The sequence below is a fragment of the Papio anubis genome, chromosome 13 (genome assembly GCF_008728515.1).
Source record: "Papio anubis isolate 15944 chromosome 13, Panubis1.0, whole genome shotgun sequence".
Taxonomy (NCBI): domain Eukaryota; kingdom Metazoa; phylum Chordata; class Mammalia; order Primates; family Cercopithecidae; genus Papio; species Papio anubis.
The window spans coordinates 41,751,846-41,823,934 of NC_044988.1; the positions used below are offsets into that span (position 1 = coordinate 41,751,846).

The 72,089-nt window shown below is 36.3% G+C and overlaps 1 long non-coding RNA gene across 1 annotated transcript; it reads right to left on the bottom strand.

Moving 5' to 3' along the window:
• Positions 1-14,358: 14,358 nt before the first annotated feature.
• On the bottom strand, positions 14,359-54,200 carry LOC103878328. The gene is made up of 4 exons (XR_638486.3): positions 54,140-54,200; positions 43,889-43,994; positions 29,330-29,398; positions 14,359-16,309 (listed from the first exon to the last, which is right to left on the bottom strand). It is a non-coding gene; the product is annotated as an uncharacterized LOC103878328 (long non-coding RNA).
• Between the last annotated feature and the right edge of the window lie 17,889 nt (positions 54,201-72,089).

Genomic DNA, 72,089 nt, shown 5'->3' on the forward strand with positions numbered 1-72,089 from the left:
TGCATATATCTTTTAGAAATGTGCTCAGCAAAGAAAAATGTCACCAAGGCCTTAAATAAAGAAAGAATGGATTTGTCTTACTCAGAAAAATGTTCAAGAGTAGGCCATCCAAGGTGTGTATGAGAGGTTAGTAATGTTATTAAGGGTCTTGGTTTCTACCCGGATCTACCTATGATTTTGGTTCTACCATATGTAATGTGTAGTACCCTATCTACCAATACTGCTTTCATCATGAGTTGGATGCTGCACCTCTGGGTGTTATATCCATGTTCCAAGAAATAAGATGATAAAGGGGAAAAAGATCACAGGATGCCTACAGTGGAATCTGTTGCTTTAAAAAGGTTTTATAGAAGCATCACCAAATGACTTTCTTATGAATCTTAATGATCCTCATATATACATGTGTGTACATATATACATAGTATTGGTTCACATGATTGTGAGATGGCTCACGTGATTACAGAAGCTGAGACATTCCACGATCTTCCATCTGCATGTTGGAGACCCAGGAAAACCAGTGGTGTAGTCCATAGTCCAAAAGTGAGGCCTAGAGAGCCAGCGGTATAGATGACAAGTTGAGTCTGAAGACCTGAGAACTAGGAGCACCAATGGCAGAAAATCTATGTCCCAGCACAAACAGTCAAGCAACGGGAGGGTGAATCTAACCTTATTCCACCTTTTTGTTCTATTCAGGCCTTGAAGGAATTGGATGATGCCCACTCACATCAGGGAAGGTCACCTGCTTTACTCAGCCCAATAATCTAAATGCTAATGTTTTTCAGAAACACTCTTACAGACATACCCCAAAATAATGTTTAATTAGATATCTGAACATCCCATGGCTCAGTCAAGTTGACACACCAGATTAATCATCACACCCTATCTGAGTCACACTGGAGAGATAAGTTATTTATCGACCCAGATTCTGTCATAAAAGAAGGCATGATAAAAGGGATAGCTTTTTAGTAGATTTTTTAGCAGATTGAAATGACAACCATTTATTATTACTCATGGATTGAGTCAGTAAGCAGCTGTTTTGCTGATCGGGGCCAGGTTCAGCTTGTCTCAGCTAGACTTGCTCACATGTTTAGGGCCTCAGCTCTGCTCCACATGGTCTCTCATTCTCCAGTAAGCTAGCTTGGACTTGTTTTCATGGCTGCTGCAGAGCAGGTTAAAAGACAGAGACAGACAGAAGAAACACAAGATAACCTCTTAAGACCTGGGCTTGGACCTGGTACATCCCTTCTTCTGCCATACACTATAGGCTATCGCAAGTTCCAAGGCCACCTAAAATTCAAGAAGTGGAAAAATACAGTAACATTTGCATCTTGAAAGAAGGAATTGCAAAGTTACATTGAAGAGTGTGGATCACTTTTTGCAATCAGTCACAATATGGGCTGAGTGTCCCAACTGGGGGATCTAGTCCCAACTGTGTCACAAACTCATCAAATAACCTCAACCAGTTCATCAAAGGTCTCTGCCCAGTTTCACTGCTAGTCCAGTGAAAATGATAACCTCTATTTTACCTTTCTCATAAGCTCGATTTGAATAAATCATATGTAGGAGAGTAACTTTAAAAGCAAAAACAAAAAAACAAAAAAACAAAAAAAACCAGTACTGAACTGTTAGAAGAGTTAACTTGCATTAAATTTTGCTAGAGCAGGAGGCATGTTGCATATGTTCCTGATTATCTAGAGAAATGTTTTAAAAAATGAAAAAAATACTTACGCCATTGTATCTCTTCCCCACATTTAAGTAGTATATACTTCTGTGAAAGTGTTTCTATTAAAATAAACAGAAATAAGTAAGTCCAATGGCTTTTAAAATTTTGTATGGTATAGAATCACCTGGAAGTCTCATTAAAACACAGTTTGTTGGGCCTCACAGTTTCTGATTCAGAAGGTCCAAATTAGTCATGGTTTGGGGATTGAAAATACGCCTTTCTAAAAAGTTCCCAGATATTGCTAATGCTGCTATTCTGGGCCAAAATTTGAGAACCAATAACAGGCCTATTTCCTTCAGACTACATATACATTTCTCTTTAGGATGATTCTCATTCTCACGCAAAGACCCAGGTTAACAAAGACTCCACTACTAGTATCTGGTAGAAAGAAGGAAAGATGGGGAATTGCACACCAGTTTTTACATGCTTAGGACTGAGAGTAGAATATGACATTTCTGCTCATGTATCATTAGCGAAAGCAAATTTTGAAGCCATATTTAATCATGAAGAACTAGAGAAATAGAATCCTACATTTCTTAAGAAGAGAACCTTAAATATTTAGTGAAAAGCATTAATATCTACTGAAAAATTCAAGAGTACTATGTATAGTACTCTTTTAGCTAAATGGGATGGAGGTACAGGAAAAATATTATCTCAAGATGTAGAATTTGTCTTACTTGGAGAATGACTGAGTCACCGCTAAAAATAAAGCAGGCAGAAGTTGCTTTTAGTAGGAAGATGATAAATTCAATTTAAGATATTCCCAGTTTGAAGCAACATCTGTATAGAGAACTAAGTGGAAACGTTCAACATTTTATGGGAGTTATAGCCCTGGAGAGGTTAGGAATAGAGATGTGGACTTCAGTGCCATTGGGATTGAAGATATAGTTCAAGCAATAATAATGGATAAAGTCTCTGAATATGAGAATATTAAAAGATAAGTACAGAGAGAGCTGAGGACTAAATTTTGGTGGTTTCTCACAACTAGGAAAATTAGAAGGGGAATAAGAACCAACAAGAAAGTCCAAAAATAAAAAGCTAGAGAGGTTCTATAGAAGCCAAGTATGAAAAGGGTTTCAGGAAATAAGAGGAAAAGTATCACTTACTAGATACAAAAATGTCCAAGGAGACTAATAACTGGGAAAGAGTCCTTAAATTTGTCAATTAGTTAATAACTAGTGACCACTGATAGAAGTTTCAGGAGATGATTAGAATTAAAAGATCAGCATACCACAAGTTAAGAGATTGGGAAAAAGGTATATTCTTCAAAGATAAATGAATTTTTTTTATACCTAGGAAAGTTCACAGACACAGTAAGCATTGCCCTGCGTAAAGATGAATTGTAAAAATTAACAAATGTGTGAAAAGTTTCAAGGTGTAATTGACTTTATTATTCCCAAGTTTCTAAATGCCAATATCCACAAAAGCACCAAAATTTTGTAATTGTAAAGTAGCACATAACATCATTATTAAGTGGTTATGTTCATCACTTTCAGACAGTAAAATAGAAAATATACTAATAATTCATATAATTAGTTTACTTTGTAACACACACACACACACACACACACACACACCCCTACACACACAAAGTGGTAGCAAAATAAGAAATGGAGTCATGACTCTAATACTTTAGTAGATTAGCTTACCTTACCTTAACTTGCATTATACTGTGTTCATCAGTAACTTTTTGTTGTGTAACAAACAACCGCAAAAATTTCAGTGTGTTATAACAAATATTGATTTCTCACTCTCACACCTGTGGATTGGTTGACAATTGACTCACTTAGGCTGGGCTTAGTTGAGCTTGATTCCAAGTGATTGGTCCTGTATAGGTTTGCTTCACCTGCTTTCTGTTCTCCTTAGGCAGGTGCCATGTTTTTGGTAGTGACAGAAGAAGCAAAAAACAACAAACACAAATGCACAAGCACATTTCAAGCACCTACTTGTGTTATGTTCACCATCATTCTATTCACCAAGGCAAGCACAAGATCAAGCCCACCCTCTATGTGTTAGGGAAGTAAGATCTGCTGCTAGTGGGAGGTTTTAAAGAGATATTTCAGAGAAGAGGGATGGTGGTGTGCTGGAGCCAGCTTGCTCCAATTCATAAAAGCTAATCTCTTCTCAACTCTGCATTCAGGGATATCATATAAATAATCTGAAATGGGCCATGTTATTATTATTTACACCATGCAAATCAACAAGTGCTAAAAATTAAGGGGTTGTTTATGTGTTTGTTTTTTAGAGCCAGTTGGCAAACATTTGCCAGCACACTTCTAGGAGTAAGTACAGTGAAGAGTAAAAAATTGGGAACATTAATACTATTTATTGATATTATAGTACTATACATACTCTATATCTTTATTTATTAATTTTTTCTACTTTATTGAGTGGTTACTATGTTACCAGGTAGTAAATACTGTGTTAGCAGGGTGTGAGGATACAGTGATGAGTAAGACTTTAGCTCTATTCTTGTGTTTTTTCACTGAGAATAGTGGAAGAACTACATACACATACACATACACACACATTCACACACACATTGCCAAGTTATTTTAAGTGCAATGATAAGCAAAATGTACAACATACTATGTGATTCTAGAGGAAAGAAAATTATATTTTTCTACTAAATCCTCAAAATGCTAAGAACAGAGTAAGATTTGAAGCCAAACATAGGTCTAGAACATTGAAAGCTCAGAATTACTGGAAGAGATACCTTGGCATTCCTATATGCAGGTCTCCATGTAACTGTGACCCTTTGCAGCAATTTTAATCATCAGTGACTCTATCCAGTATCTCAATAGCACTAACAGCATGGCTAACAAGAAAATAGCAAGGAATGCTATTTTAATTACCCTTTATTAAAATAAGCGATTAAATGAATCCAACTGGATTGGTTTTATTGTATTATTGTTGTGCTGTATTATCATAAAATATTTCTGTGATTTTTGTTAGATTCAATCAGCTTTAAAAGGATTCTACCTTATACATGGTTTTCCCATGTTATGGGAACAGCTGTGTAACAGCTGTGTAAATTATTTTCAAAGCTGTACAAGAAAATCAGCAAGGGCAGAAATGCATTTTGCTTCTTGCTTTAAGACATCCAGTTATGAGCCAGTTATTTAGGAACTTCAATTTGTCAGGTTTGACAACATTGTAATTGATTGCAATAATAAAGCCCTTACCAAAAGCTCAATTACTTTCGGGAAACTTGCCTTGTTTTCTTAAGTGTTTTGCAAGTATGATAAGTAGGTTGTGGTGCTTTTCTTGACATAAGTGCATAAGAGATATATGATCTCCCTCAGTGCACATAGTGACAAAAGATCAAGCTGTTGGGCTGCAGGCTACAACAAATTGAACCCATTGAATTTCAGCTGTGATCTAATGCAGTCTTAGGTTTGTTTCAGTCCACTCAAGTGACACCTTTCTATGCAATTGCCATAACTGTATCCACAAAACTGATCAACGGAGGAGTGACGTTTCATTATTTAAGAAGGTATTTATTGTTTAAATGGGATAAGGCTTTATTTATTTGCATTACAAATTACTAAGTGGGATTTAAATGATAAATCTCCAGCTTGAACCACTTTATAAGAGATCTAGAACAAAACTTTATAATGCAGTTTCCTATGCTAAACAAAATGGTGTCAATTTCAATAATTCTAGATAGCCTGTTCAAGTCAGACAAATAAATCAGTGAGCAAATTACTGTGACATTTATTTGTATTTAGATTTTTCTAAAAATAAGAGATATTGGTGTATAATTGTCCTTGAATTTTAGTGGTGTATTTGAAATGATAAAATACTACCAGTTGACCTTGAGCGATAGCCTTATAATCTGATGCAAAGTAGCAATTTTCTTGCTTGCAAACAGTTTCATGTGTGAATAGAGGAAATAATTTATTGTATTAACTGCTAAGCCTGGATTAAAAATGATAGAAGTTTCATGTGAAACTTCAATAAATATCTTAAGAGTCTCTCTTAAGGGGGTCTAAGCAGATTGTAAAGGTACAAGATACAAAATCTTAGGGAGTATTTTCCATAACTATTTGCTATCTTTAAATACTGCAATGCTTTACATCAATAACAGCTCTAACGTGCCAGTAGCACTCTTACACAAAGTCACTAAACCTAAAGAATCTCCCTTCTAAGGAAACATTTTATTTTTCTAATTTCAGCGCCTAATTCTTGATATAAAGAATCATACCTTTCTCTTATACACATATTTTAAGTCCTAAATGCATCTAATATTTGTGTGATAGTAAGGAGGAAACTTCATAATCCTGAATCTACCATTCGAATTCACTAAAATAAGCTGTTTCAGAAAAAGTTTAAGTCTCATTTCTGAAGAATTACAGGAAGGAACAGTGAAATCACTTTTCTAGTGTTTGAAATAGTATTTTTAATTCTGCTACAACAAGGAGCCAGATAACGTGTTAGTTTCTTTCAAAGTCTGATATGATTTTATGATTCTATAAAGTATACAAAATTATCAACAATTAGGACACCTGAAAAAGTTTGAATCTAATCATCTAGATATGCACTAAAATGCTAAAATAATATGCATAATATCAGAGAATCTTGATAATTAATTCTTCCATTACATAAGTTTAATCTTTCAAGAAGTCTCCTGTGCTATCTATTTGACTATTGCAAAGAATAGCACAGTTGGGTAACAATCAATGAAGCAGTGCCCACCTAGTGGGAAATTTCTAGTCATATTTCATAGGGCTTTCTGTTTTAACTTATTAGCTATGACTATTTCCACCCCTTTAATCAATGACTTTGCAGTATATATAAAAACGTAAGTGAATGGCTTTCAACTGGATGCTACAAATAACATGTAAATAATAAAACTCAAGATTCAAAACTAAATAGGCCAAAATATTGGAGAATAATAGGTAAATTAAAACTTTATTAGGAAAAGTTAAAATTCATGTGGAAAGAAGCATGAGGAAACTTCCTATGGTAAAGATAATGGATTTAAATCTTGATAGGAGTTAGAATAATATCTTGAACTCAAGTTCCTGGTACACATGCTGAGTTATTTATGAGTGTTTGTGAGAGGTTTGTGCTGCCATTTTATTTAAAATGCATAAAAAAATAAGACAGTTTGGTGAATGAATAGATGGATGTATAGAAAGATATGTAATAAAGTAAATACAAGCAAATGTTAATTGTAGAATCTAGGTTGTGTACATGTGGTTATTCACTATATAATCTTTTCAATTTTTCATTACGTTTCAAAAGTTTCCTAATATAAGTTTGTGAAAAATTTATATGTTTTAATTATATTGAGCAATACTGAAGAATTCCTGGAACTTAATAGTATTCTAAGAAGTTAGTATGGAATAAATGAATAAACAATTACATGAATAAATGAATGGTTTAAAAAGTGAATATTAAAAATGGAAAAAGTCTTAATGGCAGCTTGTGTGTAAAATATTCTGGGGTTTTTGGTAACCTGTTACTTATTTTCCAAGTAATGTGCCAAGACACCAAGGAATCAAACACAATTCCAGATGATAATACAATAAACACAGTGTTCAAATTAAGGGGATAATAGAGCCATTGTGTTCTGATCAGAGCATATCTAAATTGTCACATTCTGTTCCAGACACTCACCTTTATAAAATTATAACAGAGAAATTACTACCAAGAGGAGAATCACTGGGAGACAGTGAGCTCCAAAATTCGTGCCAGATAGGAAAACGTTAAAAGATGTGGAGATTTTCAAACTGGAGAAGAAAATCTCAATGAAGAACCTTAGAGTGGACACATTCCCACCATTCCCACTCTAACTCTTCTCACGGTTCTAATTTCAGCTCATTTTGAACTATTTCAGAATGCTTTATATTACAGTCTTAATTTAATTATTTTTTAAACAAATATGTAATTTATTACTTTATTTTGTACGTAGTACCAGGAACCTTACACCAATTGTTGTTCTTGCTCTCACTCCTGCATGTGCACATACACACATAGATGCCCATGCACACACACACACAGAGTCTCAATTTTCAGCAAAAATCTAAGCCTCTTGAGGGAATGAACTGTGTTATATACCTCTTTGTATTCCTCATATCAGCACAATTGTGCTCATTTATTTTATAAACATAGTGAAAAATGTTTTTGTGCTAATCACTGCACAGAGATTGGAGCTTAAAAATTTATTTTAACACCCCCTCCCCCGGCTTATAAGCAGCTCATAGTGTAAAATTGGAAATGAACATAAAACCCAATAATACAAATCACTGTAGTAAGTACAATGTCAGCAACATATATAAAAGATTATAGAAACCAATATGAAAGTTGCATCTAACATCCTGGAGACGAGTAATGGGAGAAGCAGGAGACCTAAGCAAATCTTAAAGGATGCACAGAAATTACTATTAGTATGAGTGTGATGAGAAGAGAAAGAGCAGAAAATCTGTTTTAGAAGACTTCACATTACAGATAGAGTCATTGCATGAAATAAAGCATGATGGAAGAGTGGTCGCAAGGCACAGTATGCCAACTCCTTTAGCATACACTTTTGCAAAGAGTATTTGGCTTAGTAATAAAATGTGTTAAACCAATCTTAATCCTTTCATGCAATCAACTGCTCTAAATTAGAATGTCTCATCGACTAGATGGATTTCAGGATCCACTTAAAACTCTCTCCTGTGAAAAATAACCAATTCTAGATATTGCAGCTGGTTACTGGGGGGGGGGGGGGGGAGGCATTTTTTGAAGCAGAATCTTTGTTATGATAAATAAATCGATCAATTGTAGTTGCTGCAACACAAAAGTTATAGCAGTCTCTAATACTGTTTACCCAAAGGCAACTTGTCTATCTATTTAGTAATCTGCAAATAGTACGGAAGTTCTTAACATGGGGGTCATGTACTCTAGATTTAAGAGGTCTGAGAACTTTAATTTAAAAATTACATATTACTAAGCTCTATGTGAAATTAGCATTTCTTTTCATTTTAAAGGGAGGCAACAAACCATAGTAGTATTAGCAACACATATGAGTGGTTGTCAATACAAATCCTTTATATTTTTGTGTAATATTGCAGTTAGTGCTGATGCATCAAATACTATTTACTTCATTCATGCCTTTGAAATTACAGTTAATATTAGAATAACTGCTAGAAACTTGTTAGTTCATTGAGGATAAATAATTATGTTATTGCTATGTCATAAATTTTTAAGACTGCTTTAATAGCTGTAAGGCATATAACTGGTAAGCTTTAAAATGACATGTAAGTCATATTATATGGCTAACATATAATAAAGGAGTCTAAAAAGGGAGCCAAAGGCGTAATCAATACTCCGTGTACAAACATAAGAAAGTAAAATAACATTTTAATGTTAATTTTAAAAAATAATAAGAAGGCCGGGCGCGGTGGCTCAAGCCTGTAATCCCAGCACTTTGGGAGGCCGAGGCGGGTGGATCACGAGGTCAGGAGATCGAGACCATCCTGGCTAACATGGTGAAACCCCGTCTCTACTAAAAATACAAAAAACTAGCCGTGCGTGGTGGCGGGCGCCTGTAGTCCCAGCTACTCGGAGGCTGAGGCAGGAGAATGGCGTGAACCTGGGAGGCGGAACTTGCAGTGAGCCGAGATCGCGCCACTGCACTCCAGCCTGGGTGACACAGCGCGAGCCTCCGTCTCAAAAAAAAAAAAATAATAATAATAATAATATAATAATAATAATAATAAGAAGAAGAAGAGATTGCAGAGGATTCCTGATTCCTAGTGGGGTCATCTTTTTTTGTTTCATTTTGTTGTTTTTTTCTCTACTTCTGGAACTCTTATTAACCTTTTCATAGGTTATTATATTATGCCACTATGCATTAAATCATGTTTGTTAATACTGTTTATAAAGTTCTTTATCAATGCTAAAACTATTTGCAAGGGAATAGCCCATTGCTGCCTAAAATTGGATTTTTTAAAATTGGGGGATGGAAACAAGTCAAATGTGGTCCAGTTCACCTCTCTCTGTCAAGCTCACCTTTGGCCGTCTCCACTGAGAAGCCAAGACTCTCAGGTCATCCATAACCATTTTTGATACAATTGCTTATACACCTTTTTCCAGAGTGAGTTGTTATTTTCTTCACTTTTATCAGAGAGATAAACTGCAGAGTATTTGATTATTACTTTCCTGATGTTTCTTCTTGGCTGGCTTTGGGGTTCACCCGGTGCAAGTTCATGGAGGTGTTAAGTCATCAAATGCCTGAGTCACTGCAATGCCAGTGCCATTTTTATAGTGATGACAGCTCCTCTTGGCTTTTTACAGCCCTCTCTTGACTCCATTTCATTCAGCCTCAGAGCAAGACTGCCTTAGGATTGGCAAAAAGATGATCCCATCTCATTGCTGACCTTAAAGGTCTTCGATTCTCAATGGATAAAGAAGTGCAGATAATATTAGCCGTGCCTTTGGTGCCTCTATAGGCACATCCATCCACATTTAAATACACGTTTTTATGTTTAGCCATTTATCCCTCTCTGTGAAATATTACAACGGCTTAAACATTAGCATACTAATCCAGGCCTGAGGTCTGGGAAAGATTTATGGTAAACATTTTTGGTGCCATTATTCACACTATGTGTGAAGCTGAGTAAGACTTTCTTCTGAATCAGAATAATACCAGATTCATATCCCACTGGCTGCTCTGCTAAAAATCTAACTATTTTAACTTAAGTTATATTTCAATGCAAAAGAATAGTTCATGCCAATGATTCAGCATGGCACTTGGAAATATAAATAGCTATAGAGTCAAAGAGGATGATGTTAAAATCCTGGTTCTGTCATTTTCTAGCTGTGTGACCTTGAGTAAGGACTTAACCTCATTTAGCCTCAGCTTCCTTTACTACAAAATAACTAATATTGTGAGGATTAGATAAAGAAATAAGAGAACAAAAATTAAATGAAAAACTGAATATAAAGCCTGCTATGCAGTCCGTCTCAATGAAAGAAAACTATTATGATAATGATCGCCATTAACGACTAGTGATGCACAATAAGATTTAACCTTTCTCAGCCCAGATTGAACAGGAGAAATGTGGAGACATTGTCAGTGATGGACAAAATGTCCAAGCTCATCAATTCTACCTACTTCATCTTACAAAGTAAGAAAGTAAGACATCAAGAGGTTATGGAGCTTATTCGAGGACACTTAGTTATTTATCCAATGGAAAAGCTAGGGCAAGATCTATTTCTTCTGGCCTAAATTCTATTCTTCAAGTGTAAAGATTTGAACTTTATGGCAGAATGCCAAGGAGACAGAAGTAGAGCACTTAATAATAAAATAACAAATCTCCATCTCCTGTGTACAGAGGGAAAGTTCAAGAAATTACAAGAGCAATGAGGCCATAAAAGAAAACAGCTGCCCTTCTGAATCAAAGAGTTCCTCCTTTATGTATTTTACTCCCATGGAGCAGGGACCCACAGCTAAAGTGAACTTGGTTTCAGATGTACCTCATCTTCACATAATATAAGGAGCACAGACTGGATGAAGATCATACACAATTCTCATCCTGGACATTCCATTTCAATCTTTCTCTAGCTCTAAGGCTTTTCCCACTCCCTTTAGTATCCACATCTGCTTTTTCTATCATCCATCACCACGTCTTCTTTCCAGCCTTTCTCTACTCTCCCTATTCTGTATTCCCATATTTCCCATCAGACGCTCAGAAAAAGCTAAAATGTCTTACTAGTTTTTTTTTTTTTTTCTTAACATGTTCTGCTTCCCCGACACCCTGGTCAGATTGTGAGGTCTGTACATGTAAATATATTCTCCTTTTATTTTTCCATCTTCATTGTCAAGAAAAGTCCCTAACAATAATACACACTCAATAAAATTATACCTGCTTTCAGATCTGCTGCCACAGAGCAAATGAGTAAACCAAATTGACACTCCATTACTTGAAACGTATCAGCTGTTTCACATTGCCTTTAGCACAAGTAGCAACATTCTAACGACTACTACACATTTGGCAGTACTCTGAACTCTTCCTACCTCTCCAGTCCCAACTCCCAATACTCACTCTCTACAGCCACTATTTTGCTGCCTTGAATGAGCCAGTATTTTTCTCACATCGGAAACTTGGTGATGCTGGTACCTTTACTAGGACACTTTTCACTCATTACACTATCTCAGAGTCATCCTTTGGGTTTCAGCTTAAATAATATCTCTGTTTGACTCTTTCCTATACACTGAAGTGTCATTTATTTTTTCAATCTCGACACTTGTTTTTCACTAGACTTTCAAAATAGCAGCACGGTGTCATGTCTCTTTTCTTCCCACAGTTTTTTTTTATTCAAATGTCTCAATCCTTATTTATCTGGCCCTAGTGGCTTCCCTGGTTGTCCAATCACTCCTCAAACTCTTCCCTTCCTTGATTTCTGGTCTGACCCATGGCCCACATTAGTAGTTGTGTATACTCACTTGAATTCTTCCTGAACTTGTACTCTTCTTTTCTTTTTAAATCTAGTTTGAGAGGCAGTTCTCAAATTTGCTCATATCCATGATAATATGCTCCTAGTAAGGACAATGCAATGCTCCATACAGCTCAGTTTATTCAATTTAAGGAATCATTTTGTCACTAGTGCACACTTCCAGTCATTCTACAAGTGTCTGTTCACCACCTATGTGATTGTTGCTAGGATAAGCACTATGGAAATAAAGATGAGCAAAGGGAAAGGACTTCTGCCTCTCCTTCAGGTGAGCTCAGGCTATAGAAGAAGACAGGTACTACTCATCACACCCTATATTTACACACACGCGCATGTGCATGCACGCACGCGCGCCCACACACACACACACACATACATTTTGTTTAAGAACTATGAAAAAGATTGCAGCATAATTATTAAACTGACAAAGTCTGGATCGAGACTGAGTGGGTTTGAATCCTTGCTCTTGCCACTTGTTAGCTGTGTTACCTTAACTGAGCTTTGTAACTTCACTATGATTCAATTTCTTCATTTATAAAATGGAGCAGATACCACCACTTACTTTCGTGGATTGTTGTAAAGACTGAGTCAATTAATGTATATAAAACACACCAAGTAAGTGTTATAAACTGGGCTATTATCATCCCTTTGCAATTCTGTCCTTCCAAATTTCTTAGAGTTATATTTCCTTTTATTTTCTGAAATTATGTAAATAAAATACAGCAACTTTTTTGTTTTTATTGTCTAATTCTTTTTAAAAATTTAATTCAATTTTATTTTAAGTTCTGGGATACATGTGCAGGATGTGCAGGTTTGTTACATATGTAAACGTGTGCCATGGTGGTTTGCTGCACCTTTCAACCCATCACCCAGGTATTAAGCCCCACAAGCATTAGCTATTTATCCTGATGCTCTCCCTCCAGCAGTGGTTTTTGAAATGGGCTTGTTTGGCAAAAGATAAATTGAGGAAACATGTATTCGGAGGAGGGATGATTTTACTACCTTAGACTTGGAAACGTTCGGTATCCAAAATGCTTAACCTTGTACCCCAAGCCCTCTGTCATATTGCCCTTGCATAATTCTTCCTCATATTCCACTGTTCTGGTTTTTAATTGTTGTGCAACAAAGCACTCCAACACTTAATCACTTGGAGTAGCATCCATTGCATTACAGCTCATGATCATGTAGGGTCAGGGATTCTGCTAGGAGTCAGCAGAGTGATTTTGGTATTGACTGGGGTCACTTGGTGGTATTCACCCAGTGGCCGGTCTGGTCTGGAGGGCCCGGGATGGTTTTAGTCACATTTCTGTGACCTTACTGGAAATAACTAAATAACTAGATGTCAGATTCAGCTGGACTCCACAGCCTCTCCATGTAGTCTCAGGGCCTCTCCACATAGTTTTTAAATAAGGCATTTTATATGGCAGCTAGCTTCGTCTACCATGAATGTTCCAAGATTTGGAAAGAGGAGCTGCCAATCTTTTAAGGCCTGGTCCAGAAACTGTTACTGGGGCACTTCCACCATATTCTATCCAACTATTCACAGACACAGAATCCTTGCTGTTGCCACCTGTTAGCTGTGTTGCCTTACAGCCAGATTAAAATGGAAGGAGACATAGAATCCATGTCTAAATAGGAGGAGAGACAAAGATTTTGTGGCCATCGTTAACCTATCACACCTGCCTGGTGTGGTGCATAAGTAATATTAAACTTGGCTCAATGTCTCACATTCTCCTTATTGCTGGATGCCTCGATGCTTCAGGAGGTGCTGACCTTCTCTGTGATGCCCCTTTTGCCTTTGTTCTTCTGGCTAACTTTAACTCACACTTCAAATTCTAGCTCAGACATCATCAACTCCTGCCCCAAGCCCCTAAATAGACTCCGATTTAATATCATCCTGATTGCATGCCTGTCTTACCTCCTGCCATATTTTATTGGGACAATCTGTTTCCTTCAGCAGCATGTCAGCTCTGGGGTGGGAAAAAGTATCATGTTTTATTCATTTTTGTATTTCTAGAGTCTAGCATAATACTTGGTGTACCAATGTACCCAGGATGATCTGAATGACTGTCACCACTTTAAATTTTATTGAAAATGTACAAAGATTATTATATGAAATAAATTGATTTTAATTCAAATGACCATGGCATTTCACCAGAAATATTAAGTTTTCAAATATTTTTACCAGATTAAATTGTAAAATATTAATTTTTATAAAGATATGAATAATATTTTAAAATATTCAATGATGAGACTTTTATATATCTTCATTTAATTACAATATTCATTTTATTTTCCTTTTGAGGGCTGAGTTGGCATAGCTAGATGGAGAAATAATTTTTACAAGTTAGACATCACCTAGAAGTCAATAAAAATGATGAAGAGGCTGTCTTGATGCTGACGGAGAAACAGAATTATATATGATCTTTCAAGTACAGAAAATTAATCTACATCGGGCTATAGATGTATTTGATCACAACCCAAAAATTAAAGTACAGGTAAGCTCCAAGGAATTTTCTGTTATTTCTAGGTATAACAAAACAGCTTCCGGAACTGCTCTACATTCAAAATTCTTCAGCCAGTCTCCTCTTACACCTTTGATCTTTCTTCTTCTTTTCTCAGTTCTCTCTCATTGATGACAGAAAATATCTTCATGAATATGTATGGCAAAAATGTGTTAACATTTATTGAGCATTAATATATGCTAAGCACTACACTAAATGCTTTACATGGAATATCTCATTTATTAAGATGGCTCTGAAAATTACCTGTTATTTATAGTGAGGAAATGCAACTTCAGAGAGTGACTTCTCCAAGGTCACACTGTTTGTAAGTAATAGAAACAAAATCTCTCTAACTCAAAAAATCCTGCTTCGAATCTCTATAAATTACTTCCTAAAGAAATTAAATCACAACATTTAATCAAATCTACACAGTTGCCCTCAAGACATAAATTTTCGTCTCACACTGCTGAGTAGTCAGTGAGTTGAATAGAATATTCTTCATTTTGTTGAAATGAGGAAGACTATGGCAATAACAATTTAGGAACAGAGAGCCAAGATCAGTGTTTGGCATTGGACGTGTTGTGTTTTTAAATAAATGTGGTCTCTACAGAAATTTTAACACAGACTCTAGAACATCATTGATGGTTAACTGGATTCAACACCAGAATAGGAAACTATTTACTATGCTTGCAAGTGGCATCATTATGAGGGACAGGAATCTTTTGCATATGGGTAAATTAACTCTGTGTCTTTCTTGCCAGGTTTTACATGAGAAGGAGGAGGATGTCCTGCCCTCTTGGATCTGTTTCTTTGTTTGGCATGTCCACACCTGCCACCTTTTCCAGCAGGTTGTTATTGGGAGGCTGGCCCTGCTTTCCTACTCAAGGGTCTGGGAACTACACTGAACGCCACCCCACCACCATGGTGGCCTGTACCCAGTCACTGACTGGTGTGGAGTCACCTCTGCATCAAGGTGGAATATTTACGCCCAAAACCTTTCTTTAGAATCAAATTCCTTCCCTTTCATTTCCTACTACATTTCATCATGGATTTCTCCTTAGAGCCCTCTCAAAAAATCGCTTGCTCACATACTGCCTTCTCAGGCTCCACTTCTAGGAAACCCAACCCAAAACAACATGGATGAGGGCCATATTGCTTCCAAACTGGGACGAAGTGAAGCTAATGCTCTATTTTGATAGTGTTGCTGCCCTTATTCATGAATCTATTTCATTCAACAAATGCCTTTAATGAGATAATTTGTGCAAGGTCCTAGGTTTCAGGGAAGATAAGCTTTGGGGTGATTATAATTATTTTAGGCTGATAAGCATCATTTAAATTTCAACAGCAATACCTGAATTAAATAAAAATTTCAGGAGTAACAATTAACTGACAACAAATGGTACGAGCAATATGTAGCATGATGCTGAACTATAATCCACACTCCTGGAATCTTATAAGGGCTGTTTCAATAAAGTCAAAAGCAGTGTCATACAAGCATAACAAATATTTAGCTCAAAGTAAAGGTGATGGAGGCAGAAAGGTTAGAGACAAAGACCTGAATCTAAATCCCATCCAAACACAAGTCCTGTGACTTGGGATCATTTTCTTATTCCTTTCTGAGTGTAAATTTCTTAATCTGGAAAAAAAAAGAAAGAGAAAACAACAATTATTTTACCAGAAAGTATTGAACATTAAATATAAAGCATTCTGAACAATGCCTGTCTCAATGAATGTCTTCATAATGTCATTAGCTAAAAGGGAATTTAGGTCTGGCACATCTCCAAAGTGAATCAATGAGAACAATGAAGGAAAATTTCAATAAACCCTTGGTCAGAAGATATATACAAGATCATAAAAAGATGCTAATTATACTCCCAATCACCCACCTCAAAACCTTGCAGTAAATTTAGAAACCTGGCAACTCAACTCTTTGAAGCTTCTCAAAATTCTTGCCTCTGTTCCTTCTAGGCTTAGCTACCACCATCGCTTAGCTCAGATGCAGAACACCTCACACCTGGAATATTGGAAGAACCAAATCGCTTTTTCTAAAATGTCACTTTATTCATATAATTCCTTTGATCTAAATGGTCTATATGAATATTCAATGCTCCTGGAATAAATTCTAGACTTCTTAGTCTGGTATTCAAGATTCTTGATGGTCTCATGACAATCTACTTTTCCAGCGTCATTTCCTACTGGCCCTTGAGATTAACCCCAGATTTCAGGCCATCTTGTCTTCTCTCTGTCCCTGCACTTGCTCTGATCTTCTTTCTCTGCTCATAAGGAACAGAATATTCTCTCTCAATTGTCATCTCTCTAACTCTTATCAATGCAGCAGTGCCCAATATAAATGGCGTCTCTTCCACAAGCTTTTCTGTATCATCCAAAAAGAAGTGACACTTATTTTTGTCTATGCAATTCACTGATTCACTACGCAATAGCAGTAATTTGACTCCATTGTCACAGTTATTTCTGAATATAACTCTATTGCATGTTTTTGAATTCATTATTCTTAAGAGATAAACATATATTTCTTACATATTTGTATTCATTACAGTACCTATCACACTGTAAGATGCATAAAGGGTGGTTGGTTAACATTTATCAAATAATTACATATATATAAAACCTTAGATTTTATTCTTCAGTAGATTTAATCTGTTAATTTCCACATTTGCACAGAAATTTGAAATTTCAGAAAATTGAGTTTTTCTATTCTGTTTATGAATTCTGGATATTGATTTATTAATTTAGTTACTGGCGCAGTAAGATATGTAAAGTGGATAATGGGTATTCAACTAATGTTTGTGAAATGAACAAATAAGTAATTGACTGTAAATTGAGGAATGTCTGCCTTCATAAATTCCTGGGAGAAAAATATAATGCCATTTCATTCCAAAATAGTAGCTAATATGATTTAGGTTAATTCTATTTTTCCATGTGAAAATAATGCTTTGCGGTGGAAAATAAAATGATTAAAAAAGGAGAACGTTGCAATCTTAAAATCCATTGACTAACAAAAAGAAACTAACTCTTTAAATGCATACTTATAGGATATTAGACTTTCAAGTCATCATGGAAGAAAAGGTAGTTGTATAATAAGTTTCAGATGAGTTCAAAGTCTGCTCTTTCTTTGAAACATTTTGTTCTCAATAATAGACCCTCAGAGCCAGTTTTATCCTTCAGTATCAAATTTTAAAGGTGACTAAGAACAGACTACAACGTGACGTTGTCTGCAGACCCCACCGTGTTCTAAGCTGGCCACTCTCATTAGTGTGAGTGCACATGTTGATAAGCCCCAGGGGGCATTTATGTGACACCAAAGAACGTTTCATGACATGCCTTCAGTCAAGATTTTGCTCAGGCATTTTGAGTCCCTCTCTAGTGCTATTTCCTCTTTTTCTGTAGCTTTTATTCGCACTTGACCCTATGTTTTAGAAAGTGCACACAAGTCAGTATTCCAGACATCCCAGGGACTTGAAGAGCTGATCTAATGTCTGTGTTGCAAGATAAAAAACAGAGGAATTTTGTTGAACCCATAAAAAGGATGACATTTTGCCTGGCCCTGAGCTGTTCTGTTCAAAATTGAAGCTTTTGCAGCTTGCGGCTACTTGATTTGTGAGCTGGAGAGCATCATATCTTGGCCATTACTGAATCATAAAAGTTCTCTGCCTCTTCCCAGCTCATTTTATTTAAAAGGAAAAAGAGAAATCCTTTATCTTACAAAATGCATTTTCTTTTTATTCTCCTTCATTTCTGGAATGTATTCTGTAAAGGTTCAGTGAAAACATATGTAAATGGTAATTTGAAAAGACCATTGAGCTGATGCAAGAAAGGTTATTTGGGTGGTTAGATTGGAATACGAGTCATGGGAATAGGGCACTTTGTAGTACTTTTTTGTGCCATATCACCTGTGAACGGCTAGAATGCTGTACACATTAATTATTTTCATCATCTATAAAATGGTAATATAGAGCCACATAATACATCCAGGTCAGGTTCTGGTTTAACCAGAAAATATTGATTGGTTCTAGGTGGAATGAACTGAGCATGAAGGAGAAGGCTTCATTAAGAATTCCTCTGCATTTAACATAACTTGGATGAGAGAGAGACTCATGGAATGTTTCTAAACAGCATCTGAAGTAGTGATTTCCCAGCTTACCCGTATCACTTTATAACTAAACCCATCTCTACAGCATAATTATTCCTTTATGTAACAACATGTGTTCAGTGCATTTGATAAGTCAGTCACTATCTTGGCTGCTGGAAAACAATAGCATAGTCATCCTTCTTCAAAGAGCTTTCAGTCTATTTATAAACATTTTCTTATGTCAAAGAGATAAGTATTAGTTAAATGCTTATAATAGGCATAGTCTCATTGTTATATAGATAAAAGATAATACATCATTTTATGTGAAAAGAATATCAGAAATTTGCACAAAAATAAGTGTGCCACACAGTTAATTTCCAAAAGCACTAATTTTTTGTGAATTTTGTGATGTTTATTGTATTTGTGAGCTTTTCAAAATCCCTAATATATCATGGTTTATTTTCTCATTCTAAATAAATATTCATTTCTGTACATAATTTTGTATTATTGTTCTTAAAGGATTCCTCCAAACTGTAGAAACTTGTGACCCCACACAGCCTCAAGCCAGCTCTGATACAACACTGTTATCTGAGATGATCTGCACAAAGTCACAACATAGTACCTTGCATGAAATAGGAGCTTAAAGTATGGCAGGGATGATTATTACTGTAGTTCTTGACTAGTTCTCTCTTTGTCATTCTCTTTAGCTTTAGAAAAGCATTTCTCTACAGAATCAGGGAAAAATCACGACATCCATGATTGTCCTTATTAGTTCTGAGAATTGTTTCAGTGCATGACAAAACCATTTTTTTTTTCAGGAGTGCTATATGAAAATTAGATTTCTGTTTAATTTTGTACGGAATTTATTAGTTTGTGTAAGAAAGTATGAATCCTGGCCGGGCGCGGTGGCTCATGCCTGTAATCCCAGCACTTGGGGAGGCCGAGGCGGGCGGATCATGAGGTCAGGAGATCAAGACCATCCTGGCTAACACGGTGAAACCCCCTCTCTAAAAACACAAAAAATTAGCTGGGCGTAGTGGCAGGAGCCGGTAGTCCCAGCTACTGGGGAGGCCGAGGTAGCGGAAGGCGTGAACCCGGGAGGCGGAGCTTGCAGTGAGCCGAGATAGCGCCACTGCACTCCAGCCTGGGCGACAGCAAGACTCCGCCTCTCACACACACACACACACACACACACACACACAGAGAGAGAGAGAGAGAGAGAGAGAGAGAGAATGAATCCTTTAAGAAAATAAGTCTGGAAACTCTGAAGCCACTTATAAATCGAAAGCACAGTCATAGGCAGATAGAGATGGAAACAAATACTCTATATAAATGTTTACTCTTCCTTCCTCCATTTTGAAATGTCTGTTGGAATAGTGGAGAAAAAGATGAATGTGAATTGAACAGTTCTTTAGTGAAGAAGATTCATAGGTGTTTAACGTTCTCTGTAGCGAGATGTCCTCAATAATAATTTCTCTTTTTCTCTTCTGAAAAAGATGGAGAAAGTATTCAGGGTTTCTCAGTGCTTGGAAAGAAAAACATAGTCATCGTTTTCACTGGCTTCAAATAGCCTCAATAGTGTCAACAAATCCACTGCAGCTGAGTCAGAAGGAAGATAGCCACCTGTGACAAGCAGCCCTGGGTAGCTTTGAAACAGAGCCAGCTCAGAGACTGAGGACAGGCTTCAAGGAAGGACTTTTGACTTCAAGTTAATCACTTGGTGCTGATTGATAAGGGAAAAGGAAAGATTACTAAGCAAAGTCGACCTGCCTGGAAAGCATTTATTTCTTTAAAATGTGCTTTAGAATTATCTATCTGTCAAGATGTTTTTATTCAGGTTAATGTTAATATGGCCTTATATGTTTAATAATTGTGTGGAAAAATTTGGTGCTCAGTGCATTTGGGAAGAATCTGTTAAAGTGAAACAGAATACAAGAGTGTCATGGTAAAGAGTGCTAACTCCAGAGCTAGACTGTCTGCATTGAAAATCCTGACTTCCTAGCTCCATGACCTTAGACAAGCTCCTGAACCTCTGCAAGACTTGGTTTTCTGAACCAAAGAAATTAATGATAGCATCTACCTCATAAGACCGCTATGAGGATTAAATAAGATATCTCTACAAGGATATCAGCCCAATGCCTGCCAGACAGTAAAGGCTTCCTAAAAGCAAATGCCTCATTAAACTTGAAGTCATCCATTCCTACTACTCCTCTAGTATATTGTTCTTAGTTTCAAGAAATTTTTGTGTTCCTTGCTGTGGAAATGGCAGTTAATAGAAACTAAAGAATATTAAGAATTTCTTTGTTGGTTTAACAATGTGTTTTACCTAAGAAAATCTCAAACAGTCCCTATAGATGATGATAACATGTGGACCCGCCCCGAAACAGTTAAACTGGTTTTGTTGCTTGGGAGCTGATGAGAAACAACTGACACAGCTCCTCAAAATCGATCTGGTTCTACCTCAAAGAACAGATATCCAGGCAAATGGATTTACTTTATTTATCCCAACTCAGAATAGAAGTTATAAACTCTCAGGCTTTTATGAGGTAGTTCCCTGGGGCTGAAGCTTTTTGTTATCTTTTCTTCATGGTACAATAAGGAAAGATGCAGATGGGTGGCATCAACAACCAAGCAAAGATGATGAGTTACTATCTTAGAACCACATTACTTCAATGTCAAAGTGTGTAGAGAATCATAGAGTTAGATACTAAGGGTAATAGCTTGACCTTGGCAAGTTGTGTAAGATTATATGACATTTTGTTAAATAAAGAGAGACACATTACAGATAGCTGGATTTTCAACATACTTGCAAGGGAAAACAGCCAGAGAATATTTTTCAGTTATTTTGTTGTGTTAGTTATCCTTTACCTCCTAAATTAGTTTTTGTCTATCAATTGTCTATTTGTCTATCTATTATCTATTTGTCTATTTATTGTCAATTGTCTATAGTCTATATATTGTCTTAGAAATTATGTTTTCAGGGGGTTGGGGGGTTTTTGGTTTTGTTTGTTTTAGTTTTGGCACTATCTTGCCTTATCCCTGTTTCAAGATGACAATTTCTAACTCAGTACAACAAAGAAAAGTTGGGGTCATTCTTAACAAAACATCCTATTAAATTTAAACAGGATATTGGGAACTTGTGCCAAGGTATCACCACAAGTGAAAAGAGTTCTAAATATTGGCTGGGTATGGTGTCTCACGCCTGTAATCCCAGCACTTTGGGAGACTGAGGTGGGCAGATCACAAGGTCAGGAGATCGAGACCATCCTGGCTAACATGGTGAACCCCGTCTCTACTAAAAATACAAAAAATTAGCTGGGCATGGTGGCGGGCACCTGTAGTCCCAGCTTCTCGGGAGACTGAGACAGGAGAATGCCATAAACCCACGAGGCAGAGCTTGCAGTGAGCCGAGATCGCGCCACTGCACTCCAGCATGGGCAACAGAGTGAGACTCTGTCTCAAAAAAAAAAAAAAAAAGAGTTCTAAATATCAACTTTCATTTTATTGATCAATAAATACCCACATTTGAAAAGTCTACTCAAAAACTAATATAAGAGCAACATCAACCTGGTAGAGCATGAAGTGATTACTGTCTTCGTCCTGTACATATGTAAACAAGTTCCTTAACACTCATCCTCCCAGTGTTCTTTTTGATTTTATAAAAAAATTCACTTTTGTGATTGTCATATAATCTTTTTTCAGTCTTAAGCTCAATGCCAATTCTTTTTTTCATAAGATGTCAGTAGATGAACCTTTGCTTGGATCTTTCAAGACGCTGAGGTTTCTAGGACACTCTACTTCCAGGTATTAATCTTCTCCTATTTCTTTTGGTCCAGGCAATTGCAAGAATATTCTTGGCTGCCCCAGCTCTTTGCTATGTCAGCCTCTCACAGGCCTCTCAGAGTCCATCCTAGTCTATAGCATAGATAGCAATTCTTCTCCAGAAAATATCAAATTAAACTAGCCTTTCAAGTTGTTAGCACTCCTTTTTTGGGGGGTTGGGGAGTTAGTCAAAATCTAGCACAGTATTGGCAAGTAGTGTATGCTTAATAAATATAATATTAGATGATGGTTTTAAAATAGCATTCTGAGAATAGACCTCACACTCTCCCAAATCCCCAGTGGATGATCAAAAAAAATATAAAATAGAGAAAATATTCAGTATCACTGGAAACAAGGGGAAAAAATGCCAGTACTCCCCATCCCTGATGCTAAGAAAGATAAGTATCATCAAGAAGTAGGAGGAATTGACTGTGGCTGAAATTTACTAATAATACCAAAATCACAGGAACTGGAGTTAAAGAAAGTAGAAAAAGACAAATAAGAATTATATCAGGGGGGACAGTTCCAAGATGGCCAAATAGGAACAGCTCCAGGCTACAACTCCCAGTGTAAGCACCACAGAAGACGGGTGATTTCTGCATTTCCAACTGAGGTACTGGGTTCATCTCACTGGGGCATGTCAGATAGTGGGTGCAGGACAGTGAGTGCAGCCCACCGAGCGACAGTCGAAGCAGGGTGAGGCATCACCTCACCCAGGAAGTGCAAGGGGTAAGGGAATTCCCTTTTCTAGCCAAGGGAAACTGTGATACACAGCACCTGGAAAATCGGGTCACTCCCACCCTAATACTGCACTTTTCTAAGGGTATTAGCAAACAGCATACCAGGAGATTATATCCCATGCCTGACTCACAGGGTCCCATGCCCACAGGGCCTCCCTTATTGCTAGCACAGCAATCTGAGATCTAACTGCAAGGTGGCAGCAAGACTGGGGGAGGGGCACACGCCATTGCTGAGGCTTGAGTAGGTAAACAAAGAAACCCAGAAGCTCGAACTGGGTGGAGCCCACTGCAGCTCAAGGAGGCCTGCCTGCCTCTGTAGACCCCACCTCTGGGGACAGGGCATAGCCAAACAAAAGGCAGCAGAAACTTCTGCAGATTTAAATGTCCCTGTCTGACAGCTTTGAAGAGAGTAGTGGTTCTCCCAGCATGGAGTTTGAGATCTTAGAATGGACAGACTGCCTCCTCAACTGGGTCCCTGACCCATGAGTAGACTAACTGGGGGGCAGCCCCCAGTAGGGGCAGACTGACACCTCACTCGGCCGGATACCCCTCTGAGATGAAGCTTCCAGAGGAACGATCAGGCAGCACCATTTGCTGTTCAGCAATATTCACTCTTCTGCAGCCTGCTCTGCTGATACCCAGGCAAACAGGGTCTGAAGTGGACCTCCAGCAAACTCCAACAGACCCGCAGCTGAGGGTCCTGACTGTTAGAAGGAAAACTAACAAACAGAAAAGACATCCACACCAAAACCCCATCTGTATGTCACCATCATCAAAGACCAAGGGTAGATAAAACCACAAAGGTGGGGAAAAAACAGAGCAGAAAAGCTGAAAATTCTAAAAATCAGAGCGCCTCTCCCCCTCCAAAGAAACGCAGCTCCTCACCAGCAATGGAACAAAGCTGGATGGAGAATGACTTTGACGAGTTGAGAGAAGAAGGCTTCAGATGATCAAACTTCTCTGAGCTAAAGAAGGAAGTTCGATCCCATTGTAAAGAAGCTAAAACCTTGAAAAAATATTAGATGAATGGCTAACTAGAATAACTAATGTAAGGAAGTCCTTAAATTACCTGATAGAGCTGAAAACCATGGCACAAGAACTACGTGACAAATGCACAAGCTTCAGTAACCAACTCGATCAAATGGAAGGAAGGGTTATCAGTGATTGAAGAGCAAATGAATGAAATGAAGCAAGAAAAGAAGTTTAGAGAAAAAAGAGTAAAAAGAAATGAACAAAGTCTCCAAGAAATATGGGATTATGTGAAAAGACCAAATCTACGTCTGATTGGTGTGCCTGAAAGTGATGGGGAGAATGGAACCAAGTTGGAAAACACTCTCCAGGATATTATCCAGTAGAACTTCCCCAACCTAGCAAGGCAGGACAACATTCAAATTCAGGAAATACAGAGAACGCCACAAAGATACTCCTTGAGAAGAGCAACTCCAAGAGACATAATTGTCAGATTCACCAAAGTTGAAATGAAGGAAAAAATGTTAAGGGCACCCAGAGAGAAAGGTCGGGTTACCCACAAAGGGAAGCCCATCAGACTAACAGCGGATCTCTCGGCAGAAACTCTACAAGCCAGAAGAGAGTGGGGGCCGATATTCAACGTTCTTAAAGAAAAGAATTTTCAACCCAGAATTTCATATCCAGCCATACTAAGTTTCATAAGTGAAGGAGAAATAAAATCCTTTACAGACAAGCAAATGCTGAGAGATTTTGTCACCACCAGGCCTGCCCTACAAGAGCTCCTGAAGGAAGCATTAAACATGGAAAGGAACAACTGGTACCAGATATTGCAAAAACATGCCAAAATGTAAAGACCGTCAACGCTAGAAAGAAACTGCATCAACTAGCGAGCAAAATAACCAGCTAACATCATAATGACAGGATCAAGTTCACACATAACAAAATTAACCTTAAATGTGAATAGGCTAAATGCTCCAATTAAAAGAAACAGACTGGCAATTGGATATAGATCAGTTTGTTGTATTCAGGTGACCCATCAGTTTGCTATATTCAGGAGACCCATCTCATGTGCAGAGATACACATAGACTCAAAATAAAGGGATGGAGGAAGATGTACCAAGCAAATGGAAAACAAAAAAAAAGGCAGGGGTTGCAATCCTAGTCTCTGACAAAACAGACTTTAAACCAACAAAGATCAAAATAGACAAAGAAGGCCATTACATAATGGTAAAGGGATCAATTCAACAAGAAGAGCTAACTGTCCTAAATATATATGCACCCAATACAGGAGCACCCAGATTCATAAAGCAAGTCCTTAAAGACTTACAAAGAGACTTAGACTCCCACACAATAATAACGGGAAACTTTAACACCCCACTATCAACATTAGACAGATTAACGAGACAGAAAGTTAACAAGGATATCCAGGAATTGAACTCAACTCTGCACCAAGCGGACCTAACAGACATACACAGAACTCTCCACCCCAAATCAACAGAATATACATTCTTCTCAGCACCACATCGCACTTATTACAAAATTGACCACATAATTGGAAGTAAAGCACTCCTCAGCAAATGTAAAATAACAGTAATTATGACAAACTGTATCTCAGACCACAGTGCAATCAAACTAGAACTCAGGATTAAGAAACTCACTCAAAACCACTCAACTACATGGAAACTGAACAACCTGCTCCTGAATGACTACTGGGTATATAACGAAATGAAGGCAGAAATAAAGATGTTCTTTGAAACCAATGAGAACAAAGATACAGCATACCAGAATCTCTGGGACACATTTAAAGCAGTGTGTAGAGGGAAATTTATAGCACTAAATGCCCACAAGAGAAAGCAGGAAAGATCTAAAATTGACACCCTAACATTACAATTAAAAGAACTAGAGAAGCAAGAGCAAACACATTCAAAACCTAGCAGAAGGCAAGAAATAACTAAAATCAGAGCAGAACTGAAGGAGACAGAGACACAAAAAACCCTTCAAAAAAAATCAATGAATCCAGGAGCTGGTTTTTTGAAAATATCAACAAAATTGATAGACCGCTAGCAAGACTGATAAAGAAGAAAAGAGAGAAGAATCAAATAGACGCAATAAAAAACGATAAAGAGGATATCACCACCGACCCCATAGAAATACAAACTACCATCAGAGAATACTATAAACACCTCTATGAAAATAAACTAGAAAACCTAGAAGAAATGGATAAATTCTTGGACATATACACTCTCCCAAGACTAAACCAGGAAGAAGTTGCGTCCCTGAATAGACCAATAGCAGGCTCTGAAATTGATGCAATAATTAATAGCCTACCAAGCAAAAAACGTCCAGGGTCAGATGGATTCACAGTTGAATTCTACCAGAGGTAAAAGGAGGAGATCGTACCATTCCTTCTGAAACTATTCCAATCAATAGAAAAAGAGGGAATCCTCCCTAACTCATTTTATGAGGCCAACATCATCCTGATACCAAAGCCTGGCAGAGACACAACACACACAAAAGAGAATTTTAGACCAATATCCCTGATGAACATCGATGCAAAAATCCTCAATAAAATACTGGCAAACCGGATTCAACAACACATCAAAAAGCTTATCCACCATGATCAAGTGGGCTTCATCCCTGGGATGCAAGGCTGGTTCAACATTCGCAAATCAATAAACATAATCCAGCATATAAACAGAACCAAAGACAAGAACCACATGATTATCTCAATAGATGCAGAAAAGGCTTTTGACAAAATTCAACAGCCCTTCATGCTAAAAACGCTCAATAAATTCGGTATTGATGGAACGTACCTCAAAATAATAAGAGCTATTTATGACAAACCCACAGCCAATATCATACTGAATGGGCAAAAACTGGAAGCATTCCCTTTGAAAACTGGCACAAGACAGGGATGCCCTCTCTCACCACTCCTATTCAACATAGTGTTGGAAGTTCTGGCCAGGGCAATCAGGCAGGAGAAAAAAATAAAGGGTATTCAATTAGGAAAAGAGAAAGTCAAACTGTCCCTGTTTGCAGATGACATGATTGTATATTTAGAAAACCCCATTGTCTCAGCCCAAAATCTCCTTAAGCTGATAAGAAACTTCAGCAAAGTCTCAGGATACAAAATCAATGGTCAAAAATCACAAGCATTCTTATACACCAATAACAGACAAACAGAGAGCCAAATCATGAGTGAACTCCCATTCACAATTGCTTCAAAGAGAATAAAATACCCTAGGAATCCAACTTACAAAGGATGTGAAGGACCTCTTCAAGGAGAACTACAAATCACTGCTCAATGAAATAAAAGAGGAAACAAACAAATGGAAGAACATTCCATGCTCATGGATAGGAAGAATCAATATCGTGAAAATGGCCATACTGCCCAAGGTAATTTGTAGATTCAATGCCATCCCCATTAAGCTAGCAATGACATTCGTCACAGAATTGGAAAAAACTACTTTAAAGTTCATATGGAACCAAAAAAAGAGCCCGCATTGCCAAGACAATCCTAAGCCAAAAAACAAAGCTGGAGGCAACACGCTACCTGACTTCAAACTATACTACAAGGCTACAGTAACCAAAACAGCATGGTACTGGTACCAAAATAGAGATATAGACCAATGGAACAGAACAGAGCCCTCAGAAATAATACACACATCTACAGCCATCTGATCTTTGATAAACCTGAGAAAAACAAGAAATGGGGAAAGGATTCCCTATTTAATAAATGGTGCTGGGAAAATTGGCTAGCCATATGCAGAAAGATGAAACTGGATCCCTTCCTTACACCTTATATGAAAATTAATTCAAGATGGATTAGAGACTTAAATGTTAGACCTAAAACCATAAAAACCCTAGAAGAAAACTTATGCAATACCATTCAGGACACAGGCATGGGCAAGGACTTCATGTCTAAAACACCAAAAGCAATGGCAACAAAAGCCAAAATTGACAAATGGGATCTCATTAAACTAAAGAGCTTCTGCACAGCAAAAGAAACTACCATCAGAGTGAACAGGCAACCTACAGAACGGGAGGAAATGTTTGCAATCTACTCATCTGACAAAGGGCTAATATCCAGAATTTACAAATAACTCAAACAAATTTACAAGAGGAAAACAAACAACCCCATCAAAAAGTGGGTAAAAGATATGAACAGACACTTCTCAAAAGAAGACATTCATGCAGCCAAGAGACATCTGAAAAAATGCTCATCATCACTATCCATCAGAGAAATGCAAATCAAAACCACAATGAGATACCATCTCACACCAGTTAGAATGATGATCATTAAAAAGTCAGGAAACAACAGGTGCTGGAGAGGATGTGGAGAAATAGGAACACTTTTACACTGTTGCTGGGAGTGTAAACTAGTTCAGCCATTGTGGAAGACATTGTGGCGATTCCTCAAGGATCTAGAACTAGAAATACCATTTGACCCAGTCATCCCATTACTGGGTATATACCCAAAGGATTATACATCATGCTGCTATAAAGACACATGCACACATGTTTACTGCGGCACTATTCACAATAGCAAAGACTTGGAACCAACCCAAATGTGCACCAATGACAGGCTGGATTAAGAAAATGTTGCACACATACACCATGGAATACTATGCAGCCATAAAAAATGATGAGTTCATGTCCTTTGTAGGGACATGGATGCAGCTGGAAACCATCATTCTCAGCAAACTATCACAAGAACAGAAAACCAAACACCGCATGTTCTCACTCATAGGTGGGAACCGAACAATGAGAACACTTGGACACAGGAAGGGGAGCATCACACACCAGGGTCTGTTGTGGGGTAGGGGGATGGGGGAGGGATAGTATTAGGACATATACCTAATGTAAATGATGAGTTAATGGGTGCAGCACACCAACATGGCACATGTATACATATGTAACAAACCTGCACGTTGTGCACATGTACCCTAGAACTTAAAGTATACTAAATAAATAAATAAATAATTATGTCAGAAACTAAAACTTGATGTTTGAGAAAACACACCCCCACACTCACTAGAAAATCCAAGTTTCACAAGACAGTTATTCCAAAGAGAAAACTGGCAGATCAGCAGGTTGTGGATACCTGTGGAGAAAAGAAAATTAGCTATAGTTAGGCATGCATAAATACGGTTCCAAACTGTGAATTGAAAAATTCGAAGCGTGATATTGCCAACAATCGCAAAGGAAAACGTTCTATTTCTGATATTTCCCTTGCTTCTCCTTATTTTCCTCAAACTCTTGAATGCTGACCTGGAAATATCAAATCTGATGAACCCATTATCCCAAAGGGAAGAGTTGAGGTGGGACATTATAGTAAGAATTGACATTATATATTGAGAACTTAATATGGCAGCCTGTGTTCCAAGTGCATTTATAATTTCACTTATTTGGAAAATGTACTTGTGTTAACTAAAAGATTGGAAAATACAGAAGAATATATCATAAGAATGATTATTGAGAGTATTGAAATGAGAATAAAATATAAATACATATATATTATACAAAAGTACATAAAAATCATATTTGAAAGTTTAAGTACATAATTCACCAATTAATAATAATTAATAATAAGCCTAATATAAAATTGAAGATAAGCTGTCAAAAATCATAATGTAGGGAATTGTGGAAGAAAAACTAAACATGCTCAGTATCTCCTTTTGCATAGTAGAATTCAGTTTACATTGTTTCATTTTTCCATTTTTATTTTATTTTTTAGTATGCTCACCATGGAAATTTAGATTGAAATGATTATAAGAACAAAGTTTAAAAGAAAAACCCTGAAAAGGTAGAAGATAAAGGTAAGACAAAGTAAACATAAAAGATGAAAATATAAATAAAACACAGAAATGAGGCGATTTTAATAAATCTGAAGGAAAAATTTATATTAAAATACAGAGGCTGTTAGACTGATTGAAAAAATTAAAGCACATTTTATTTACAAAAGAACTATATGAAATAAAAACATTACAAATGTAAAATTTTAAAAATTAAAAAAATACCAATTATTCGTTTAAAAGAAAAGGAGGAAAAGCATAGGTTATAGGTGTAAAAACAGAAAAAAAAAAAAACATCAAGTTAAAAACTAAGTGAAATTAATGAGAGTCATTTTCAATTTTTCAAAATATATACTTCATAAAGAAAATATCATGATTATCTATATTAAAATAGTCATCTCTACATACACACACAAATAATATAAGATAGTTTTTAAATGCTAAAATAGTTTCAAAAACTATTTTAAAAAGTAAAATAGTTTTAAAGGCCATACAAATGGAAAGGAGAGCAATAGTTACAACTTCTCATACCTCTTAGTATGATGTTAATTTATAATGATTTCTAATTTACTAAAAAAATGGAACTGAACCTTTAAGTACCTAAGAAACATGAATAAGAATTCATCAAATCAGCCCATAGGGAAAAAAATCAATATGTTCCCCGAAGAACAATCTATGAAGGCTATATTCTCTGAACAACATTTATTGATATGTGAAATAAATAACATTTTAATAGATAAACGAAAACACAATTTCATTGAAAAAGTAAAACCAGGAAGTCCGCATTTCTAAATTATTCTTTTGAAAAACTAGAAGCTGTAATTACAGACTGCTGAGACATGTAAAAATATTTATCAGACATATCAAAATTTATAGGGTGCTGGCAAAACTATATGAAGACAAATTGATGGCCACAGATATATTTATTGTTAAATAAGAGAAAAATTAAAATGTCTCACCCAAGGCCCTCCTATAATCCTATTTTACTTCCCTTGTCCACAGTTCATACGTATAATTGATTCTGTTATTCATGTTAATTATGTTTTATAAAGTTGCAGTAAACACTGAATTAGCAAATGCCAAACGATTGTCCCTAGGGCAAATACTGGGTTACCTTCTTGGGAGTTTCCGATCACAGTATTTTTGTAGGCTGATAAATATAAATACATAACCTTGTTTTATGTGTGTTTCTGTTTAAAGTCACCTTATTTAACACATAGTGTTGATTCATTAACATAGAACTTAATGCCAACGTCACTATAACTCATCCCTGAAGGAAGTTCATGCAACATGCATTTTCTCCATAAGGCACATCATAGCCTTCTGAGCTTAGGAACACTAGACAGTACTTTAGCACCACATTTTGGGGCCATTTTAAACAGCAAAATTACCAATGAAAATGCAGAAAAAAAATGTAGCACTAAATAAACTCCAAAAAGGTCAATGGTTTATAGTATCACAGCTGAAATAAAAAGGCAGAGCATCATTTTGTTCAACCTTAAGTGGGGAATGTATGCAGTAAGAATGAATTTTTTTGCTGCTCTGAGCATGTCCATGAATGACCATGAAAGAACCATGAATACGAATCTTAAAGTTACAAATAAATTTTAGCTTGCAAGCAGATTCACGAACATGGAATCCATGCACACCAAGGATAGACCGTATTTGTATGTTATCTGAAGAAATGTATACGTATTTGAAATTGTATGCTCAATATGTTTCCAACTTTATAATAAAAGATATTTCTTGGAAGGATATACTGATGATTTAAGAAAAATAGTCAATATTAAAAATATGATTTCAGGAAAAGATAATCTGAGTGTTCTAATTGTAAATTTCTTCAAAAATGCCTTCTGTTAACTAGAGAGTACCCCAATGTAATTATTAATGGCCAATACTACCTATTAGGGACCGAATGTTTATGTTCCCGACAAAACTAATATGCTGAATGTAATTCCCAATGTGATGGTATTTGGAGGTGGAGCCTTTTGGAGGTAATTAGGTAGGTCATGAGGGTAGAGCCCTCTTGAACCAGATTAATATTTTTATAAGAAGAGACAGAGTTTTTTTCCTCTTTCTGTCATATGAGAATATAAGAAGTTGACGGCCTGCAACTGGGAAAAGGACCTGTACCAGAATCAGACATGCTGGCACCCTGATCTCAGATTTCCAGTCTCCAGAACTGTGAAAAGTAAATTTCTGTTCTTTCTAAGCTTCCCTGTCCACAGTGCCTTGTTCCAGCAGCCTGAAGTAAGGCACTGCCTCAAGTATTTAGAGGCTACCTGCGTCTGAGCACAATCAAAAAATGAAGTTAATGCCTCCCTAAAATTTCAAAGCAAATCAGGGTATCAGTATAATCTAATTAATAAAAGTTAATTCAGGCTCAGGTTTATGTAGATGTGACCTGTTTGACAAGAGTAAAATTTAATTATAAAAATTTCCCAGGATTATCTGTCAAAAAATCCATTCGAGTCTAGTACATGGAGTTTTTGGGGAAAAAAATAGATGGTTAAATATTAGAATAAGCCCCTTTTCCAAACCGTAATAAAGTTCTGTCTTCAGGACGGCAGTATCATAAAGAGGAGCCAGTTTCATTGTCAATGCATCTCTCCTTCTAAGAAGGCTTTACTTTTAGAGAATAAACGCAAGCCAAGAAAATTCTCTTCTTCCTTAAATCCCTGTACTTGCTGACACCCCTCCCCTCAGTAGCCACAGATATACTATCCCTTTTCTCCCAACCCCACTTTAATGATAAACAGTGTTGTCTTTAATTTGCAAGTTAAACTTAATTCAGCACCTATACACATCCTAATTAAGTCAGGAAATGTAATGTGTCCTTACAACTGTGGGGCTGAGAAACTGATTTGATAGCTTAAAGTATAACAGCACGGGTGTGTGCGAGAATGAACCAAGTCACTGCCTTCACCTCAGCCCTGATGACTATGCCTTGTTTTTATTTCTGGTTTACTTCCTCAGTTTCTGCCTATAACTACAGGTTCATTCCGGGACTAATCCTTTGCTCTGGATCTCAGATGTCTGACATCTACATTGCTCTTGCCAGGCACATCTTCCTGAGGAGTACTCTTTTTAGGTCTAGCCACTCTGTGGAATGCTGCCAGTCAGCTGACACCAACTATCATTGCTACTTGAAGGTACTGAATGCCCACTCTGTTGACCCATTTGAAATTACATAGGAAAACAAAGCTGGCCTGACACAAGTCTTTGAACAATAATAATCTCCTCTCTTCAGGGCCTAGGCCAACAGGTAATTCAGCTCTCTATTCACATGTCCCCTTCTATAATTCTACCATATTCTCTTTTCCCACTATTCCAGTGTTATAATCCAATTCAACTTCAATTGGCATACCTATTTTAAGCAAGAAGTTATGGTAAGATGCCGCTTCAGAGACTGGGCAGAGATCAACTATAAGACAGTAGACCTGCCAAGAACATTGTCACCATAAACCTGTAGAGATATTTAATTCAAACTATCCCAAACCTATGAAATAACGGCAATTACATTTATCCTCTCACCTGGGATGCTTAAAGGCTTTACTTGCTGCTTTTAAAAAAAATGAGTTATTCCAATAAAAAGTGTTTAGTAAGTTCAAAGGATCAATCTTACTATAAAGAAATTCTCAAGCCAATTTGTAAATCCTTTTAAACTAAAAGTCAAGAATTATTTTACAATGAGTTCTTTATTGAAGCAAAATTCATCTTTTTATATTTTCTATGGTCTGCCAATTTCCTTCAATATTAATTTTATTCTTCTGAACAAAGAACTTATAACACATTCTCCCCCAATGACAAATCATTACATTTAGGAAAAGGAAATGTTGCCTTTCAATTTTACTATTGAATGTTTCTCTCTCCACTTTAAATATATGAGCATATTAGGAGAATTAGGTAAAAAATCCTCAATTTAATTCTATAAATAATTTAATTTAATTTAATTTAACTGATATATTTGGAGGATCTTTACTTTCTCTCTATTTTAAACTAAAAGGAATTGTTTCTAGTAAGTATGAAGTGGTAACAGGAGAATTCCAAATGTCAAATTTATTTGGTCTTTATTATGTGAATAGATTTTTCCAATGCTTACATTAAATTTAATTTAATAACATTTTCTCCTTCCACTTATAGCATTTTTCTATACTTCACATGTATCAATTTTATTTAATCAGGCAAGATCTAAGCTGTCATTTCAAAGGCAAAATTTTCACAACCAAATATCTCTTTCTCTAGCATGGAAATATTTCTTTCCCAAAGATTTGCTGTTTCTGTTTGACAATTCTAAGCATTAACAATGTTCAGATTTATGTCACCCAGCAGACTTCTACAGGGAGAGCCTGAGTTTTTTTTTTTTTTTTTTTTTAAAGACAAAAACTGAAGTACAAAGAAGATTAACCACTGAGGAAAATGAGAGCTTTTTCAATAGTAGAACTGTTGGCTGAAACACTTTGGGTAGAAGTGTTTGGGTAGAAAATAACATTTTCCCAAGATGCTGTGATATTTTGTGCTAATATTTCACACCTAAGGTGTTGTTTTCGTCATGCAGAGGCAGCAATCGGTTGGAAAATAGACAAAACACAAACTAACACGCTTTTTTTTTTTTTTTACTCTTAAGACTTAAGCTAATTTGCTACATGGTGATTGATGCTTTAATCAGGATTCTTGGGTTTGAAAATTAATCATTTCATCAACAGAATGTAGAATTTATTTGGATGGAAAAATGCTATAAATCACAAGAAGAAGCACTGGAACATTTAGACATTCTGAAATTATTAATTGTTTAAAGAAGCCTCTGTCCACCTTTCCTTTGGAGTCTTTCCTGCTAAAGCTCAAATCCATTAATTAGTAGCATTAATTAGTAGCTACATTGCTCTGAGTAAATTAGTTAACTTCTCTAGCCTTTTTGTCTTTATACCTTAAAATGCAATATTAAAATTCCTGAAGTGACTCCTCCTCTTGTTAGCAGGAGCAGAACAGTTCTTTGCAAAGGGTCATGAACACAGGGAGGCCTATTCATTGAGAGCCATTATTACAGCAATCTGCCATGTAGCCCCAAAGAGTCCAGACCGTAGTGCCATCTTGGGATAAAGTTCGACCAGAAAGCAGAAGAAGGCAAAGGAAAGGGTAGGGAGGCAACAGATATACATTTTCTAATCTCCTCTATATGAATAGAATTCCCGGAGGAATTAAGTACCTAAGAAACATTAATTGGTTAAATCTATTCAATTAATAGATTGAATTGAATGTCAAGAGTGAGAATAGAGCTTAAGGTCAATATACTATCAGAATTTCTGGAAAGAGACTTCCTCACAGAGCATCTACACAGAGATATCCCACAATAGGGCAGCTGCAACAAAGTCAAACCAGCAGTGCAGCACAAGTTTATTTTGCCAGATCACCTTGATTTCCTATATAATCTTGAAGCTGTCCACTGGGTTATATGTGCCCTAGAGAAGGATGCAAGTAAGGTAACTGATTTTGCTTCGTAGTGAAAATATCCATGGAGAGTTGATGAAGTGTATGTGTGTGTCAGGAGGAAATGGGGTGCATTGAGGCCCTTTAACCAAAGATCAGACAGCTTCAGTCTGAGTCACACACAGCGTCAGCAAGACAAAAATGGGCTCCCATTCAATGGATTGTTATGACTCTGCTGAGAAATGCCAACTCTGGGTAAACTACCAGCAGGGCTACAAGAATCCAAATGAATCTTCAAGAACCTCATGAGCAGGTCCCAAGCCCCCTTCTTTCCAACTACTACTGAGCATATAATGTCCCTGGCTTGCCCCTACATATAGGCCACCAGAAGAGACTGAGAAAGAGAGAGAAGATCCAAAGTACTTCACATTTTCCCCAGAGACTGGGTTCCTAAATAAACTATTTAAATGTTAGGGTTAAACTGAGATAACTTTCCCAAATAGACATAATTTAGTTTCCTCTTGACTCCTTCCCATTTTCTAGTAATAAGGAAGTTTTATAAAGAAGGGCAGATCAGTTTTAAGAAAACTAAGTACATATTTTTGCACTTCTCAATGTAATATCAAAAATTAAGTTGGCCCCATTATAGTTCTCTTCCAGTGTGGTTATAACAATTAAATGAAATTAATTAACAAGTAAATGAAACATGTGGTGTCTAGCACAGCATCCGTGAGGTACAGGTCATTCAATTCATGATGGTAGCTTCTGTAATTATAAGATGTCTAGAAAGGTAGGCTCTCAGGTCAGTCAGGGTGGCTCACACCTATAATCCCAGCACTTTGCGAGTCCAAGGTGGGCAGATCACTTGAGGTCAGGAGTTTAAGACCGGCCTGGCCAACATGGTGAAACCCTGTTTCTACTAAAGATACAAAAATTAGCCAGGCATGGTGGCGCATGCCTATAGTCCCAGCTACTCAGGATGCTGAGACAGGAGAATCGCTTGAACCCAGGAGGCAGAGGTTGCAGTGAGCCAAGATTGTGCCACTATACTCCAGCCTGGACTATGGGAACCAGAAAGGTAGGCTGTCAGACCCCTTTGTTTAGACTTCCTTGTACTTTGTAAGCTCATCTCTCTGACCTGACTGTTACATAGTTGCAATGTGACTGCCCATATGGCATGCCTCATGCTTATGGTACTGCCTATGGACCACATCATGCAATGGCACTGTGCTGGTACAGGAAGAAATTACATGTAGAACCTTGATAAAAGAGTCTGGTGGCTATTAAATGGATTACCAAATGTTGTTTTTAAATCTGTATATGTTTTTCATGTTGAACTATGAGGGCGATATGAATGGGCATATAAGAAAATTGGTAAACTCTCAGAAATTCTCGGGACCCTGAAGAAGATGAACCCCCATCACCACCACCTCAAGTATGTCTTCTGTGAGACACAGAAGAAACTTGAGAAGCCACAATAAGCAAATATACTGAGTACTGATACTGATGCACTTGGTATGCATCACAGGCAACTGTAATTTTTGGTAGATTGATGTGACAGTGTTCGTGTTAAACAATCCGGTTATACTTCACATTAGTCCCAGGAGGTAGGTATGGCCCATTAGTATTCTCTATGGCAAAAATAAACTGTACCTCTAACCTGTCTCACAACTGCTTCCTGATTCTTCCGTGTTCCACCATGATTCATGAAGGAATGCTGGTGGACCCACCGTCTTGAGGGCCCATGGGTGCATAAGAGATGACTGTAATACATCTCTGGGGAATGGTGTGGGAGGCTTATTAGGCAAACCCATTGTGTAAAAGTAGTGACAATAATTGTTTTTATATTGCAATATAAAGAGTATAACGGAGCATAACAGATTTTGCATCCTTGATTTGTTTTGGAAACTGAATAACCGCTGCTAGATTTTGTTATTTTAAGTATGCTTTTTGGAAGAATAATTTAAAAGTATAAAGGATTTCGACTGTAAAAATGATTGCTTCTTCCTGTAATCTGCTTCCTACAACACTCAAAGAGTCAGCAAGAAGAGTCACTGTGACCACAACAAAGCAGGAAAGCCCCCTTAAGCAGATTATAAGTACTTATCATAATTAAGTTATTCTGAAACAAAGCACCATACTATCTTACCCCTATTCACTGGAGCTCAGTAACCACACGAATCTGGCCTGGTGGCTGCAAATGTGGCATGCCAAACCTCCCACTAAAGTTTTAAAGTACACCCTATGTGCTAATAGTCCTATGATTATTAAGTTGGGTTCTCAAATATCTGAACCTAGAAAGAAGCTGTCTTGGGAAGAGAGAATCAAGTACCTAATTTATGCAAAGGACATCTTCCCTTCTAAATTAGTTAATTAATTAATGTGATACATATTTTGTAGCAGATCTACTGGTGCTAATGTAACCCTGATTAGTTTGAGCCAATCAATGCATGGCATTTCCCTGACAACTGTTATGGGTCTAGGAATGGGCAAAAAATTTAAGTAGTCTCAGTCTAGCTGAATAGAAGGATTTGCTTGGAGAAGAGAACTTGCTAGAAATGCAAATTTTTAGGTCCTGCTTCAGACCTACTATGATGGGTAGTTTTATGTGTCAACTTGACTAGGCCATGGTACCCAGACATTTGGTCAAACTCCAGTCTAGATATTGCTGTGAAGGTATTTTTTTTAATGATTAACATTTAAACACAAGACTTTGATTAAAACAGATTGCCCTCGTAATGTAGGTGGGCCTGATCCAATCAGTTGATGGCCTTAAGAGAAAAACACTGAGCTCTCCCAAGGAAGAAAAAGTTATGCCACAAATTGCCATCAGACGTCAGCTGAAATATCAGCAATTCCCTGGACCTTCAGCATGCCAGTCTTCCCTACACACTTCAGACTTGCTAGCTTCCACAATCTCATAAGTGAATTCCTTAAAAATAATATCTCTCTCTATATTTACATATATATGGTAACTATCATGCACATATACATCGTATTTGCTCTGTTTCTCTAGGGAAACAACTAATAGCACAGTTACTAAATTGGAAACTCTGGAGGTGGGGCCCAGAAATCAGGGTTTTAACAAATCAAGCCTTCTAGGAAATTCAGATGTACCTAAAGTTTCAGGTCTACTACATTACTTCATCTTTATTGCATCTCATTGAGAATTCAATGGGACAAGTTTGAAATTATACCATGGTAGGTTTGCATAGTATCAGTTTAGCTATGATGAAATTGTTTCCCAGAATTCTCTGCATAGCTTCAGGTTAGTGTAGGCTGCAGAGGCAATTTTCATGTAATTTGGAGGGTGGAAGGGGGACAGCAGAATCCTGTTTCACATGCTTTTACGTTTAGAGCAGGGCACGAGGTATTGTTGCAGCTTACCCACGTTGTGGCCTATCTGTTGAACCACCTGCTTGGCATGAGCAATAACCAGGCTCATAGAAATTGCATTATCAGATCCTCCTTATGGTTTTCCAACATCTGGCCCATGTAGAGAGTGGCCAACGTCTCCTGCAGAGCACTCCTGTGATTGAAACTAGAGGCATGTAGGTGTTGAGAAATGGAAGCAGGTTCCAGACAGTGTCATGGGTTCTTGCCCATTCCCATAGGTTCCAGTTTGTCCTTGTTTCTTCAACTTCATATCCTTCTTTCTTTTGCATGTGCAAGCACAACAGTTCCACAAAAACTGTTTAACCTGCTCCCATAATTAAAGCCAAACATCTTTAATACATCCCTTAGCTTCTATTATATCTCTTTCGAATGGTCTCTTTCTCTGATCAAATCTGACAGATACCTAAACAGAACCAGTTACCATTATAGAGACTGTTTTATGTCAAATAAAATCAGAAAGACTTACGTATTTTACTTGTAATAAATTCGCACCCTACATTACCTCAGCTTATGTAGTATATGTTCTGCCTTTAAGTGTTTACAGTACAGCATCTTTTGTCTTCCTTAGTCTCTGTTCTGCCCATTACCTTTTACATTCAGATTTTTTTTTCCTATAGTGCACTGCTTTTCTTTTCCCATGTTTTTGTCCATTGTTCTTTGTCCTGTTATCTTCAGAGACTGTGAATACTTCTTTCCCTTTCCCTTTATTATGGTGTTTGTTATCCCAAAGATACAGAACTTCCAGTGACCATGACTCCCCTGAGCACTCTCTTTCCTAATAGCATCAATTTATTTTCCCAAGTTTCTTCTACTCTTATCATCTGATCCTCACTTATTTTTATGCCTTCTCTTCTCAATTATGCCACACTTCTATTCTTGTTAAAAAAAATACATTGAGACCACAGAAAAGACCTCAAATATATACAAAGGGACTTAAACATCAATGATTTTATAATTGGCTTATAGTCATTTTAGATGGCTTTAAATGTTAGTGGAACTTTTGCATTTCACTTAAGGAAATTTTAACGTGTGTGTGTGTGTATGCGTACGTGTGTGTGTCTGTGTGTGACAGAGTGAGACTTGATGGAGTGCAGTGGCATGATCTTGGCCCACTGCAATCTCCGCCTCATGGTCTCAAGTGATTCTCTGCCTCAGCCTTCTGAGTAGCTGGGACTACAGGCGTCCACCACCACACCTCGCTAATTTTTTGTATTTTTTGTAGAGATGGGGTTTCGCCATATTGCCGAGGCTGGTCTGAAACTCCAGGGCTCAAGTGATTCACCCACCTCAGCCCCTGAAGCTGCTGGGATTACGGACGTGAGCCACCGTGCCCAGCCTAACTTTTTATTTCTAATGCATTATCTGGCTTATAATCTAAAATTATTAGTGAATGTCTTTATATTATTTTTAAAAGTACCTACAGTGTACCTTCTACAATTAGAAATCACTATAATACAAGGAAGTTTGCCTATTTAACATGAGTAAGTCAACTGTGGCACAGTTCATTTATAATATTTAGCCATTATCAGGTGTCTGTAAACTAAGTTCCCAGAATTGCTTTTGTCTCATTTTCATAAGCTCTAGTTTTTTCTACATTTTGTAGCCAGTTTTTACTGGTATTGGTGGATGATCTCTTTTATTACATATTGTTCTGAAATACTATTATTCTATAAATTATAGTATAGTATGCTCTAGCAAGATGTATTATGCTATATATACTATATTATACTATTGTACATTATACTACAAAATTACTTATGTTATAATATAATACTATATTATGCTATCATACACTGTACTGAAAATCAAAGTCAATTTTTTGGCCGAATGACTTAAGGTAATTCATTCCAGTCATTCAGGAAAGCATTAAACTACATAAATAAGAACTGTCCAATTTTTAATAGTTAGTGTAACCCAATCAGATCACATGCTCAAGTATATCACATTCGTGGCTTTAATTTTAAATATCTTGACAGAATTTTTTAAAACCCACGTTTGAGGGGAAAAAAAAATGCTCATCTTCAAATGATAAGGAAAATGAGAGATTTCAGTTACACTAGTGACTGAGTCACTATGTTTGTATGAAAATTAGTCACAGAGATGCTCAAATAACCTTGGTAAATAGTAGATTCAGTACTGATTCATAGACATGAATTACAATTTCGACTTTATTAATAAGAATGTGGTTGATTTACAAAAGATCAATGTAAATTGCCTTAAAAATAATTTCTTTAAATCTAAGAATCCATAATATTGTCCACCCTCCACTACACTTGTCATTTCCATAGTGGAGATACACCTCATATTGTGTGTGCACACACACAGACACACAGTAAGTAGTCCTGCTAGGAAATACCTTCCATCATCATTAGAATTCTTTTCACTCTGCCACTTGATTTATTTCAGACCTAACTTAATATCTTGCAGAACCCAGATTTGTAGGTTCAGATGAATGAATTACAGATTCTGATTAGTTTACTTTTATCTCCAAAAAGCCTATCTATGTCATTTCCAAAAGACTCTTTTTCACATTGTACACAGTCATATAGAAATGGTGTACGTGGTAAGCCATCCTTAAATCCCCAGTCAAATAAGGAGGAAAGAAATGGTGCCTCAAGGTCTTGGAATGTCATTATGCAGTGCTCAATAATTCCAAGGACATGTGCTTTTCAATGAATACAAATTACTATGGATAAGAAAAGGCTTATGTAGACTAATTGCTTAAACAAACAGCAGTTCTATATGGTTACAGTAGAAAATTTTAATTACAGTGAGAGAAGAATTTGCAAAAAATATTTTGTTATTTATATTTTGCCTGGAAGGTGCTATTTTATTTAAAAATAAATAAGCTTATTGAGCCTTCTTCTATTTCTATGTGGCTACTTAGGTGTCTGAAACTGTGCCGTGGGTTAGAAGAATTCAGAAAAGTAAAAGAAATAATTACATGATACAACCAAATTCAAAACGAAGCTTTCACTATTGCCTCGGAATTTCACCCTAACTCATCAAACATGAGGACAATGAGTGACTGACTCCTTCACCTTTTAAGAGAAGCACTAAACATACTCCCAAAAGACTTACTAAGGTGCGGCCACTCTACTCTATCAACAAAACTCCTTCCTCATTCAAAATAAGACAAGGCTAGAGATTCATTGAGGGAATTTTCTTTGATGACATTAGGAACATTTAAGACTGTCTGAGTTTCTCCCTTTCTTCCTCAAGTGAGCCACAGATAGAATACAGAGTTCTCTGAAGCAGGCAGATTGGAATCTTATGCCCCAGCAGGATATTTGTAGAGAAATTTGTCAACCTGTTCTTTGCTGCCACAAGAGCACAGTGAAATAATATTTCTGAAAAAAGCTTTCAATATGTCCTTTGGAATTTGTGGAGCATTGAGACTGGTGCTAATGTTTTCCTTTCTCCTGGAGAAGTCAGAAAGCAAAAGGCAGGCTGAAGCAGCCTGAATAGGCAGGATGAAGAGAGAGGAAAGGAGTAAGGACAGTTTGAAGGGGCAGGTAACTGAGTTTTCCTTTAGACTAAAGAAGCCAGACTGGTAGTACTAAAAGCACTCCACTACAAATGCTACATTGGTGGGTACGGTGTCACCATACTTGTGCCTTCAAAGAGAAGCAGTGGAGGGAGAAATGAAGGAGATTAACCAGAAAATATGACACAGTCATCAGAAAATAAATTGTGGTGAGGCACAGTGGCTCACACCTATAATCCTAGCACTTAAGGAAGCCAAAGTCGGTGGTGGGGTAGATCCCTGCAGCCCAGGAGATCGAGACCACTGTGGGCAACATAATGAAACTCTTTTTCTACAAAAAGTACAAAAAGTAGCCAGGCCTGGTGGCATGCACCTGTAGTCCCAGCTACTCAGGAAGCTGAGGTGGGAGAATCACCTGTGCTCAGGAGGTTGAGGCTGCAGTGAGCCCAGACTGCCACTTTACTCCAGCTTGAGAGAAAGAGTGAGATCCCATCTCAAAAAAAAAGAAAAGAGAGAGAGAAAGAAAGAAAGAAAAAGAAAGAAAAGAAAGAAAAGAAAGAGAAAGAAAGAAAGAAAGAGAAAGTAGTGCTTGAAAGAGAAAGAAAGAAAGAAAGAAAGAAAGAAAGAAAGAAAGAAAGAAAAGAAGAAAAGAAAAGAAAAGAGAAAAGAAAAGGAATTGTTAGTAGGGAAGGGAGTGGGAGAGTGTTTGCCTAAGAAACCAATAAATGGCATGAAACAGTAGAGTCAGCTTGTTTCTGCTACAAGGAGGGAAGAGAAGGTCGAATTACCATAACATCCATCACATAGCGTTTCCTCTAATCACATGGTCCCTAGACGTAGAGCGTGATGCTTGATAGACTGGAACCCACCAAGGAATGGGAGATGAGGAAGAACACAGAGATGACATCAACAACAAAATCAGACCCAGCCTCCCTTCCCATCCCTGCCTACCTATCTCACACCAGGCCTGCTCTGCGGGAAGGAGGAAGGGAGAGATGTGAATTGGATCTGAGATGGAAGTGTGATTAAGTTGGTCCTGGAACTAGATTGAGAAACAGAAGTAGCCAGAGAAGCTGTGGGGTGTGCCTGAAATGCCACCAACTGGAATAGAAGAAGGATCACTGCTCCTGGAAAAAAAGAATAAACAAGGATGCTGTCTGATGCTGCCCCATCAAGTTCAGTTAACATATTGTCAATTATATCTAAGTGTAACAAAAGTTCCCCAGTGCTCATGACGATGCTGTATAAAAGAAAACAATTGGCCTTTCATGTCTCATTAGGTATCTACAAATACACAAGGCAATTTTGAGCATTTTCCTTCACCGTATTTAAGTAATGTATACATGAAAACACACATACACACACACATACACACTCACAAACTTTTGACAAGGAATACAAAATTGTGTAGTTTCGAAATTCTTCCAATTATGTACGTTAATTATGTGGAGGGTATTTTTTTTTTTTTTTTTTTGTATACTACTTATACCTCAACAAAGCTGGAAAAATTGTGGAGAAATCAGCATTCACCCTTCCTGTTATTGTGGTTCATGATCACCTCTAATTTTCCTGAGAGTACAGACAATTAGATTGATCTGAAAGACGAAAGGAAAAAAAGAAATTGAGGAGGCTAGTACAGACCTTAGACTTTCTTTATTTAAAAATAAAGTAAGATGTAAGTTACAGGTTTTAGAGAAAACATAAGTTACAGAATTAACACTATTGGCTCGAGAAAAATGTATTTATTCATTCATTCAAAAACAACCGAGTTCTTAATGTGTGCAAGTACTATATTTTACATTTGCACAAAAGAAAGACAACACTCATTACCTTAATAATTGTATAATTTTGAGAAAAAAATGTAGTGTGAATAAATAAACAGCCACCACCAAGAAACACCCCCCCACACACACACCACCACACACACACTTTGAGAACAGTTAGGTTTATTTAAAAAAATATATGTGTGGTAGTCTAATGATGCAGAGAATCATTACACTAAATGATGCAGAGTAAATACATGACTATGATATAGATAAGTTCATCTTTAAATCGAGTCCTGAGAGATTAGTAGAAGTCACCCAAGCATAAAGGCAGCAGAGGGGTTTAGGAATGTGGAGCCATTTTGAGGTGAGTGAAGAGCATATTTAAAAACAAATATCCCAGTAACAATGGAAATGTGAGTAGCTTGCCCAGTTCACTGAAACATGGGGTATGTTCAAAGAAGGAACAGCAAACTTAAATGGGAGGAATGATCAAGAAGCATACTTTTTCAAACTCTCAGGGTATGCTTTGAGGCAGTGAAAGAGAGGAGCTCAGAGATCCCTACACTTCAAGCAGAGAACTCTGCTTTTATGTTTTACATGTAATGCCACCTTCTACATTAAATTTTAATTGAAGTGATCTGCAACTTAAAGAAAAAATCAGGATCTATGAATCTTGAACAATAAGAGAACGTAAATGAATAGACAAAACAAGTAATAATAGAAACAATATCACAAAAAAGAAGATAAACTATGGTAAGTCGCAACCATAAAGGACTTTTAATACTCTTGATCTTCTATGAAACTCTCCTTCCTTGGTGTTTTCTGATTCCTCTTATCCCCAAATTGTCTCTTGATATTCTCTTTCTCTGCCAATTTTTCTCTAATCCACAACTTAAATATTTGCTCAGAAATTTGTTCTTTTATGAGCAAAATGTTTTGCTCTTTGGTAAATTATCTGGTCTCCATATTTGTCCTCTTCATTAGAGTGGAGGTTCTTTATGAGCAGAAATGTTCTGGTTCACTTTTTTTCCCCATTTTCAGGTTACCCTATCCAAGCTGTCTTTGAGAAATGGCATCCATCACTACTATGGCTTAGACTCTTGTCTAGGTTAAATGCCTCCTAGAATGACAAAATGAGATTTAATATTTCTTTCATGTTCCTTTCTATTGAACCTGTGTGTGTGTGTGTATTTTTTTTTTTTTTTTTGAGACGGAGTCTTGCTCCATTGCCCAGGTTGGAGTGCAGTGGCGTTATCTGGGCTCACTGCAACCTCTGCTTCTTGGGTTCAAGCGATTCTACTGCCTCAGCCTCCCAAGTAACTGGGATTACAGGCATGGGCCACCACACCTGGCTAATTTATTTGTATTTTTAGTAGAAACAGGGTTGCATCATGTTGGCCAGGCTGGTCTCGAACTGCTGACCTCAAATGATCCGCCCACCTCGACCTCCCAAAGTGCTGGTGTTATAGGCATGAGTGAACCTGTCTGTCTTAATGTCCTATGGCAACCACCAGCTCAAACCCTTTAAAAGTAAACTCATAATCTTTCTTTGTCTTTGCATCGTTTCTCCTCTTTTTATATTTTCTTAGCGAATACAGACATTTCGGAGTCATCATAGACTCCTCTACCTTTGCGCTCTGCCTTCTTCATTTAAATCAACAGAACAAAGTCTGTTGATTCTTCCTCAAATTTATCTTCCAATTTGGTTCCACTTCTCCTAATTCATTCATCTCTTGCCTGAACTTCTGAAATAGTGTCCCAAGCTCTTCTACAACCAGATTTCTTTTATGCAGCAATTGACTAATTATGTTTATTTATTCATTCCACAAAGATTAATTGGGCAACTACAGGATTCTAGGAATTCTTTCATGTGCTGGAAAATCAATAATGAATACCTCCAAGCTACTGAAGCATGTCTTTATATTGTCACAGTGTAATCTTTGCAAAGCTAATCATGTCAACTCTATTAAGAACCTCAATCAACTCTGCATTGCAAACAGGCTATGGTTCCACATGTTATAGAAACCTATTTATGTTAAGGATCCAGTCTATTTTTTAAAAAGCCTCTTCTCCAAATTACTAAATTTCCAGCTAACAAAACTTCTGCCCAATCTCCAAGCAAATCCTTGTTTGTTCTGGCCTTTTGTACATGGTCATTTTTACTTCTGCTCTTTCCTTCAACTCTGTCTAGGGAATGGCCCAAATTACAATAACCAGTTTACCATCTTCTCCATAAAAGTGAAATCGTCAGTTAACCATTTTCTCTGGATCTTCTTCTGCTTCAGTGCCATCACCAATCATCAAACCCTCTAGATTTTATTTTCTGACTACATCGCTCAATGCTATCTTACTGCTAGTAGAAAACAATTCTCTATATACTCCCAAAAAACTTACTTTTTTAAAAAAATCTTTCCCATAACTTTTCCTACCCTGCTAATATTCAAATACTACATGCTTATAACAGAATCAAAACATATAAACACCTAATTTGAATCTCACATTTGGGAAGATATCTAGAACTATAGAATAATTTATCTTCCTGTTTTTTTCAGCACATAATTTCTGAAAGAAAGCAATCCCATATGTTGAACCTATTCAAATTTTAATTATAAGTTAGAAGTTGAATCAGTATTAAATATAAAATAATTAAATAATCATTTAGCTGACTGTGTGACTATTCAGCTCTGTTGCTAAACACATTCTCCTAATTTCTTTAAATAAAGGAAATTTAATGACTGAAATTAAATTGTCCCCATGTAGTGTATACCGGTATTGAATTCATTTGGTCATTCCATATTCTTTGGATGATTACTATGTGTTAAGCACATTGTTAAGTCAAGGGTATACAGGATTAAATAATAAAAACTCTTTGATCCTAATGTATTCACAGTCTGGTAGAAAATTTAGAGAAGAAAATCAGCAAATATAACATAAGTTCTGTAGAAGTCTATATGGCAAACTGTGTAGTCCAGAAACTGAGCTTATAAGGAGGTAGACATGTAGATGGAGAAAAGAAAGTTCCACCGAGTAAGGACGGGTGTCTAGTATGTGAAATTACAGAAAACAATATAAGTGTCCAAACAGCCCAAGCCAGGTGTGCATGTGAACTTAAAGCTGGAGTCCCTCATGAATCGTATGTCTTGAGCTCATAGAGGTCATTTTATTGTTGTTTCTCCCACAGTGCATTGAGCAGTAGGTACTCAGCAAATATTTCTTCAGTGGATTAATAAGTAGTTACAAGAACTAATAAGAAATGATAGTTCTTAAATTATTTGTAAATTCTAATATGTGATATGGACCTACTGTCTGGGACTAAAAATAATAATGTTTATAAAAATATGTAGTTTTAAATTTGATATATAAGGTTTGCTTGGACACCACAGATTATCACATAAATTTCACAAAGGAAGCAGAAACAGATAATATCAAGGTTACATAACAATCATTGTGAACCAGGAGTTGTTTTTGTTTTTTTTTTGTTTTTGTTTTTTTCCCATACAGAATTAGTTAGACAGGACTGGCACGGCACAGATGTACACCAGAGCAGAAAAAAATAATTAGTTGGGTAAATAAATATATATGTTTATGTAGTGCGGTGTGTGTATGTGTGTGTGTGGATAGATAGATAGATAGACAGACAGACAGACAGACAGATAGATAGATAGATAGATATCTGTGTGTGTGTACATATACAGATATCTTTAAATGTAACAATAATATTGTCATTTATTATAAACCTGATAGAGCAGTAGGGTGATGATGTGGAAGAGCTTGCCACCTCTACAGTTTAGTCTGGGAGCGGTCTTATAATACCAGGCAAAGCTGGCTACGCTCCATATTTTTGTGGATGACTGTGCTACTTTCATTGCTTCACGTTTCTTTAAAACCAAGAAATTCTAAAGAAGCCCACAGGAAAACAGGAAAATGCTTACTATCCCTAGACTGGTTGCTAAGGACCAAGAATAGAACAGGGTAGAAAGAATACGGGTATTGGGAATCTGTCAGACCCAAGTTAAAATTTTAGATCTAGACTGAGTGACTTTGGGCAAAGTAAAACCCCATTCCTGCATTTCTCCTCAGAAGCCTGAAGAACGCTTACACGTCTTCAGATTTAACTTACGTGACCGCCCTGAAAATCTTAGTGGTTCCAAAAAACTCTTGGCGTTTGTCCCACCCTCCATTGCCTACTGCCTCAAAACTGGCTTTCCCAATCAGCAAAAGAACCTACCTTTCACCCAGTTACTCAGGCAACAATGCTGTACATGGGTGCTGCTTTTTCTCTTTAGTTCAGATACCACATCCAATACACCAAGAAATCCTGCCAGCAATATCTCTGAAACAAATCCTGAATCTGCTACTCACAACCTACAGTACAACTACATTAGTTCAAATCTCCATCATCGCCTAGACTTATGTAATAACCTCCCATCTCATCTCTCTGCTTCCACTCTGGTCATCTTGCATTTTGTTCTTCATAGGACAGTTAGAGTCAGCTTTTAAGGTACAAACCAGTGTCTCACCTGTAATCCCAGTACACCGGGAGGCAGAGGCAGAAGGATTGCTTGAGGACAGGAGTTGAAATCCAGCCTGGCAACATAGCAAGACCCTTTTTCTACAAAAAAATAGAAAAATTATCTGGATATGATGGTGCACACCTATAGTCCCAGCTACTTAGGAGGCTGAGGCAGGAAGATCACTTGAGCCCAGAAGTTCAAGGCTTCACTGAGCCATGACTGCATCACTCTATTCCAGAATGGACAACAGAGTGAGACCCTGTCTCAAAAAAAAAAAAAAAAAAAAAAATACACAGAAACAGACACACACACACACACACACACACACCAGATTATATCACTTGCTTACTTAAAATTCTCCAGAGATTTTTCATCCCAATCAGAAAAAATAATAATAATAATAATAATTGCCTACCAGATCTTGCATGTCCTGTCCTCTGTGAAACTCTCAAAGTTTCCCAAGGATCACATCCTCACTCTATCCTCACTGGCTTTTTTCTGTAACTTGAGCAATGCCAGCCACACCCTAACTGCAGGGCTTTTCCACCACTGTTTCCTCAGATCTCTCCTCAGATCTCCATATGCATAACACTGAGGTCACAGTTCACAATCTCTTTTTTTTTTTTTTTTTTTTTTTGAGACGGAGTCTTGCTCTGTCACCCAGGCTGGAGTGCTGTGGCCGGATCTCAGCTCACTGCAAGCTCCGCCTCCCGGGTTCCCGCCATTCTCCTGCCTCAGCCTCCGGAGTAGCTGGGACTACAGGCGCCCGCCACCTCGCCCGGCTAGTTTTTTTGTATTTTTTTAGTAGAGACGGGGTTTCACCGTGTTCGCCAGGATGGTCTCGATCTCCTGACCTCGTGATCCGCCCGTCTCGGCCTCCCAAAGTGCTGGGATTACAGGCTTGAGCCACCGCGCCCGGCCCACAATCTCTTTCTCAGAAAGTCCTTCCTAGACTACCCCCTCCAAGGCAGTCCTCAGGGTAGTCCTCCTTCCTCAATCCTACTTCCTGTTACACTATTAACTCTTCTTATTCCTGCCTAATATTACAATGTATTTATTTTTTTATCGTATGTCTCACCAAATGAGCAATAAAATCCATGATAGCAGAATTTATGTCTCTTGTTTACTGTCTATAGCCAATGCTACTCATAGTGCTTTGTACATGGTGGGTGTTTTATAAATGTTTATTGAATGAATAAAGTATCCCCTGAGTTGTTACCTCATACCCTCTCCAGACACCCATTTTGGTGCTGTCTGTGATATGTGTCGATCGCACCCAGCACATCTTCTTTTTTCGAGGACTTACAATGAACTTGTTTACTTTTCTATATCCCTAGGTTATGTGCTTTTTGGATTCGAAGACCACATCTTTCTTATTCATCACTGTATGCCCAGTGTCGATGCTCAAATCTATTGTTTAACAAATGCTCAGTAATATTGTTGAATCAACTAGTGGTTGATCATAGTGTCTGTGGCCCATTCAGTAGTGGATAAGTGGGAGTATGCAACTGGAAACTTCTTAACCAGTGCCCGCCTAAGGAGAGGAAAAAACTAATTAAGAAATAAATATAGGTGTGAAAAACAAGTCATTTGTCATTTCTATTTTAATTGTCGAAGGCACAATCAACTTAATTTAGATTTATCATCCATAGGGTAGTCACTCAGAGGTGAGGAAGATGCCTGCAGTTTATTTCTAGCATGCTGGGAAGTATTTTCCCAGTCAAGGAAAATAACAGGCATTAGCAGCATTGTATTCATTTCTCTTCTCATACCACAGGGCACCAAAAAGAAACATTCTTTAGTCTAGGGCTATTACAACACACTTACATTCAACACAGGTTTGAATTTAAGCATATGTTTATAGAATGCTCTTGACTAAATAGAAAAAGAAAGAGGTGAATTTCCTTGTGATTGAAAAGCAGTTGCTAAGCCTTTGGGAAAGCTGTCAAGAGATTATACATGTTTTTCAAGAGTAGAGATAAGGGATTATTTTAATCCCTAAAAAAGAGCAGAGTCAAATGACTGTCAAAGCAATGAAGTAAAATCTGAACCATTGGTGCCTCCAACACAGTCTCATTTTGAATTGCTGTTTTAGGTATTTATTGAAAACAATCTGCTCCTTGGTAAACTATCTGAATTTTGCATTAGGGTATGAAGAATTTGGGGATTTAATTCTTGTACTCTCATGGAAATTCCTAGTAACATAATTTACCAGAATCCCAGATTCTTGTGTCCGCCCATGACTCCTGAACAATGTAGATATTCATTATTAAAATTTGAGATGCACAAACATTTGGCAGCCTGTCATGTCATTAGAATATATGTTCAAAAACCCTTTAAGGGTCAAAACCATTTCAGTCCAAACCAGGGTAACAGGCACTATTGTGTGTTTATGATAACAATGAACAGGTGAATGATTTCAGGTCCAGCACCCTCCATTTGCAATTATGACATTTTCTTTCTTATGTGAACACCATCAGAAAACTTTGATTTGTGGCCTCAGACTTTTGAGAATTCTTAGTCACTATCCAGTTTTAGTCATTCAAAAAATTTTCAGTGTTTTTCATTTTTAATACATTGGCACACACTCGAAGACTACAAAAAAACAAACAAACAGTGTCTTCATGCTAACACCAAAGGATAATTCGTATGAGACCAGCAAGTAGAATGTAAGTCTTGAATTTGAGACAGTTTCTCTAGATCATTTGATCTTTAACATTTCAACTTGAAAATTTGTTTTCAATCTTGTTTAAGTGTCGTGAATTTGGGTAGAATATTGAAAATATTTCAGTGGTTGATAATGCATTATTTCTAGGCAGGTAACACTTTCCAAAGAAAGCATTAACTACACCATATGGCAACAGAAATCCTGTGGAAACCACAAAATGTGTGGTGTAGAAATTCATTGATTTCACTGTTTTATTTCTTTTTATCATGTCTCCTTTTCCTCTCCACCCTTCTTCCCAAAGTCTTTCCAATTCGCCACATAATCACATGGTTAATAACTTCAAATGGTAATCCACTTGACAGTAATATGACAAATGATTTCAAAATAGAATTTGTTTATGTGCCTTTCCAAAATGGGTTATTTTGCACATATTTCCATGAAACAAGTCCAGAATATAGTGGGAAACATTTGATATCTTCAATATCTATTACTTGATTATCCACAGGCCTTCCTAAAGAATATACGTAAATCTTAAGAAACACATATACGGAATATTTGATGAAACTGTAGTGCACAAGGAATTTGTTAATTACTTCAGCTATTCAAGGGTTCCTTTGCTTCCTAAATTTTTAGCTATCTGCAGTGTTCCAGGTAAAGATATTCAGATCTTTTATGTGTCAATTCATATTCTTGGGCACAGACATCCTTGCGTATAAAAACAAATATCAAACCTAATTTAAAAAGAAGAAAAGAAGTCTTTTGAATGGTACAATGATAAAATAATAAGATGTGGAAAGTCAGCATTTGTCAGCATTGTCACACAATGTTATTGTAAATCATGTAAATAAATATAAAATATTTGTTTTGTTGTTGTTGCCTGTTTTTATTTTCCGGTTCCTGATATAATTAGAAGCAGCTTATTGAAAAAAACATTCTTGAAAACCCTAAAGAGGATAAGAAGGTTGTAACCTGAACATATCAAATCCACTTTTCCCCAAGTTACTACTTTGGAAAGATATTTCCCAGACTGTTATTTTCTGAAAGATAATTCCTAAACCTGTCATTCCTACCTTGGTTTTCCTTTCTCTCTCTCTCTCTGTTTCTCTCTCTCTCTCATTGCTAATGGTACTTGGAAGCTAGTTAAAATTCTCAGGGAATAGAAACAATTATTATATAACCTTAGATACCTGATACGCCTGGCATGACCAAATATGCCCTAAATTTATACTTTCTGGGCTCAGATCGAAGTTCAGATCTAAGCTCAAAGCTCTAAACTAGCAGCTGTAGTATTTTTATGGATTGCAAGGGCAAGGCTATGAATGTTTTACTTTTAGATGTATTTTTTTACTGTTTATAAAAGTCGGATATCATAAATCTGGTAGTTTCAAAAAAACTGCAGTTTTTTGAATAGTGGCCCTTGTATTTTGATTTAAACCAAATGGGACCAAACTTATTACTTCTATTTTGAAAGGTCATTTTTCATCAAGATTGTATTAGAAAATAAATCATTTAAAGCCATCCTTTGGATGGATCCTTGCATGAATGTCTTAAGAAGAACATGTAATAAAAGCTTCTTTGCAAAGCGAAGCGTATTTGTTAATTCAAAGTGGTCTAAAGCTGCCACCTTCTGGCACGAAGGTGATATTTCACTAAATTCAGTATGCTGCTGAAGTGCTATGACATTATTACAACAACCTGCACAGTGCCTCCATGAATATCAAAAAAAAGTCTGTAAGCACAACAAAGGCAAAATGCCAACCATTCTGAATTCATTTGTGTGGGGCACATGTGAAATATTAAAGCACTATTAATAGATACAGTTTACAGGAGTAGAACTCTAGGAACCAAGCAAGTTTCTATTAAAATTAGTCAAACACTAGTATCTGAGGCCAGGACATTCTTCTCTCCTGCAGAAAACTAAAATTTGGATGGGATGGAAGTTCTGATTATGGTTTTTTGGTTCTGATAATAGTTTTTCAGTGTTCTTTCACTTCAACAGAGTACATTACAACTTGGTACTTTATCAATGGCCTTCTTTGGGCCCTAGTTAACTTAATTCCTTACTGAAGAAGCATAATTTAAACTTAGAAAATACTTATAAATCTAAATCAAAATATTTAGTTATCTTTGTTTACCAAATATTTGAAAGTATAAATTCATACTATTAAAATATTTTAAATGCATTTATCAATATTTCTGATTATCAAAGGTAAAATGAAGTCTTTTGAATCTTATCGATAACGCAGGACAGATGATAACTTTTCATTTCGGAATAAACTCTTAGGATAATTAACGAACAAAGCCCAGGTTAGGCGGTCAACTGTGAAATTCCACCGAGTGCCATGAATGACCACTTTCTTGTTTTTCTGACATGGCTTGTAATTTTCTTCTTGTAATAGTGAAAAGAACAGATTAAGAGCTTTATTGGTTTTCCATTTTTCTATCTTTCATATAATGCTTTTCTCTAAGTGAAGGGCAGTAGGGTTAAATATTTAGAATGAACAAACTAGCTCCAAGAAAAGAAACTGGCAACTTCTGTGATGCTGAGTAATTAAACAGACCCACAGAGCCTGCTGGAATTACAGAACATAAGCAAAGATTAATGAGGCTTGAAAATGTAGAGCCCCATGGTCTCCAAGCAACGTGCAAGGTGTCTCACCTCAGCTTTCTTCACGTTGAACAGCTGCCCATTTTCAAGGCAAGCAAAATTGCATTTGCTCTTGCTTTGATTCAGAAATAGTGTGGTAAAATCTATGACAAAGTGTTTAGCTTTCAAAAGTATCCTAAAATACCTTTTTTAGTTCCCATCCGTGGTAGCTGGCTTTGCTTTCCGCCCTAGACAGCAGAATTTCCATGAGTAGGTGTGTGTGTTCTGAGTTCTTTTCCTAGCTTCCGTCTTAACTCTGGGTGGTCAACGAACAGAATCTTATGCAGAGCCCCATTCACTCGGGTGTACCAGTCAAAATAGGAAACAGGTGATGTCTTAATTCTCTTCTCCCACCACTAGGACCAATGAGAGGTACACTGCTTCTGGTGGTCAGGGAGCTTTGAAGGTTTACAATATCTTTGGTGAAGAAAACAGACTGTGATTTAAAAAAAAAAAAAAAAAAGTTTCTCTCAAATTAGTTCTAGATTCATGGTTGCTGATAATGCAAAATAGTTATTCCAAGAAGACACAGAAAAATTGGTTTAGTCTTATTTTTAGATTGTTAAGGGGTACACAATAACTCTATCTGACTAAATTGTCACAAGGACTTCATTTATTTAATGGATCTTTTCTTGTCATCAGAAGTGGGGACCTTTTACAGGGACCTCTGAAATGTTTTTAGTCCCTTTATACATATATACATTTATATTAGGATTTTTTTATGTTTGAACTTAGTCTAGGGTTTTGGAATTATCTGTCTCTTTCCCATAAATATTTGTTAAACTCAACCACACAAATGTAAAATTGTAAAGACTCTTAGTGCTTTCCTAAAGTGGTTAATACTCATATTGAAAACACCATAAATTCTGATTAATGACAGATGCCAACCTATGGACCACACAGTAGAAACTCATGAAGAGTAATTGTTTTCTCATATTATTTCATCTAATTTTAATGTGTGTTAAGGGTGCCTTCAGAGAGGACTTCACACCCCTAGCCCTCGCCATTGTGTATAGACATTTGAAAATTCCTTAACCACATTATCTGTTTGTGTGTGTGTGTGTGTGTGTCTCCCCTCCTCTCTCTCTCTCTGAAATCAAGTAAAGATTTACCAGCCAGTAAGATTGTATGTTTCTTGAAACTGTTAACTGTCACATGTAGTCTGTTGATTTAGTATGTATTATGTACAGTATACACTTAATGATATATAGCATGCTCATTTTAAACATTATGATCATTCTATAGACATACAGTGTCATGAATATTGCTTTTGAACTATAAATAATTTCTTTATCATAAATAAGAAACTAAGCACATGAAAATAAATGTCCTCCAAATAAGAAGTCTCTTGAATTACTCGTGTTATGGAATGTTGAGACTTCATTCTTTGTCTTCACCTCTTTCCAGATTTTTTTTTTTTCCATTAGGAGAGATGAGAAAAGTCTCTCTCTTTCTCTCTCTCTTTGTGTGTGTCTGTGTGTGTGTGTGTGTGTGTGTGCGTGTACAGTAATTCTGTTTAGTTCAGAAACTTTAAAAATATATATGTAAATAATCACATGATAAATTTATATAAGATAGGTAAGTAAAGGTCACTTAATTTCTTACATTCTTGCTTTTATTCTCTAAAATACCATTTAGCATGCTATACATTTTCTCAATTCATGTGTTAAACATGCTACTTCAGTTTGCCCATTTAGGAGCAGACTATATTTTATGTTTAAATGAGTAGAAACATTTTAAACACATTTTCATCTAACTTGGTTACGTGGAAGATGGTCTAAGAGAAAGGAATCTCTTTGAGTTTTAAAAATTTGCAAACATTTATTGACCAAGTAGTTTATTAGGAAAAAAAAAAAGTTTCTGAGCAAGCACTGCTACTACATGTAAATGTAGTTGCTTATACATGATATATACTTAGCATTCTGTAAATATATATTCATAAATTATACACAGAAATAAGAAATGCACAATAGTAGAGAAAAGATTACATAATATTTTAGTTATTTTAATTGTTAAATGACTTTCAAAAATATTGATTGAGTAAAGTTTTTTTTATTTCAGTTTTTTAAGTCTTTGTAATACAATAATTCAAATGTCTGAGTTTAAGAATTTATTCTGGTACATGGTTTGACAATGTCATAATTAGAAAAATTATACAGACATGAACAGACAAAAAGTCATCATTGACTGTTCTTACTTAATTAAGATAGTCATTTGTTATTTTTAGCAATAACCTATTTAAAAAATTTGCTGGAATATGGCTAGTAAATAGACATCTTTCTGGATATCAATCAATTGTTCTGAAAATTACTTATAATAGTTTTTATTTTATATTTTATATAAATATTTGCAAAGTCAAGAAAAACTTTTCATTTTTTTAACCAGATAATAAAATTCTATGTTTAAGTGTTTTAAGTGTGCACATAGGAAAGATTAGTTATAACTTTACAACATTTGTACTTAAAATCACCTAAGATTCAAATATTTCCAAATATCTCTCTTCAAAATTTTCTTTCCATGGCGTAAGTCTTTCCCAGGAAATAATTATCTTTTTATTCATTGTTAACATTTTACAGGTAAGTCTGTTTTTAATATCTGCTAAGATACCGTTTTACCAACTGTTACCAAAGACAAAATCAGAAAAGTTGTACCACTTATTTTTCTAAGCTGTGTATGGTACAAAAGATTTTTATGAAAGCGCTTTTTGTATTACAAAGTGTTTTAAGATGTCTAGTATTTAGCAAAGTATAGTGCACTTACTAGAGAACACTTCAAATACAAAATATTGCAGTATGATGCAAGGAAAGGAAAGCATGAGAGTCAGCTCTTCTCACCCACTCTTCCTCCAGGATTCTGGGTGTACTCAACTATGCTATGTGACCATATGACACACTGGCCAATGGTAAGAAGCCAAGGCAACTCAAATAGTAAATATTAGTAATGCTGAATTACATTTATTTCACCTAAACATCTAATTACATTTACTTCATGTAAATCTAAAGTCTAATATTTCCTTAAAAACCCCAGTAGAACATTTTGCCCACTGAGGAGGAAATCAGATCCTCATAGTCAATGAATATTCTGTCCTGCACTCTAAATTTTGAAAATGCAACTAACAAAGACATCATTAATGTGTTATTCTTTTTGGTACAAGTCCTATGTCTTTAGAGATCTTCAGTGATTTACTCTCTAAGACAAACACTCTATCCCCTTTATAGATCCTAAATCTTTTATGTCAAATGCTGTGACCTCTTTTAAATGTATGTTGTTAGTTCCCTTTCAAATAGCCCTTTTAGATTTTGCTAATTTCAGAGTCTTGAGTGAATGTTTTTTTTTTTTTCTTTACTAAGTGCCATAATCTCAAACTTCATGGTCATTCACTGTGGCCTGCTAACCACAAGGCACATCTTGGATGGTGTCTTAAGTTCTTAAGTGCAGGTGGAAGAATAGCCTGTAAGTGTGATCTGTTAAATACAAATAAATTAATTAAATTAAATTAAATTAAATTAAATTAAATTAAAACTAGGTGTGGCAGTATCCGCTCTGGCTGGTGATCACTCTCCTGTCATCCTTAGCACAGTTCTTATAAATAGGTAAGTCTTGCATTTAAATGATGGACCTGTGGTATTTTTTCCCCCATGACAACACTATTGTTGGGGGTGCATTGGGAGTTTCCTCACTTACTCTGGGATTCACTTTTCTAGAAAATGGAAAGAAACCTTTAAAAATAATATACCTAATTGTGAGTAAAGATTAGTTAAAATAGTCCTTCATTCTCATTAGCTAGGTTACAAGAAAATTCTTTTAAAAGAATAAAATAAAAATTAAAATGCCAATGAGTGGTTCTAAAATCTCAGCCTTGTTTAGTAATTTTGCTCTATGCCTTTTCTCAGCATGAATGGTGAAAAGGTCACATGTGATTGAAAAAAATCCATCAGAGTGAATATCAAATTGAACACTGCAGTAACATGAAGATAAAGATGTATAATTCAGCTGGCAGCCAAGTTTGGTTATTTGTTGCTTGTCAACTCCCAGAAACCTTATTTATATTTGGAAGTGCCTGCTAAAAGATTCTTCAATGACTTCCTATCATCACAACACAAGCATTATTGTACATTTAATATGATTTTCTGTTGTCTTTCGGAAAAAAATGAAGAGTTCAAATCAATAAGTGAAATTATGTGAAAGGTATATAAAAAAATGGCCAAGCTTTAAAAACTGTTTTTATTGCCCAATAACACTATTAAAAAGACAAGAAAGGTTTAAGTACAATCTATAAGATAAACGCATATCAATTCTATAAAATGATTACATATTTCAAACAAAAAGAAAATAGAATGTCCTAGAAATTTTTTGTATTTAAAGAGAAAAAATTAGAATCTTCATTGAATGAATTCCACATGCACAACAGACTTGTTCCCCATCACTCAGAATGTGAAGCAAGATTTCATAAGTCCCTGCTTATTCAATCTGTTTCATGCAAGCATAAAGAAGAAAGCAACAAATAGCTAAGGAATTATTGCCAGGCTGTATTTTCAGACTTCTTGAAAATTATTTCACAAAATACACTAAACATATCACATCCCATAGGAAATAGGAATGGTAGGAATGATATATTTGCCCTGTTAATTTCATTTAAAATCTTGTTAAAATTAAAGAGTTAATAAAAGCCTTGGTTTTCAGAACCAAGAAACATCTTAGGGGACATGATATAGCCAAGTTTTATTTCTTGATCCCACAATACCCCTGTCATTGAGTGATTGCCAAGCTGGGGTCAGGTGTTATCTTCAATAGTCTCCAGTGGTTTGTCAAGGCCACATTCACTCAACTTTCAAGAACACCAAGACTGGGCATACTCCCTTATCTCCTCGATAGTATATTTTGGAAAGATATATAAAATTCAAGGTAATTAAAAGTAACAAATAGTAGATTGTCAAGGTACATTTGTTTATTTGTTTTTGTTTTGATTATATACTTGTTCGACTTATAGTAATTTTCTGAAAATACAAAAAAAACCCTCAAAAAACCCCCTATATTTTCATATGTATTCAGCCATATGATAAACTTCCATTTGCTACCCATTGAGAGACTAAGATGGTGCTAGACACTGAAAGTCCTAATGAGCAACACATAGTCCCTATTCCAGGGAGTTTTTATTCTAGAATAAGAAACTGACAAGTAAGCAGGCAATTCATAAACATTATAAAGTATATAATAAAAAATAACTTGGAAATTAAAAAAAAAATTCAGTCAGTTTAGGTCAGGAATGAGACTAGTAAGAATAGACTTTCTAGTATAAGTGAGTCTCAGAATATTTTGTTGAAGGAAATGGAGAAGATGAGAGAAATAAAGCATCCCAAATGATGCACATTGTTGCTAATGCACTGAACATAGTGCACTGAAGGAATGGAGACGCCAGAGTATTTCAATTTGGTAGGAGGATAGATATTTCGAGGGGAATGTGGCAAAAAATAAAACTGAAGAGGTAAGCACAGGCCTTCAATTGGTGTTGTCAAGTTTGCACTTTATCCTGAGAGCAAAGATAAGCCGCAACAACTCTAAGTGCTGGATATTATTATGTGCATTATAGAAAAAGGAATTTGAGGGAGACTGAGGCAGGTGGATCACCTGGGGTCAGGAGTTCAAGACCAGCCTGGCCAACGTGGTGAAACTCTGTCTCTACTGAAAAAAAAAATTAACCATGCATGGTGGCACGCGCTTGTAATCCCAGTTACTCTGGAGGCTGAGGCAGGAGAATCGCTTGAACCTGGGAGGTGGAGGTTGCAGTGAGTCGAGATTGCACCATTGCACTCCAGCCTGGGCAACAAGAGCGAAACTCTGTCTCAGAAAAAAAAAAAAAAAAAAGAAAAGAAATGTGAGATTCAAAGATCATGTGTGATTTTTCAAGGTAATTTAATGATGTATAAGTTTGGGTTCTGACAAGAAACAACACACTTGAGGGGTAACTGAGGAGAGTTGAATAAAGGGACTATTGGCGAAGGGACTATTGCTCAGGGTGTAGGGACATCAACAAGAAGTCAAACCGAGTAGGAAGTCCTTGTTATCCCTAGGCTTAAAGGGCCAAGGGAAGAGAATAATTATCAAAATGCGGTAAGAAAAAGATGTGTAGAGAAGACCATGTGACATTCAGTAAAGGGAAGCCTCTTATCCACTGTGCCCAACAGGAAGGGAGCAGGGGCAATAAAATCCTTGATCCCACGCTGTATTGGTTGAATCTAACCAGAAGCTGGATGTATTAGTCCATTCTCATACTACTATAAAGATACTACCTGAGACTGGGTAATTTATAAAGGAAAAAGATATAATTGACTCACCTTCCGCATGGCTGTGGAAGCCTCAGGAAACTTACAATTATGGGGAAAGGAGAAGCAGGCACCTCTTACATGGCGGCAGGTAAGAGGGGTATTGTCTATGGGAGGAAACGTCAAACATTTATAAAACCATCAGATCTCCTGAGAACTTACTTACTATCATGAGAACAGCATGGGGGAAACTGCCCCCATAATCCAATCACCTTCCACCAGGTCCTGCCCTCAACATACGGGAATTACGGGGATTACAATTGGAAATGAGATTTGGGTGAGGACACAGAGCCAGTCCCTATCACCAGAGGATAAGAGAGCCTTTTGACGCAGTCTGAAGATACAAAGCATGGTGGAGAAAGGTGGGGAAAAGATCTGAAGGGGCAAAGAGGACAAGCAAGAAATCAACAGCAAAGCTCAAACTTAAGCTTGATTTTCTGTCTCCCAAATCCCAAATCATTAGACACAGTATAAAAAAAATAAACAAATTATATATTATGTATGTATTTTATTCATTTATTTTATATATATATAAAACCAAGCATAATAGTTACTTTTATAGGCCAGTATTCTTTTTCCATTTCTATATAAGTAAAATATAATGGCAGTATGTTAAAATTAACAATTTATTAAAAGAGCAGATTCTTTAAAATCTAGAATTGTCTGATAATTAAGAACTGTGGAATAGAATTTGGGCAGTAGAATTTACCTCTCTGTTCCCACAAAGAATGCAGTGGTATTGGTGCTGTATGAAATAATAGAAAAAGATAAATGTATATTCATGTAAAATGGAAATAATTATTAAAATACTTTGAATTTCACAACAAAATATCTAAGATAATTAGGATTCGTGCAATTTCACATTCATTTACTTCACTGGTAAACCAACTTACCAGTGTAAAGGGCCCTAAAGAAGAAAAAAATATATATTTTTATTTCCTTAAAATAGTGAAAAAATATAAATACGTTTGATTTAGTACTTTCAGTAAATTAGGTATTTAATTTCTCATACTGATCTTTGATAAATTTAGCCAAAGTTCTAATTGCACATGTTATTTTCAAAAAAATACTATGTAGCCCAATACAATGTACTCCAAGAAAACTGTGGAATAGAATTTGGGCAGTAGAATTTACCTCTCTGTTCCCACAAAGAATGCAGTGGTATTGGTGCTGTATGAAATAATAGAAAAAGATAAATGTATATTCATGTAAAATGGAAATAATTATTAAAATACTTTGAATTTCACAATAAAATATCTAAGATAATTAGGATTCGTGCAATTTCACATTCATTTACTTCACTGGTAAACCAACTTATCAGTGTAAAGTGCCCTAAAGAAGAAAAAAATATATTTTTTTATTTCCTTAAAATACTGAAAAAATATAAAATATGTTTGATTTAGTACTTTCAGTAAATTAGGTATTTAATTTCTCATATTGATCTTTGATAAATTTAGCCAAAGTTCTAATTGCACATGTTATTTTCAAAAAAAATAATATGTAGCCCAATACAATGTACTCCAAGAAAATAAAATTTTAAAAAACCCTATGGGTGTTCATCAATTATTTTAATAAGAAAGAGGAGAATCATTCTTCATGAAGCATCCTATAGATATCTCCCAGGAAGAATAACAAAATTGACATAAAGAATATGCATAGAAGCACTTAATGGGAAATCATGTTATTTCTACTGAGGATAAACTGGATTGTTAACATGTTCAATTCACCCAACTTCCCCAGACCTTCATTTCTTCCTTAGAATTTGAAGTAGTTAAATTAGATGACCGTTCACATTCATCCAGCTCTGAAATCCTATGATTTCTGGATAATTAAAACAGCCATGTCTGCAATTAATAATACTATACCAGTAATACAGGACTGAAGAGCCTTGAGTTTTTCCACTTAGATGCTATTAATGAAAATCAAAACTCTAAGTGAAAATCTATTTGCATGTAAAATAGGGGCAATAATGTAAAATTTCTCATGGAATTGTCGGGAGAATTAGATGAGAAATGCATGCACAGTGATTCTAAAAGATAGTTTTGTAGAAGAGAAGTAATAAATACCATTCACTCTCTGTGAATCTGTAAGATTGCAATAAACATTCCCTACCCTATTTCTGTAACTCCTTGCTGATAACAGTTTTTATCTCACTGAATGCTGCTGCTAGTCCCTCAGGGACTACATTTGCTGAAGAAATTACATGTGTTTTATGGTTTCTCTATGTTTGATCAGCACTATCTTGTTCACTAGAGCAAGAATGAAAAGTATAAACATGGAAATGCTGCTGAGGATAAAATGTCAGACTAAAAGAAGCTGCTGTCTTCCTCCTAAATACCTCACCCTAAACTCATTTCAGTGATGTTTTCAAAATGGAGGAGAGTTTACAAATTACAAGAGCTAATGAAAACCTGTAAGAACCTCCTAGGGAAATAAATGTATTTATATTTGGGTCTCATTATAAGACAGTAATACCCACAGTGGAAGAGGGATGAGTAATGCTGGGAAGTTTCTCCTGGGGAAAATATTTTCAGTTCCATTTTTTTTTTTCTTTTACCTGCACTTCTGCTGAGAGGATCATCATCTGCCCCTTTGCTACAGAAAAGGCTGAAAAAACCTTGCTATATCTGTGCCCTGGTGTGGGACTGGGAGAGAAACCTCAGGTGATACTAATTCCTGCTGGGGTGGCAAGTGAATAAGGGGTACAGGTGTTTCTGATAGCCCTCAGTGGCTCCTTCCACAACCTCTACTCCAGCACATAAATGCAGGTCTCAGTAAATGGTTAAAAAATGGACATTCATCTAAGATGCAAGGTCTCTAAAGAGAAAGCAAATAGAAAATGACCTATCCCAGATTATACTTCCAGAAATCCCCCACTCTGAAGCTCAATTCTTTCCTACTCTTAACTCGGCAGGGGCAGGCAAAGGTAGACCCTAAGTTTCAGCCTTTTGGGAAGGCAATATTAAGTAACAACTATTTACAGGGAAATACAAGCTCTCAGGAAAAGGCTATAAGATTTCTTACATCAGCAGAGTACAAATATTACAAAAGAAAATAATCATACCAAAAATCATACAAGGGATAAAGCAAAATTTGAGTTACAAATAAAACAAGAATTAAAGACACTGAATATTTTCAAAGAGTAACAGAGAATGGTAACACAACTTGTAAATAGATGTTTATAAGAAGACAATTGGAAACACATGGTATAAAAACATGTTAATGTGCATAAAGCATTGAAAAAGAAGTATTGAATAACAAAATGAGCACAGTGGAAGAATGTATCAATGATCTGGAAGATCAAATAGAGAAATTTTTTCAGGAAGTATTAGGAAGGCATAAAGAGAAGATAATGTCAAGTGAAGACATAGCCATTTAGACAGGTAGAAATAGAAGTGTCAAAATCTGTATAGAGGCAGTAGTCACCAAAATAAAAATAAAGTATAAAGAAGAAATATCTGAAAAAGTATTAACTCAGAAATTTCCAGAATTAAGAAAAATAAACAAGTAAAATGCCAGGCAGGAGGGAGAAATCCTAAATATTTGTAAGTTGCCAAGTAGAATATATACAAAGAATAAAACCTGAACGAAAAGTAAAATTTTAAGAATTTCAGAATACAGAAACGTCTAAACACTTTCAGAAAGAAACACAAGGAGAAATAAACAAATTTTCAATTTCCAACAGCAGTATGGATTGCAAGAAGAAAATGGTGTAAAATATAGAAGACACTAAAGGAAAATAATAGCAGAGTCAGATTTTTTTTGTCTAATTAAAGTAGCATTTAAATGCCAGAATAAAATAGACATTCTCAGTCATAAAAGCCTTCAGAATGTTTTCACCAAAAGAACACCTATGAAAACAATCCTAAAATATTTCAGCAAAATAAAGGAATTAATCCCAAAAGATATACTAACGACAAGGATAAGTAAATAACTTAGAAGAAAAATATACCTCATTCTGCACCTGGATCAGAGCCAGCATATAGTAGCCCAACTTATCCTCTTAGAGCTAATTCATCTCTAGGCTTAACTACACTGCAGTTACTGCTTTGTCAACTAGCCTGATACTATTATGTAATGGGGGCCAATTTTGGTCAATAATACTTGGAAAATTTGAGTTACATAAAAATTAATGAAGGGTGTTTATTACATGGGTAATACTCAACAAATGTATTTAACACTTACAAATTTCACCTTATAAATTTTGATCTGAAAAATTAATGAAGCTCTATAATACAAACACAGTAGCCATCAGAAAATATCAAGTTATTTTTTTCCTTCAAATTACCAGTAATATGGGCCTAAGCAAGTGAGAAGCCCATATTAGAGAGCTGCTGAGTCAGATGAGCACGTGCGCATTTGTAAGAGTACTGTATTGTGTTAATTTTCATCATAAAGTATGGTTAAATGCCCCTTCTAGCTATGAGCTATACTAGAGGCTCTGCTCTAATACTACTCTAGGTTTTCTGCCTCCTTTATGATATCTAGAAATTTTTGAAAACCCCAAATTTTCCAGTTTATTTAGCTCAAATTTTAGAGGACATACACAGAAACTTATTCTTGATGGAAAAATGATGTCCTCTGGATAAAATACAGACTCCTTTTCACAGAGCCAAAACAATACATATCAATGATACATAAACATATATAAATTTACATATGCCCTACTCATGTCAACATTAGAAAAAGTGGCAATCATAAACAACCATGTGAATAATTTAGAACATAAAATTTCATTTCAACTATTGCTATTGCTTGAATGTGTCCTCGAAAATTCATGTGTTGGAAACTTAACCCCCAAAGCACCAGTGTTGGGAGGTGGGGTCTAATCTGCTCCACCCTCATGAATAGATTAATGCTGCTATAAGAGGGCTTGCAGGAGTGGATTTGCTCTCCTTCACTCTTCTAACATGTGAGGACACACATTCATCTTCTCCTGCCCTCTACCTTCCACTCCATGGGGACACAAAAACAAGGCCCACACAAGTTGCCAACAACTTCATCTTGGACTTCTCAGTCTTCATAACAACTGTGAGAGACCAAATTTTGGTTTCTTATAAATTGTCCAGTATCAAGTATTCTATTATAACAGCATAATTGGACTAAGGCAATTATCATGATGGCATACATCTAGTTTCTATTTTTGTTAATCAGTATTTCTTACCTTAAATTAAAAAAAAAAAATCTTCCTATTTTGCTGAAAAGAATTAGAACACTCGCTTTGGATGGATTTAATCATTATCCCTAGCAATGTTTTGGAGATAGCCAAGTGTTTCACATTTTACAAGCCATGCATTTTACATGTTTAATTTAATTTTAAAATTGATTTAGATTTTAAAATAAGCATTATTAGTCAGAACAATGGGCGTTAAAAGGCAATAAGAAAGAATCATTTAAAAATTGTGAAAGAAATGCTAAGCCATTATTCTGGATCATTGGATTTTTCTTTGCCACTCCCATTGAGTTTGAAATTTTATAGCCTGGAAAAGAGTAGTGAATACGGATTACTGCTAGAGACAAAGCCTAAAGTAAGTTACTGTCTACTCATCAAAGTTGATATGACATCTTAAATTTATAGTCAAAAAAGTTTTATTTAATCACTTATAATATTGGTTTTAAAAGATGACATGTTTATTTTTAATTGTCTATTTTACCACTAGCTGCTAAAGAGACCTTTTATGTCTGTGAAGCGTGTGACCCCTCTAGAGTTTTCCATATAAGATCTATTCTTAGAATTTTAAATTGTGTGTGTTTTATTATAAATAAATAAATAATAAAACTTTGTATTTATAAATAAATCCAAACTTACAGAGAATTTCCAAAAATAGTACAAAGACCATCTATAATCTTTTACCTTAATTTACCTAATGTTAGCATTTTTCCCTATTTGCTTTATAATTTGATATCCTTATATTATATAAAGGAGATGATGAATCAAATAAGCAACAAGCATCTGAACATTTGCAAGAGTATCGTTTTCTATCAACTTTATCATAAATTATATGAGTCAGAGCATCTACTGACTTTGTGATAGGCCAGATGCTTTGCTCCAATATCACTCTACGAACTATTCCATTTTTTTTGCTTCTTACTTCACTCAGTAATCTCCTTTATACAAGTTTTTCTCCTGTACAGAATCAGGTCTTGGATCAGTTATCATATCTTTACAGTTTCCTTTAATCAGAATACTTCCTTAGCCTTTCTAAGTCTTACATGACACTGAAATTTTTTGCTGAATAATCTTTACCATACTTCCTTTCTAAATAGACTGTTTCCCTTTTTATCTGTCTGATATTTCCTTATGATTAGATTCAAGTTATGCTTTCCCATCTGGAATACAACGTAAATGATGTTGCATCCTTCTCATAGTATTATATGTAATGATGCATTAAGTTCATCGGTCCCCATTTGTGGAATTAGTTTTGATTACCTGCTCCAAGTGCTCCTCTATTCTTCCACTGTATAGTATATTCTATTGCTACTAATAAGGAATTTGTGGGGAAATACTTTAAGACCAAACATATATTAAATTCTTCATGAAAATTTCTCTCTCAGATTAAGCATTTATTATTGATTCTTACCTGATATAATCTTTACTGTAATGATTACAAAAAAGGGATATTCCACCACTTCTGCCATATTTAACAGTCAATAGTTGGTATTTTACCATAAACAAGTATTCAATTATCCCTTCTTCCACATTTCTTTTTACTCTATTTGTTATTGATATGGAGTCACAGATCCCTAATTTTTCCAATTCTTTGTCATCCATTACTCTTCTTATTTTGGCACTCAAATTGCAAAGCGGGAGCCCCTTTAAGCTGACTCCAATGTCTGTGTGACAGATTCCATCATTGTGTTTAATACTGTCATTTTTAGCACTTTCTTGCTTCCTGCCCTAACGCGATACCCTAGGCTCATCATCCCTGTCCTAACCCTGTACATTTCAAGAAGCCCTGATTTCTTTTATTGGAGTGTAGTAGTAGAAACCAAGATCTGGGTCCTACATGTGCTTGTCAATACCTGGGTGCCTTGTTTCTAAGCCTTTTCAGTAGACAGTTAGGATTTATGGCCTGTTTATACAGCCATGCATATGTCAACACACATAAATTCATAAACACATACAAATATATACACATACACCTGAATATACATGTACACATGAATATTTTAGAAATCAACAGTCCATTCTACTTCCTCCTATTCCAACCCATTCCCATGTGTTAATTCGTGGCATGCCTATTTTACATATTTTTTCTTTATTTTTTAAATTTATTTGCATAAAGCTCACACATTTCTTATCCCAGGTATCCATTTCCTTTGTTTCCTTTTTCCACTACTTCAGAACCATGTGCCTTGGATAGGCTCTTAATTCTCTGAGCTTCACTGTACTCATTTGTGAAACAGGCATGATAATAATTCCCACTTGTGGACATGCTGTGAAGAGTAAATGACACAAAGACTTTAATACAATATCTGATGCTGAAATAATTCAATAATTGATTAGTTAGAAAAAAAGAGAAGCTGTATACTCAAAATTCTAGGTGGTAGTAGTGGTAATAGTAGTAGCAATAGAATTAAAACTTTCATTTATTTAAAAAATCAATCTATTCTATTGATTACATATATACTTAAGCATGACTTCATAGCATAACAATCCATTTCAAATGTGTTTGATTTTAAGTTTATTCAAAAACCACTCACTAAGCCTACTATGTCCTAGGTGTTGGATTGAAAAATATAAATAAGACATGCTACTTGCCTTTGAGTAGTTTATAATAGAATATGCAGATGCAAACAGATAAAATAGTTATGAAGATAAATTACTATAAAGGACATATGCTGCACAAATGGATGGGGATCAGGGAGATTATGTTAAAACTGAAAATAAAGTATTAATGACTGTGAGTAGACTCCAGATTGTTTCTATACTACCTATAAAAATAGTTGCTATGGAATATTATAGGGCATTTTTATAATACAATATTATTATTTTCCTGATTCTAAAATTCCTCTGAAATTATTATGTGGAAATATTCTCCAATAATTTTTATCCATCAAGAAAATGTTTCCCCCTTCATAGCCTAGACAATAAAGTTCTAAATACATTTCCTGGTATTCAACAACTGTCTGCCATTTAACAATCAACTTAGGGTTTACAAGTTCCTTTTATGAAATTTATACTTCACTCAAACTGAAAGTGACTATTATCTTCACAAACTTAAATGTTTCTTGCATTATTTGTTGCTAATTCTGTTCTCTTTTCCCTTTCCTTCCATCTCTCGTATTACTTAAAGTCACTTAAGGTGACTTAGGAGATGAAAGGACATGAATATGCATATCCAAAATAATTTAGTGGAAAAGGCAGACATGGAATGCAAATGAACGTAAGATATCAATAGTTCCCATGCCATTTTTTAAAAACTAAGACCAAGAAATCACTTATTTTTGTGTCTTAATTTATCAATTTTATGCTTCTTTATTTTATTGTCTTTCTTCTTTCCTTCTTTCCTTTCTTTTTCTGTTTATTTTTCATTTTACTTTTTTTACTCTTCTAAATATTAATTCAACAAATATTTATTGATTTTACGTTATATACCAGACACTGTTCCACATGATGTTATAGGCAGGAAGATACTCTGGTAAAGAGCCAAAAAGAAGTCCTTGCCCACATAACTCATACTCAGTGGGTTTTGTAAATTTCTAGGCAGTTGTTTACATACTGAGAGATATGAATAAATAAATAAATAAACAATTATATAATAGGATGACAGAATATTGTAAGTCTCTCAGAGAAAAAATAATTCCCAATAGGAGTGGAAAAGAGTGAGTATCTAGAAAAGGTATTTAGCCACATTCTCTCTGAAAGATGACAGGTGAGAGACATGAAAATATCCAGGAAAAGGGCATTTCAGATATGCCAAAGTCTTAACAAGAAGGGCCGTCTGGAGTCACTGAAGTAAAGAATGTAGGCCTTACTAGGCCAGTATTCAAATTTGGATTTTATTCTAGGTGAAATTAGAAGCTATTGGATAATTTTAGAGAGCCAATGTAATTTGTTAAGTTTTTAATACATAATTCGTGTCATTATTTGGAGAGTAGATTGTAGATAAGCACACATTTTAATAAGCAGGTTATTTCTGTCATCTGCCAGAAAAGTGATGGTAGCATTGACTAGAGTTGGTGGCATGGACATGAACTAGGATAATGGGCTAGGAGGTTGTGAGAAGAAATTGGATTTGAGAATATTGGGGTGGTGAGGAATTACAGGATATTTTGAGGCACTGGATCTGAAATTGAGCAAGAAAAGAGTCAAGTATAGTTTCAAATCTATTGGTTTACATCATTTTCTAAATAGAGTACTCAATAAGTATGTGGTAACTAAATAACTCATTTTCACTCATTGGTAGAAGTGGTGTTAGATTTAATATTAAAATACCAATATGATTTTCAAATAAGTAATATATTTAATTTTGGTAAATGTTTAGAATGCCTCATAAAGTATCATGTCCTGAGATTTTCTTTTAAGGCTACAGAAAAATATATCCATAAAATGAAAAACTAGAATTCGTAATATTAAGGGAAAGTTAGATAATTTTAGAGAAATACTCACAAGGTTATAATTTTAACTGTTTCTTTGTGGGGAAGGTTTTTACTGGTCCAAGTATGGTAAGAAGAAAAGAAATAAACTCTGCCCCTGACCTTCATCTCTATTGTGTTTGGAAGTTGTGCAATATGCTCTCTGAACTTGAATTGTGACAGCCAGCACACAGCTCCCTAGATACCCCTAAAACCAATTAAGAAAAGATTATGCTTCTATTCCTTCAGTATATGCACTCATTGGGAGAATTGATTTTCCCTTTTGCTCCACTGATATAAAACTTCTGATGGTCCCCAGCCTTTCCTTCTGCTTTTTTGCCTTTACTTCAACCTAGTTTTCATTCTAAACATTATTATTCTCCAAGATTGGCTTCAGTAAGTTTATTCCATACTTTTATAGCAATCTGTATTAGCTATATTTTAGCACACTAGAAGTAGGGTGGCGTGGAGGGAGTTGACTCTCTTGCTGGGGGTACCTCTATGGTTTGCGTCCCTAGTTACCTGGGTTTGCCCCTTGCAGCCTAACCTAATATGGCCACTAGGAGAGCTGAATCAATTCTAAAATGTCAGCAAAGGTCCAGATTACTCTGCAGGGAAAAGAAGGCCTGCACATATGAGACCTCGGACCATTTGCCCTCACATTTACAGAAAAGGTCCAATTACAGAAAAGGTCCAATACTGCAGAATGATATTGAAATTAATGCTTTCTTCCTGAAGCCATGCTTCTTTTCTGTGCCTCAAGGTTCTTGGCACTAAGTTGCCAACCAAGGAAATGACCAGAACATATTCACCACATATTTATATGCAGATACCAAGACACACTTTACTTTTGTCTGTGCCATTCTTAACCTTCCATTTTATACTTTTGATGACTAAGCCAAATTCTCATTCAACCCAGTAGTATTATCTCTGTGGTTTGCTATAATACCCTTAACATTGTATGTAAAAAAGAGATAGGAATCATTACAGCCACAAATGAAAGGATGATAGGAAAAACTCGGTCCTAGTGATGACACCCTAATGGGCAGTCTAGAACTGAAGTTATTCCAGGGGTCTTTGGGTAACACCAAGTTATAGCCTCACCCAGATACACTCAATTGCCCCAGAATTTCCTTCCAATCCCACCCAATGGCTAGACCTCCATGAAGGTACACTGGATTGGAACAAAGGCAACATTCCCAACACCCAGGGGTGATGGGGGATTCACAGTGTCCTCCCTAGTGTCCCCCATGCCTTAAGTCTGGCAGCCATGCTAGTCACTTTTAAATGACTGACAGAGGGCTGTTTTTTTTTTCTTTCATTTTCTATTATTGTGGAGTTTAGGGACTCTTAAAAAAAAGAACAAAGAACAAGTCCACATTTACTCACCCTTCCACAGATCCTGGACGAGCCCTGAGAAATGTTATAGAATCCTTGGAGTGTTTTTTTCCTAGCTAGAAACCTCTGTGGGCAGTGGCTCCTTTGCCTGTGTTTTGCTCAGGCCCTCTGGGCTCATTTTGCCCACTTGGCTTGGCAGGCTGCACTGGCCTCACTCTACCAGCCTGTATCCCACACTTTCCAAGGCAAAGCAGAGTGGTGAGGGGTGTGTGGGCAAACAAGCGTGAGTTCTGGCCACTGCTCACAGCCAGGCATGATGGTTGCAATGGGACAGGCAGCTCCAGGTACTGACACAGGTGCCAGTTCCCTGTGAGTCCTTGCTGTCCTGTTGTCTCTTCAGCTCTCAGCAGAGGGGAGACCACGGCGTGGGTAGCTCCTTCCTGCAGCTTGCTGTCCCATTGTTTCCTCAGCTCTCAGTAGAGAGGAGAGCCTTGGGTGGGTAGGTCTTCTCTGCAGCTGGTCATCCTGTCATCTGTTCAAGTCTGGCTGACTCCAGAGCTTATATGGGCCTCAGTGGGGAGGAAATGTGCACTGATTGGTCCAGGGCAGGCATGAGCAGGCATGGAGAAAGCACCACAAGTTTCCACTCTGGTCTGTGGGACCAACAACCCAGCTTCTAGGTTTCAGGCCCTCCCCAGCTTAAAGGTGGGGCTCCACCAGGCATCCACCCTCTTCTGCCCAGGAGCTTGTCTGCTTCCTGATGCCCTTAATGACACCCAGGCCGTTTATGCCAAGGGATGGCTCAGGCCAGCACCAAGCTGCCCTCAATACCCCCACTTTGGCCTCCCTCTCATG